At 41.1% G+C, this 72089-nt stretch overlaps 3 protein-coding genes and 1 long non-coding RNA gene across 6 annotated transcripts; all 4 read left to right on the plus strand.

Annotated features, from left to right (window-relative positions):
- The first annotated feature begins 4711 nt into the window (after positions 1-4711).
- Positions 4712-9845, plus strand: LOC120547237 (alpha-1-antitrypsin homolog). 2 transcript variants are annotated; one of them, XM_039782740.1, is made up of 6 exons: positions 4712-4782; positions 5647-5705; positions 6564-7188; positions 7788-8058; positions 8343-8490; positions 9201-9845. In XM_039782740.1, the coding sequence occupies exons 3-6, from the start codon at positions 6573-6575 to the stop codon at positions 9390-9392; spliced, it is 1227 nt and encodes a 408-aa protein (XP_039638674.1). In that variant the 5' UTR covers positions 4712-4782; positions 5647-5705; positions 6564-6572; the 3' UTR covers positions 9393-9845. The 2 variants fall into 2 exon arrangements, with proteins under 2 accessions (XP_039638674.1, XP_039638675.1); XM_039782741.1 differs by lacking the exon at positions 4712-4782 and having other exon boundaries at positions 5646-5705.
- A 335-nt stretch (positions 9846-10180) lies between these two features.
- Positions 10181-14372, plus strand: LOC120547320. Of its 2 annotated transcripts, none has more exons than XR_005637047.1 (4): positions 10181-10586; positions 11138-11271; positions 13501-13660; positions 13758-14372. It is a non-coding gene; the product is annotated as an uncharacterized LOC120547320 (long non-coding RNA). The 2 variants fall into 2 exon arrangements; XR_005637048.1 differs by lacking the exon at positions 10181-10586 and adding an exon at positions 10684-10702.
- Positions 14373-15244: 872 nt separating this feature from the next.
- LOC120547318 (alpha-1-antitrypsin homolog) lies at positions 15245-21663 on the plus strand. Its single transcript, XM_039782873.1, has 5 exons — positions 15245-15376; positions 15923-16550; positions 17716-17986; positions 19045-19189; positions 21315-21663. The coding sequence occupies exons 1-5, from the start codon at positions 15374-15376 to the stop codon at positions 21504-21506; spliced, it is 1239 nt and encodes a 412-aa protein (XP_039638807.1). The 5' UTR covers positions 15245-15373; the 3' UTR covers positions 21507-21663.
- Positions 21664-24630: 2967 nt separating this feature from the next.
- On the plus strand, positions 24631-28664 carry LOC120547319 (alpha-1-antitrypsin homolog). The gene is made up of 5 exons (XM_039782874.1): positions 24631-24868; positions 25342-26004; positions 26893-27163; positions 27692-27836; positions 28362-28664. The coding sequence occupies exons 2-5, from the start codon at positions 25386-25388 to the stop codon at positions 28551-28553; spliced, it is 1227 nt and encodes a 408-aa protein (XP_039638808.1). The 5' UTR covers positions 24631-24868; positions 25342-25385; the 3' UTR covers positions 28554-28664.
- The last annotated feature ends 43425 nt before the right edge of the window (positions 28665-72089 follow it).

Here is a 72089-nt window from a genome sequence, read left to right on the forward strand (position 1 = left end):
GAGAAAGGTACACCTTCAAAAAGTCAGTACACTTCCAAAATGTGCTCATTGTGTCAAAGCAGTACCACCCACTACACAGCATTTTGAGCACCTGCTTCTGAAAGTGTTTTTTTTTTCACCCATCCAGTCACCATACCTGCCAACACTCCCGTTTTTCCCGGGTTTCTCCCGTTTTTTTTTGGTCCTATCTCCCAGACCCCTCCCGGTTTGTTATTTCTCCCGGGAAACTCCCGTAATTTGCATGGCCCAAACTCCTTTATAAATAATTGGACCAATATGTTTGTCTAATGTTGACCAGTTGCCAGATCTTGTATGACACGCATCCTGTTCGCACACCATATACAATGTTCAACCCGTTTGTCACCTCAACCTGGCAACCTATAACCCAGTTGCGCAGTTGATCTCTGCGCAAGCTTCGCGGAGAGTTCAGACCCGAAAGCGAGCCAATAAAAATGACGTGAAGGCAGCGTTCCCGCAATGAAATGGAAATATAGCTGTAAATTTCAGCAGTGTTGGGTGCAACAATTCGCATGCATCTTACCTAGTCATGTCGACAACCTCCACGCTTTTTGTAAGGCGTGTCGCATTGATTTTAATGTAGCGCGTGGCGGGAAAAAAGCACATTAAAACACAGCGGCACCATCGCGCAGAAGAGGCACATAAGGGCAGTGTAAAAAGATAGTTACAGAAAATCGCATGAGCATGAATAACAGCACTCTTTGCTCTCTGCTATTCTGCTAAATAAACCACACCAGTTTGGCTTCAAAGTACACTCCGTCCAAGAGGGCACTGAGAGCAGCTAAATCTGCCACATACACACTTCAATAAAAAAGTGAGCACATATTCATGTTTACAAAACATACTGATGTTTACCAACGAGAGACAGTTATTAATTAAATGTGTTAAAAACTGCAGTGCAGTGTTTCTGTGATATTTTGTTGTAATAAAATTACAAATAAAAAATATTAATAAATATTTATACATTAAGTTATGTTTTAATTTATATTGCAATGTAAATAATACACTTATAACTTACAGTACACTTAACAGTACACTTAAGTACCCCCCCCCCCAAATCTCTCGGATTTTGAAAACCAAATGTTGGTAGGTATGCCAGTCACCCAACCTCCTACCTACTATGGTGTAAAATAAAGCCCTGTTCATTCTTATGAGAGTTGCTCAGTGCTGCATGAAGCCAGAAAAGTTCAACTGCCGCGTATAAAATAACCCGGATGATGGGCGCTGCTTCCTCACTATGGGGCCCACAGAGCAGGCGCGCTAGAGTTCTCCGCCGGCCAAACTGGCAACTTCAGGTTTCGTGCTCTGCTAACTTGAATAGGTATTAAATGATTTATTCGGCTCTTCTAGACTTTCCAAATGTCATAGGACCGAATGGATCAATAGCTGATAGTGAAAAGAGTCATTTCGTGGGGGTTGTGAGTGTGACGCTCGAAAAAATGTATCCACTGATTTACAGACTTCTCTTTCGCCATATAATTCAATAAGGAAAAAAGTATTTTTGGGCATCACGTGACGGACACGGAAGGTGTAATTCCACTGTTTGGCTGCTATGTCAAATTTGAAAGCCCATCCTATTCAAAAACCAGTGCACTTTCTGGGGGCCTGCTACCTACACAGACTTTGTCACTCTTTATACTCCATCACAATATAAGTCAGTAGAGAAATGATGCTGGCTTGTTATTCAAACGCCTTTTGGCGAGACCAGTAGTATTAATTTGTGTATGGAAGGGTTTAGTGGTGAAGCATGTGGTGGTATATATAAGGGTTTGAGTGTGTCCATGTACAGTATATGTCCACTATAAAGGGTGTTTGCTTATCCCTGAGTGTACAGTGTATTGATCCGTGTCATGGCACTGGTCCCCTGCAGTCACTTGCTTTCTGTTGTTGACTATAGTGATGAATGATGCTGAGTAAATTCTAAATCAGCAATAATTACTGCTCTCCACACATCAGTGAGCGAATGCCTGCAGTACGGGTCCCACTAGCTGTAACAAGACAACTTAGAGCAAATCCATTAAAACATTGACTGTTGTTTTCACAGGCGGGCAGAAATCCGTTTGCCTCAGTTTCCAACTAAGCAAATTCAACAGTTTAGAAAGTCTCATGAGGTACTCTGGGGTATCTTCAATATTCTCAGACTCAGCTGAAGTCTCAAGAATATTGCAGAAGACGCTGAAACTCATCAAAATATCCTATTTTTCTTTTGTTTATGGATTATCATGAAACTACCAGGCATAAGTGCTTGGTTGAGACCTTTTTACACATTAGAAACTCACTTTCATTGAATGAACATGCTAAACTATACTTTTTCCCTCATCTCTCTATCTCTATGAGGCAGTGCTGGAGGTGGAAGAGACCAAGTCAGAAGATGGGGGAGAGACCTGGCATCATGCCCCGGAGAGTTACCTTTAAAAGGACAATTCATGCTCATAATGTATGACGATCTCACGGGGCTCATGCTCATCGGGACAATTATCGATCCTACAGAAGTCTAGACTAATACACTCTCCATTGTTGTGCTTTTATTCTTTTGCTATTGATTTAATACTGCATTCACTTACATTAGATAATTTGTATTTTTCCCAATAGTATGGCATATCATTCTCAGGACTGAAATGCATCTCCAGCAATTTCACCAAAATTGCTGAGTGTGTTTTGTTTCATCTCCAATTTTTCCAAACATTACAGGATGATTTACTGTTTATTTCTCAATTTTCACAAAATGATGACAATCCATCCAAATGGCAGTAATTTACCCCTGTTACTGAATCTCTGCTATTGCAAAAAAAAAGAATCATTAAAACCCTATTCTTTTATTACAAAAGCATTTTCTCTTTTGTCATTTTTTTTCACACTTCTTTATCTTCTTACGCAGATAGCAGAAATTGCTTTGCATCTAGGCCTATTCGCCAACACAAAATGAAAAATAGTGTAAAAATAGTGTCACATTTCCACACTGCAGTAGATTTTAGTAGCTGCGGGACATTAGCTCACTTTTACCTCGGGCATCAGGCAGCCTTGTGGAGATGATATTGAGCTCAGATGATGAATAGAGGATAGTTTGATGAATAGGACAACAGATCTATCACAAGTAACAGAAATGTCAGCCTATTTATCAAGAAGGGTCCAACTGACACCTTGGAAACCCCATGTTTTTGAGCCAATAGAAACAACCAGTCCTCCAAACCATTTGATGATATACTGTAGGTAGTTTATATCTACCCTCTAATACAGCAGTCTTCAAGGTTTTTTAGGCCAAGGACCCCTAAGAGAGACGGAGCAGGGACCCCCTACTATGTGCATATTGAGCTGGGCCTACAATAGTGTGTAGCTAAAGCCTTTAAACATAGCTTTTTATGGTGCATACACTATTAAGCTATTAAAATAATAATCATTTTCATATTCATATATTTATCAGCATCATGTTTTAATGTTCAATTCAATTCCGTTTTATTTATAGTATCAAATCATAACAAGAGTTATCTCAAGACACTCTACAAATAGAGTAGGTCTAGACCACACTCTATAATTTACAAAGACCCAACAATTCCATGAATTCCCCCAAGAGCAAGCATTTAGTGCAACAGTGGCAAGGAAAAACTTCCTTTTAGGGAGAAACCTCGGACAGACCCAGGCTCTTGGTAGGCGGTGTCTGGGGGTGTGATGAACAGTGGAAATAATAGTCACAATAAAGATAATTGAACTATGACTAGAAATAGTAGTTGCAGTAGTTCATGGCGTAGCAGGGCACTGCAGGGCGTTACAGGGCATAGCAGGACGTAACAGGGCACTGCAGGGCATAGCAGGGCATAGAAGGGCACAGCAGGACGTAGCAGATCACTGCAAGGCATAGCAGGGCACTGCAGGGCATAGCAGCACGTAGCAGGGCGTAGCTGGACGTAGCAGGGCGTAGCAGGGCACTGCAGAGCGTAGCAGGGTGTAGCAGGGCATAGCAGGGCGTGGAGCAGGACCACGTAAACGTATGTTAATGTTAAACGTACATGTAGCAGAAGTGAATCCTTGAAACTGAACTGTATCTGTGGAAGGCCCCTTTCCAAATGTTATCGGACTGAATGGATCAAATTCTGATATCGTGATACGAGTTATTTCGCAAGGGTTGTGACGCTAAAAAAAAATGCATCCACTGATTTACAGACATCTCTTTCTCCATATAAGTCTATTGGAAAAAGTCTAATATCTAGCTGTATATTATAAAGTTAGTAAAAAAGTGTTTGTACTGCCCTTAGACATTCACCATGTTAGGTGTTATTATTGTCACAGTCCTGCTCTGTGGCTAGAGGCCTTTTTGTTGTTGTTAACGTAACTTTATTTAAGATGTGTGACAGTATTTGTTTCTAGGTTGGGGTTTTCTGTTTGTGTGTACGTCATGTATATCAGCCCTGCCCTGTATCGGCAGCGTTGTGAAGGAAGGTCTGGCAATGCGTGACTACCGCTGTGGTGATCCTGGGTTTTGTTAGTTTCCCGTTTTATTTTGTAGTCTCTCTGTTTCTCCTGTATCATGTCTTGTTTGACTTCCTGCCTTGTGTTTTTCCCGCCTCTGTGATTGCCTGTCCTGCCCTGATGTGTTTCACCTGTTCACCAGCCCTCATGTCACCTGTCCCTCGTTACTACCCTCTGTGCCTTGTGTATTTAGTCCTCACTCCCTTTGTTGTGGCGTCCAAGTGGTTTTAGCTTTTCAAGTTTTAATTTTCAGTTTACTGGTTTCCAGATAGACCTGCCTGATTCAGGACACCATTTGTTGTAAGCCCTTTTTTTTACTTAAATATATATTCCAACTCTTCCTGTTGCCTTTTCATCTACCTTTCAAACATTGGGTCCAAGCCTGCTGTTTCCAAGTCGTAACAATGGACCTTCTTCACAGCAGACATTTTGACTTGTCATAGTAGGAAAAGCACAGCTGAAACTGAAAACCTTAACGATGGCTCAGTTCCATCAAGTGTCCCAGTAAGCTATTTCAGTGAGTCAGCATGCACAATACCAGGACCTCTCCTAAGTGGAATGCAGCCATCATTAATGGTTTTGAATACACCTGTGCTTTTCCTACTATGACATGTCAACATGCTGCTGCTGTGAAAAAGGTCTATTATATTACCGTGTTGTTTTGTAGTTTGACATGAAGCAGAATAAAATTTCGTCAAGAAATACTAGCATACAATAGAGTGCATGTCTGGACTGTGGGAGGAAACCCACAGGCATGGGGAAAGCATGCAAACGTTGCACAGAAAGGCCTCAGCCGGCTGACCCAGTAATATTGATGAATGGCTATTTGATTTAGAATACCAGTTCATGCTATTTTAAAGGAAAATGGCATACCAATTATTTATTTTCATAATGGAATTCAATTGAAATTCAGCATGACTTCAGTCTGAAAGGAGTTTCCCTCCATACAGTGATTTCTGGTGTTTTTCATTTGATTTTCTTAAAGTAGGATTTATGTTTTATAGAAAAGCCTGTTTTTGGCTGCCATTGATTCATTAGCCATGTTGTGCTGAGTGAGTTGTTTTGCATTAGGGAAAATAGTCCGGCCAGATATCTCTTATCCCAGGACAGAATAGAGGCTGGTCTTGGTTAATGTTTGACCTAACTGTCAGCTGACTCTCCCAGCTCCTGTATATATTGGGGAAGTTTCGGGCAGACGGTCTGCAGCAAAGAGGACATTAAAGGTAAGCATACACACTCTATTGAAACATGGAAATTTCTTTTAAAACTTGAAACTTTAGGTGCATTAGACTTAAAAATCAGGTTTGAAAGTAAAACTTTGAATATGTGACATAATAATGTAGTAATTGGGAAGTGTAGAGCTGACTAGAGGTGTGCTGTTTTATTTTTATTTTTTTAAGTTTATTTCTCAAGTTTTGTTAATACAACTGCAGTTAACTGAGGACACATTGAGACTTGTATATAGAAATAACATAAAAATATCTAAATAGACAAAGACATAACAATATATATATATATATATATATATATATATATATATATAAAAACAAGTTGTTATAAATGTAAAACAGTGTCTAGGGCACTCGCATGCATAAACCGCACAGGAGGTAGAAAAGTCAAAGAAACGTCAATGCTATATAAGATATCTAAGTCTTCACTTAGCCATGAAGTTATCATGGACTAAGGGAAGGGTTGCCATATCAACGTAGACATAAACTTGTCATCTGGCCAACTAACAGAATACCTTAACTACTCCAATTTAATAAAATACAACATGTCCCTAACCCATTGCGCAATCGTAGGGGCATTTCAGTCTTTCCATCTGATCAAAATTTGTTGCCTGGCTATCAATCAGTACGTTTACATGCACACTAATATTGTCAAATTCTTCAGAATATGACAATATTCCAAATTTGATACAGGTCATGTAAACTGCATGTTCTGGTTGGATATAACCGGAATATTATGTGCATGTAAATGTACTTAGTGTGTCCTGTTAATTCAAAGCCATCTGTCTTTCCGTTTTTAAAAAACTATTGTGGTTGAGCCCAACTTACCACCTCCTGATTTTCCCTGGCCAGGCTGTAAAGATGCGTGGGATTTTTGCTAGTTGTGCGCTCTCAGCCCTGCTGCTGGCTGCAGCCTGGGCAGACCACCACCACCACCACCACGGCTCTGAACACCACGAGGGAGAGCTGAGCTGCCACAAACTGTCCTCTCCCAATGCTGACTTTGCCTTTGCCCTCTACAAACACCTGAGTACCAACGCTGCTGCCGGAAAAAACGTATTCTTCTCGCCGCTGGGCATCTCCACCGCCCTGTCCATGCTGTCTACAGGGGCCAGTGGTGAGACCCACCGCCAGCTGTTCTCCAGCTTGGGCTACAGTGCTCAAACCCAGGCACAGGTCAACGACGCGTACGAGCATCTCTTCCACATGATGGGACACAGCCAGGAGAGCCAGAAGCTGGATGTCGGTAACGGCGTGGCCGTGCGCTCCGGCTTCAGTCCTCTGGATAAGTTCCTGAAGGATGTCAAGCACTACTACTCCGCCGATGTCTTCAACGTTGACTTCACCAAACCTGCAGAGGCTGCGGCTCAGATAAACACCTTCATTGCCAGTAAAACCCAGGACAAGATCAAAGATATGGTGAAGGACCTGGACAGTGAGATGGCCATGGTGCTGATCAACTATGTCTACTTCAGAGGTAGGATACATGCGCATACAGAGACATTCTGAAAGAACAGCGCATTCACGCAGATAGCCTGCTGCTTTGATGAACACATAGACGCAGCATCTATACAGGTTTAGCCGCACATGTCCTTGTGTAGTTTAAGGAAGGATGCTACTAGGGCTGCAACTATAACTATTATTTTCTCAATTGATTAGTTGTTGGGTCGACAAAATGTCAAATTGGTGCCAAGTGTTTTGCAAAGTCGAAGGTGTCTTCTTCAAATGTCTTTTGTCCACAATTTAAAGATATTCAGTTCACTGTTAGAGCAGTGAAGAAACCAGAAAATGTTCAAATTTAAGAAGCTGGAATCATAATTTTTACTTTCTTTGATAAATAACTCAAACTGATCAATCAATTATCAAAACAGTTGATGACTAATTTAATAGTTGACAACTAATGGATTAATCTACTAATCTTTGCAGCTCCTAGATGCCAGGAATATGTTAAACGAACCAGTCTGAAAGATAATAAAAGAATGCAAGATGATACATAGTGCTACATTATGCGAAACCACGATCATTTGAGTTGACCTAATGAAAACTACATAACCCCCTCCCCACTGCCTTGTGCAGGACAATGGGAGAAACCCTTCGATGGGAACCAGACGCACAAGGCAGACTTCAATGTGGACGAAGCCACCAAGGTCCAGGTGGATATGATGAAGAGGAATGGCCGCTACGAATACTACCAGGACACCGACAACCACACCACGGTCGTCATGCTGCCCTACAAGGGCAACACGTCCATGATGATCGTCCTGCCCGATGAAGGCAAGATGAGCGAGGTGGAGGGCTACATCAACAAGGACTACATCAAGCACTGGCATGACTCTCTCTTCAGGAGGTAAGAGAGGAATTTGATTTACTTTTGAGTCCTTTTCATCATGGTTGTGACGAGTGTTGTAGATACAGTAACGGTGTGCTCATTTGTGGGATTGTATGGAATGTGTATGTGTTTTTTGGGGTCTTTTATGCTGAGTAAAAGATGTACAGTACCAGTCCAAGGTTTGGAATGGTACTTTATTTTCTCATGGTGTCCATATTAAGTACAACTCAAGTTGACTAAACAAGCTCTAAGTCTACTGTATATTCCAGTGATTGTGACCCTGGTGATGTTCTGTTTATCAGCTCTGTGGATCTGTTCCTGCCAAAGTTTTCCATTTCTGCTGAAGCCTCCCTGGACAGCCCACTCAAAGAACTGGGCATAACCAACGCTTTTGCGGATAATGCAGATTTCTCTGGCGTGTCTGACGAGATCAAGCTCAAAGTCTCAAAGGTAGGATCAGCAAACAGTCCTCCACGTTTGTAATGGGAATGGAAATTACATTTACTCATGGGGAAATTTTAACAGGGGGCAGTTGTGGCCTAAAAGTTAGAGAAGCGTGCTTGTGACCGGGCGGTCAATCCCAGCACCTTCCAGTTGTGATTTTATTTTTGTATCTTTTACTTTAGGACTCTACCCTAAATATCTTAAGTACATGTCTTTTGCACACTTAAAAAAAAAAAAAAAAAAAAATCAATGCATTATTTTTGGAAAAATGCCAGCACACTAAGTCACATTCTGCAAATGTTTATAACTTTTCCTCTAGAAAAAATAGCACATTAAAAAAGGGAAGCAAGACTAAGGATTGTTTAATTTGTTTGTGAAAGGTATGGAGCTAGCCGATAAAGAGGAGGATTTGAATATGGACTAATTTAAACCTCGTAATGTCAGTTCAATCTATAAAACGCTGAAATAACCTTAAATTGAATCGGTTAGGCAGAAATTTATTTTATTTTTTTTTGTTTCTTTTGACTTGTTTCCATCACCTGTACCTCAGTGCAGATTTGACAAGTGAAAGTATACTTCTTTACATTGGGAACTGTACACGTTTGTGTGAAAAACATTTTCACAAAAACATAGATTAGAGTAGATGCTGCAAAGACCCTTTGCTAACTACAGTTTTCCCAGACCTGCACTCTAATTTGACTTCGCTTCCTCCCCAGGTGTCCCACCAGGCCGTGCTGAGCGTGGACGAAACGGGAACAGAGGCAGCAGCCGTCAGCACAATCGAGGTCATGCCCATGAGCATGCCTGAAACGATAAAACTCGACAGACCCTTTATGGTCTTCATCCTGGAGCACTCGACCAGGAGCATCATCTTCATGGGAAAGATCAGCAACCCCACAGCCGAGTAAAGATGCTAGGGGAAGAGAGGAGTGTTACATGCGTTACTTTTTCACACTGTAGTTTTTTGTTTTTTGCCAAAGGACATTAGCTCCTTTTTTACCTTTTTTAGCATTTGCAAGCCTTGCAATGATGTCACAGTGATATTAAGAGCCTGGGGGGGGGGGGAGAATTGATAAATGGGGGACAGTTTGATGAACAAGATGACAGATCTATAATGGAGTAACAGAAATGTCAGCCCATTAATCTGCTTTGCCGTCTGCCAACATGACACATTTATTACCATCTGTCATCTGAATCTGGCTTGGTGTACAAATACTGAACTACATAATTGTATATTGTATCCAGCTGACTGTATGAGATATTTTTTTTTATTTTTTTTTTTTTAAAAGAGTCTGCTTACACTCACTGGGCTAATGCTGTTTCAACATGGTGAAGTGAAATAAAGAATTTTTTAATCTGGGCTTCATAGATCTAATTATTTTACCAAATGGCTGTATATAATGAACTAATGCTGAATGAATAGATAGATAGATAGATAGATAGATAGATAGATAGATAGATAGATAGATAGAATCTGTATAATTATAAGCTCATACCTATTTAATGCAAGTGTGGTCCATATCCTTGACGTTCCACTTCTGGGATTGCTCCGGTGCTGCAGGAAATTCCACCAGATGCATGTATTTTCACCAATGTCAGTCTCCTTCCTCTTTCTTTGTGTTGGAATTTTAATTGCCGGTGGATTTGAGGGCTATGGTTAACTGGTCTTCTCCTAAGATCTCTGCAGCGTAAATCCAGACAGCTAGCTAGACAATCAGTTTTCTCTTGCACAACTATTTTACAGCGGCTCCTTTGCGGAGGTTAGTGCTGCCCATGACAATTGTGATTGGTTTAAAGTATAGTGGACTGGCCAGACCCTCCTCCGTGCTGTTGTGTGTGTGTGTGTGTGTGGACTGTCTGGCAAAGCGAGACTAATGCAAGTGTAACCCACATTTTCAGGCCCCTACTGCACCAGCGGTTCTTTACCAATGTTGTGTTTACTGGGTTGGGTTGCATCAGAAAAGAGAGCCTTGCCAGAAATCTCTTGACGGGACAGATGAAGAGGCTGGTCCTCGTTAATTTTTAATAGAACTCCCAGCTGACTCTTGGATATGGGATGGTGACGTGTCTTCTAAACGGCTGCTGCAAAGAGGACACTAACAGTAAGCATGGCTCTAAAAAAAAATGTGGATGTCAATTTTCTAAGAATTCAGTGATATGTAATCACCCTCCACTGTCTCACACAGGACAGTGGGCGACCCCATTCTTCCCTTTACAGGTAAACCCTACCATAGATACATAGGCTGTATTTAAAAAAAAAAATAAAAAAGTGGAAGTAGCCACCGTGACGCCGCCCATTGGTTTGTGGACTATAGAGTCTTTGCACCAGAAGATTCATATGAGCTGGCTCCTTAGTCTTGAAACGACAACCCAAAAATTCTGCCTTCTCTTTCCTATCCCGGCATTTAAAAGGGTCAAGAAACGTACTGAGTAAAACACCTCAGTCACGTGTAAAGCGTAGCCAGAGGGTAAGAAACAATAAGAAGGCAGACTTCTTGAAATCTTAACGAGTGCAAATTTATTTACAGTGTGGCCATAAACACGTATAAATGAGACAAAGTTTAAAATAGACACATTTTAGGCTATTAATAGAAAACTTGAGCAAAATAAAATAAACTAATACCAAATATAACAAAGCACGTGCTTCTGACAGAACGGCTTACACAATTGAAGGACACCGATGATTTCCGCGATGACATCATCCACACCATAAACACACAGGAAATGCTGGGCGGCTCCTCCCCAAACATTCCTGAATGTTGGACCAAACCATGGAACAAACCAAAGGTGAGCGTGAAGAAACAAACAAAACTATTAAAACCTGCAACTGCAACTAAATCAAATTTATTGTTTAATATAATGTGTTTTTCTGCTGACAATAGTATACTGTGTGTATTGTACCACACAACAATGACTTAAGAATGATTTTGTTTATCTACATAATTTAAAACAAGTCACTTTTTTTCAAAATTTTTTGCACCCTTCTCCCCGATTTGTAATAACTTTTGGCAATTTGTAGTACTTCCAAATGCCCAGTCCGACAGATTGGTACAGCCAACAACACAGAAATAATTGACCATTTTAAGCAACAATAAGGAAACGTTGCAAGTTCAGTTGCGTCGTTTTTTGTTCAGTACCCCCAAAATGGCTGACTTCCTTATTGATGACGTGCCGTGAAAACGCTCTACTGTTTTAAAGCCTCAGGTTTGGTAGTTTGACCGTCGCCATCTTGTTTTTTTGGAGCCAAAAGTGACCATATTTGGACAACAGGGTGGAGCTGGGGAGGAGCGCTAAGCTTAACGTTAAGTTACCAGTTAGCGCTAGCTAGCTAGCTTGGTTTGCAAAGTGAATACGTAATTCACATTAGCTGTGATATTAATTGGGATGCAAATTTTGGCTAGTGAAAAAATGTGCTTAAAACAAAATGTACTTACAAACTTAAGAGCATCATGTTGTATTAAAGAAGACTTGGAAGAATTTCTTGAGACTATAAACTGACGGGGTCCAATTGGTCGGTTAGGACAAACATTTCTCTCATTTTAAGGTGGTTTATTATAGATTTATTATATATACACACGGTATACAAGGATTCTTTCAGTTTGAGAAGCCACAGTCAGCGGGTGCTGTTACTCTGTCGCCCCTCGCCCCAAAAGAATACTGGTTACATGAGATTATATAGAAATGTGCAAGCTATTATGATTGGCTAATACTAAGGTGGGAGGCAACTGTGGTTTAGACTTGGTGCTTCCTTCTTGGTGCACGGGCTGGCCCCAGCCTCTTGGCACATGATGTACCATCCAATGGGAGATGTCGACTCCCTGGAGGATTCCCTCTCTCCCTTCCTCCCGGGTATTTTTCCATCCCACTCAAGAGGAATTTAATCTACTTCCAACCAGACTACTACCCCCCTCTCCTTCTAATATCAATGCTCTGTGTGCGAAGGACATGCATTGCTATATGTGTATGCGTTATCTTGCCAAGAACAGCCATTCTTTTAAGATGACTGTTATCTACAGTATTGGTAAATATTCCTAACAGTACATAATCGTCCACAGCTCTGAGTGCATCATCAGTCCAAGGCTCTCCATCCCCTTGTGAACTCTGCCTAGTTAGGTACCGTATATCTTAACCTAATCAACCCTTCCCCAGGAAACATTCTTGCGCTGGCAGTTTGACCCCCTCACCACTGAAGTCAAGATCCAGTACATACATGCAATTATATTTAATGAGAGTCATTATAACTAATTAATTATTAGATTATTATACATGTTACAGACAGACATTAGAAATGATTGTCTTCCTATTGAGGCCTTGGCGTAGCCTTATTTTGCTGAAACTAGGCACTTAGCATGTTAATTTTTTTATTTCCTCACAAAACGTATTAGGAAATGTTTACTGAGGTAATAAATCAAGTGAGAAGTAGGGTCATTTTATAGTTGTATAGTTTTCCTTGCAGCAGGCTCTGCTGTGGGTGGTTGAGATTGGAGCAGATTTAACATAAATAACAGAAATATTAGTCTGTTCATCTATTTGTAGTCTTTCACTAATCCGCTATTTACCATCAGTCATCTGAACCGGTCTAGGTGTCTGATGTTCTAAATACATCATTATTTATCGTGTCCTATTGTAAATGACACAGTTAATAGAAGACGTTGGTGCAAAGCATCTGCTGACTCATTTCAATCTGGAGAGACAAGTGAATACAGAAAAAACGTTGATTATTATTATCACTACAGATGATGTATTATGATTAAATCTCAACAGAAACTCTTGTAATTGAGGAGCGAGTGCTTAGGCAGTAGCCAGATAAGTCTGTGATCTTGTGATCAGAGATGTACTGAGGAGCTAAACTGTTAAGTGCTTTGTAGCTTTAAGCAGGATTTTGAAAGTGATTCTGTATTGTACCATAAGTTTGGTAATGAAGTAATATTTTCTATGAATGTCCTTCCTATTCAAAAACAAAACATACATGCATGTTTTTAAATTAAATGTATTCATACAGTTTTAAATCTACAGAAATAAAAATCTTCTCTGATGCAAGAACTACAAGATTTATTGGAGTAAAAGGGTGGTTTTAATTGACTCTACCATGACGATTCTGCTGAGGCCAAAACCTGCGAGGGATCTCTGATTTCCATCTATGCAGTTGCGGCAGATATGGAGGAAAACAGTTTGGGTAAGTGCACACATTTCATTGAAATTATTGCATATGTGCTGGTTTTTAAAGATGTGCACCTTGTAGCCAGAGGGAAATGGGTAAATTTTTTTTATAGGCAGTGGCCCGTTCTCTTGGGGAAAAATGGAACCAGAGGGCAGAGAGCTGCTGAATGACCCATATTGCCACAGGTATGGCATGGCCGCCCACTTGCATGAACAACAGTTCAATCGGACTGGGACTCCCCGTGTTTGAAACCTTTGAGTGAAAAACAGCCATACTTTAAACCTTTTAGCTTTTAAAATGTGTAACCGTGTTTAAGCAAGCTATTGGCCAACAACAGGTTCACGTTACCTGATGCCAGTATAAGTACATGAGTACAGTATCAGACCCGATACCTGATATCTGTGCACCCCTAATCTGTGTGGTATTATGAGTTTATTGGGTTATATAATCGTATGTGGAAAGTGTGGTCTCATGACTACATTACTAAAAGGTCTTATCTTATTTCCTGTTATTCAGTCAGGATCTTCGATCCATAACTTATTTACAGTGAATCCTGTTATCAGTCAATGCATTCGTTGTCTGGGAAAACAGAGAGGTCAATGGCCTTATGTGGTAAAGATATGGGATGGGATAAGCGTCCATCCTCTGCGTATGAAACAAATGAATGCCTGAGAGAGGTTTAGTGGTTTTCTGCAGAAAATACTCAGGTCTTTTGATTGAATAAAGATCTTATATTATAACATCTCGGTCTCCCTGAAACATTCCTTGATTAGTAGAATCAGAAACCACAGACATCCACCAAAATAGCCTGAAAGGTGTTGATGCAGGGTTGTAAGGGCATTTGGTTGATGAGCAGAGCTGGCAGAGGACACCTTACACTTGGTTTGAGGAGTTGAGCGATGTGTTTTCTTTGCGCGGTTACAGCTAGGAGCGGTTGTAGGACTGGTTGCAGGGGCTTCCTCCCAGGCTGAACATTTACAGATTACCTTGTTAGCCAAGACTCATAGCTGTGAGAGCTAAGGGCCTGGAGCCGGATTAATGCCTTGAGCATAGAATATCTCCAGGACCTCGGAACCTGTATCAACTTGCACTGAATGGTTTAACATAAAGGGAAATTAAATCGTGAACTGGCATTCTATATATTATTTTAATGCCAATTCAGTAGACATTGTCCAACCCGTGCGTGCATACGTGATGGTTAATAAAAAACAGTGGTGCATGTATTGCACTGCTGACACTAACTTGTGTGTTATTGAGCAATTGTTTCAAAATGCAATCCTACTGACTAATAGCTGTTTCCGCTACAGCTTATGCATATCCTAATAAATGAAATGACTAGAGGCTAAAATAGTCAACAATTAGTTAGTATTTATGTAAAATAAGTTACTATTTCTTTTTCCAGAAAGAATTTAAAGTGGAAATTACTGAAGTGAGTTGCTTCATACTTCCATCAAAGGCTCCTTGGTTGTCTTGTATAATTTATTTTTGTGATTATTTGATGATTAATGTAAGCTTGTGTGTATGCAACCTTTACCGTAAAAGTCTCACCGTTGATACTTTACCCATTCTGTGTGGCTGTGTCGTAATGAAGTAAAGATAGCTTGGCCAGACATTTTCCGGCACAGGACAGAATAGGCTGGACCTTGTTAATTTTTAAAAGATGTGTCGACTGACCCTCTTCGATCTTCTGAAGATGAACTTTCTGCCAAACTGCACCAGAGGAGATCAATGGTAAGCATGGACCCCTATTGACATATGCTTAATTTTTTATATAAATTATGAGGACTTGGACTTATGTTTTTGACTTATGTCTAATTTGGAATTTTTGAAGTTTAGAAAAGAACTTTTTGTGATGTGGAGACAAAGTGTTACAATAGAAGTGTAAAACTGTTCAGATTAGATCATCACTGTGTCCTGTTTAAAAGGTATTGAGCATAGCTTCTGTCAACTTTATCCTTTTCATTTATCATGTATGTATGTATGTATGTATGTATGTAATACTTCTTTTAATGTAACTTGAAACTTTAGATGTATTAGACTTAAATTTGTTGGTAAATTTATAAGTAAAACTTTAAGGATGTGACATAATAATGTAATAATTGGGAAGTGTAGAGCTGTTATAAGCTAAATCATATCTGTGTGTCCTGTTTGAATTCAAAGCAATTGGTCTACTTCTTTCCATTAAGAAATCATTTCAAAAGGTGTGTACATTATTTAATTCTTCTATCACCTATTGTGGTAAAGCCCAACAAACTTCCTCTGATTTTCCCTGGACAGGCTGTAAAGATGCGTGGGATCTTTGCTAGTTGTGCGCTCTCAGCCCTGCTGCTGGCTGCAGCCTGGGCAGACCACCACCACCACCACCACGGCTCTGAACACAGCCACGAGGGAGAGCTGAGCTGCCACAAACTGTCCTCTCCCAATGCTGACTTTGCCTTTGCCCTATACAAAAGCCTGAATAACAAAACTGCTGCTGGACAAAACATCTTCTTCTCGCCGCTGGGCCTCTCCACCGCCCTGTCCGTGCTGTCTACAGGGGCCAGTGGTGAGACCCACCGCCAGCTGTTCTCCAGCTTGGGCTACAGCACCTTTACCCAGACCCAGGTCAATGAAGCGTACGAGCATCTTTTCAGCATGCATGGAAACAGCCAGGAGAGCCAGCATCTGGATGTCGGTAACGGCGTGGCCGTGCGCTCCGGCTTCAGTCCTCTGGAGAAGTTCCTGAAGGATGTCAAGCACTACTACTCCGCCGATGTCTTCAACGTCGACCTTACCAAACCTGCCGAGGCTGCAGCTGAAATCAACGCGTTCATTGCTAATAAAACAAAGGATAAGATCAAAGATATGGTGAAGGACCTGGACCCTGATATGGCCATGGTGTTGATCAACTATGTCTACTTTAAAGGTAAGAACCAAGTTAAGGTCCATGTCTTACAGTTTCAACAGGCAAAGAGAGGTATGGAAGTATGGAGACTGTTCTCTCCCAAAAAGCGCTCCCATAGGTAATTTCTTCAAGCTACAAATATGACCTTTTATTTACATTTTTATAGCAACGGCGCCCACTAGTAGTAATGATGATGGCAGCAAAGCAGGAAGCAAGGTGACAAGGGATAAGAGCACCAAAGGAGAAAGGTTGGGGTGGTTGATGGTTTAAACAAACACAGGACTTTCACCCAAAAGAACGGGCTTCAACCCAAAATTAATCTGCAAGTTTCACTTTTTTTACTTTATGAATGTCACGTTCTGCATCACGTGCGTACGCAAGCCTGTTTTAAGGCTATAGTGCGCGACTATTTTATATTAGTGAACGTCCGTTACATTCAAGCCATTGCCAAATGAGTTGATACAAAGATAATTAAGCCTATCAGCTCCACAAAACTCTCTCTGTATTTCTCAGTATGGCTATGTTAAGAAAATGTTATAGTCCGGCGACTTTCGCGTGCAGCAGCTTGAGTATTGGTTTTTACGTCACCGCTGAGAAAGGACAACAGCAGCGTTCAATTTCGGAGACAAAGAGAACCTAAAAATCACAAGATGGTTAACTCTTCTGAAGAGTCCTTGTTTTTCTAATCCTTCGTGTCCTCCTTGATTTGTAAGGTGGAGGAGGGGGTGGGGGTGGTGCGCAATCACCGAAGGCTTGCGTCATGTGGATGCATCGGCAGTGTTGTTGTCATTACTTAGGATTCCTCAATGAAGGCGACAGAAACTACCCACTATAGCTTTAACCGAAACAACGGTCTTTTTCTAAACTCGACTAAGTAGTTTCGGTGCATAAACATAACCTACCTGGGACCGTTTCACAAAGACGTGTTCAAAACCATGACCGTTGAGGTTCAAAACTGCGACCGTTACGTTCTCTGGTTTGGATTTGAGGACGGAAAACTCTCCTGTGGGTCCTATTATAGGTTGGGAACAAACAACTCCTACAGTCGTATGGTTAGGTTTCTGGTTTGGAGGACTTGTTGGAAGGAATGATGATTGTAGAGCGTTTTTCAACATAAAAAAAGACTATATATAGTTTACGTTGACATACATTACTGTCCTCTTCCCCTGTCCACTGCCTCATACAGGACAGTGGAAAACACCGTTCAATCGTGTCATGACACACAAGATGGACTTCAATGTGGACAAGACCACCAAAGTTCAGGTGGACATGATGATCAGGAAGGATGATTACGACACCTACTGGGACGTCGACAACCACACCACGGTCGTCATGCTGCCCTACAAGGGCAACACCTCCATGATGATCGTCCTGCCCGATGAAGGCAAGATGAAGGAGGTGGAGGGCTTCATCAACAAGGACTACATCAAGCACTGTCGAGAATCCGTCTCAATGGAGTAAGAGGAATCCCCATCCTCTAGTGATTGAGAAAGTGTTGACATTTGATTTACTTAAAACAGCAAGTAATGTGTAATAGGGCTGCACAATATATCGTTTTTTAGTGTGCAAAAAAACTCTTAATTTAAGTATCAAAGATACTGTCAGATGAATGTGGTGTAGTGTGAGTAAAAAGTACAATATTTCTCTCTGAAATGTAGTGGAGTAGAAAGTGGCAAGAAAGAACTTAACTCAAATACAGTACTTAAGTAAATGTAATGTACATTTCACCACGGAGTATCAGTAGAAAACTACACTTTAAAGTGTAACTATAGTTCTTTTTTTAAAGGTCCAGTGTGTAACGTGTTTAGTTGTTCATTATCAAAATCTGTGTTGCCCGTTCACAAACGTGTCCTTTTTCATGAATATTTTACCACCACCATCAATTCCAAGTATTCCTTTTGGCTTGAAATTTTACATTTGCATTCACATGAACTGGGGAGAGACGCTCCATATTCATGCGCCATCTCGAAATACGTTAGCCGGTAAGGGACATATAGGACATACTGCTCCGCCTTTCGCGTTTTCGCTGTCACATGATAAACTCACAGGTGCTGCTAATGCTGCTAATGGGTATCGTCGCTTCTTGACGGCCCCGACAAGTTTGAAGAAGGAAACATGGAGGACCACACGTATTCAAAATCCATATCCAGAGTCATCTTCTTCGCCCAGAAAAAGGATATTGAAAAGAGCAAGAGACCGGCTTTTTGAAGCGTGAAGGCTACCGTAGCTGTAATACGTACTTTGAACTGCGTGACACGAGAGAATTGATTGCAATATATGATCTCAACTGCTGCAATAGCTGAATACTAAAAGCAGCAGATATGCAGAACTGAGTACACTTTAATAATATATATTTCTCGTAAGTAATATCGTTATTGCGATATCCAACAACGTTTTCACATGTTGTTTATTTTCCTCATATCGTGCAGCCCTAATGTGTAACTTAACTAGACCAGAAGTGATATAACTGTATATTCCAGCCATTGTAACACTGGTGATGTTCTGTGTTTCTTAGATATGTGTTTCTGTACCTGCCAAAGTTTTCAATCTCTGCTGATGCTCCCCTGGAAAACACACTGAAAGAAATGGGCATAACCGACGCTTTTGAGAACAAGGCAGATTTCTCTGGCATGTCTGAGGTCCCGCTCAAAGTCTCAAAGGTAGGAGAGGCAAACATTTCTTCTTAGGTGCATTATTCATTTAAGTTCTTATGAACATGGGAATATACAGTACCTACCTCACTGCATGAGCAGCGGTTCAGCAAAAACTGCAGAATAGAGACATTTACCGAGAGGAGGATGCTGATAAAGACCCCTAAGCTTCAACATTTGTTCTAGACCTGCGCGGTATTAGCACCATTGTAGGTAAAAGAATAATAATGAAGCCAATGGGGGGAAATATTCAGAGAAAAAACTGAGACTAAAGTCGTATATTACGAGAGAAAATACTTGGATATTCTCTGACATTATAGGGTCATAAATTTGGGAGAAAAAAAATTTGAAATCCTCTGAGATTAAAGTCACAAATTTACAAGAAAAGAAACTGAAAACTCTTTTTGTCAAGGAATTACATTGCTTCATTTTGCAAAGGGTGGATCAACCTCATCCCACCACAGACGCCGCCTCTTGCTGTGTATTACGCCTGCAGTGGACGTTCATTTGCAATCAGATTTAGCAATAAGGAAATACTTGCCCAAATTTTCACCCTGAATCACCATATGATCATAAGCATCCACACTTTGAAGAGACATTGGGCCTCATTCACCAAACATTCTTGAGAAAAAATGTGTTCTTAAACCCCACTTACGCGGTTTTCACGAATATTCACCAATGTTTTTTTCATTTGGGATTTGTTCTTAGGTAAGAACAGATTCTACGCACACTCGAAAGAACTCCAATTTGTAACAAATTATTTTCATTATTTTACACATAATTATACATTTGTTTGTTTTAATAAATACACACTACTGCTCATTTGTAAAGCTCTTTGAATTGCCATTGTGTATGAATTGTGCTAGGCCTAGATAAATAAACTTTCTTTGTCTTCAATTCACATCAATTATGTTAATGGGCAACCCTGCCATCCAGTAATAAGTGATTGATCAAGCTATTTATATGGCAAGAGTATCTTCTATGTTTTGAAATAAAGAATGTTGCCTCAGATTTCAGATCAAACCGTTTCTTTTCTACTTCATGGGTTCTGCGCCCTTCTCTGGATACAGCGTTCACTGCATGAGTAACTGTGTTCCATGCATCGGTTTTATTTGCTGCTTAGTATGCACTGCTGACGCTACTAAATATGATGTCTCGTTTTTCGTTAACTTCTTGCAGCAGTACCTCCACTTCAGAATTACTAAAGTTTTTCTTTCTTTTGGAGTCGAGGCCTCCACCGTCCTTGCCACGTCTTTTGGACATTTCTCTAAGTGTGCACACGACATGGCCCTTCCATCTCATGCCCTTTTTATGGGAATTAACGGGGCGTTTACCTATGCTAAAAAGGAGCAACAGGCAATTTACAAAGACATTGGGATTCGTCACTCTAAGAACACACTTTCGAACAATTCTGCTGTTTAAGAACACGTCATGAATCAGACTTTTCTTAGGGGACTTTCTTAAGAACATATTTAAGAGAAAACTTAGGAAGATATTGGTGAATGAGGCCCATTGCCATGAATTTTGCTCCTACAGTTTGTGCTGTTTATGCTAGTTTTTGCTCCAATAGCTTGTAGGCGCATAAGAAGATTTTTTTTATTTTAAACATGGTAATACCACTTGTGTTCTCTGGTGCGTATGAAGGCCTTTCCTTGACACTGCTGACTCATTCCAGCCATCTGAAGGCAGCAGGTATCTGTTCCCTGTGGATCTCTAACTGGAGTGATGCTGTGCACTGTCAAGCCACAATTACTTACGGAAGATCGTCTGGTTACATTGTGTGCAATGTTGCGGTATTCTATCGGTCTTGGTCTTAAGACCGATTTCAAGACCACTTTTTGAAGATCTCGGTCTTGGAATCAACCTAATTTTTACTTAGACTCAGGATTTTATTTCAAGACCACAACTGCAGGGATATCACTTTTCAGAGAATTTCTGAGTTTTTTTTATAGCAAATGTATGACTTCAGAGAATATCCAAGTATTTTTTCTAGTAAATTTACGGCTTTATTCTCGGAAAGTTTTTTTCTTGAAATATTATCCCCCTATGTATTTTTTATTTTTTACTTACAATGGCCCTAATACACCGGCGTAGTTTTAAACTAGACTCTGACTGCCTTCTTTTTCCTCCACAGGCGTCCCACAAGGCTCTGCTGAGTGTCGCCGAGATGGGAACAGAGGCAGCATCCTCCACCATTCTTGAGATGTTTCCCGTCAGTATGACACAGTCCGTGAGAATTGACAGACCCTTCTTGGTCTTCATCCTGGAGAACGTCACCGGAAGCATCCTCTTCATGGGCAAGATCAACAACCCCACAGCCATGTAAAGAAGCAAGACAAATAAGAACCATGAACCATGATCACAGGTTGCAGCAGCCATAATTTGAGAAGCTGCTGGAGTGTTTCTAAATGGAAGCATGTACACCTTATGTCTTTGACTCTGAAAAGATAATAAATGAGGACACTGAAAATGGAAAATAAAGATTTCTTTTTTCTATTCATTGTGCAACATGATATCAAATACACAATACATGGATTAAAAAAAAAAAAATTAAATGTGATTAAAATAATCTTAGAGTTCTCTACCAGTGTTAGCTGACTGATGACCATGACTTTATTTGGTTTGTTTATGGTTTGTAAAAGGATCCCCATTAGCGGATGCCGTAGCAGTCAGCTACTCTTCCAGGGGTCCACACTACACACGCAATACATACCAATTACATCAAAGACATTCCATTACCATAATATACTGTATGTAAAATCACATCAATATGCAATCCACTTATCCACGCAGAGGTAGAGGGTAAAGCTTGGGCATTCTGAAGTGACTGAAGACGAGCATCTATAGCCTGAGTGGTGTTTATGTAAGGGCATCTGGTTGGTGAGCAAAGCTGGCAGAGGCAACCATACGCTAGGCTTGAAGAGCTAAGTGATAGGTTTGCAGCCAGGAGCTGTTGCAGGGGGATTCCTCCCCAGCTGGACATTAACAAATCACCTCTTTGTTGTTCCTTTTTTTAGAGATTATATTTGGGGCATTTTTTATACAGGACAGCTGAAGATGTGAAGGGGTCAGAGAGGGGGGAATGACATGCAGAAAAGGGCCGCAGGTTTGGAATTGAACCTGTGGCCGCTGTATCAAGGACTGAGCCTTAGTACATGGGGCAAACGCTCAACCAGGTGAGCTATCCAGGCGCCCCACACAGATCACCTCGTTAGCCAAGACTCGTATAGCTGCGAGAGCTCCAGGCCTGGAGCCGGATTAATGCCATAAGCATAGAACATCTCCAGGATCTCGGAACCTGCTTCCTCTCTCATCTTGTATCCAAACCGTTTAGTAATGGTTTAACATCGAGCAAAAGGAAATCTCATCGTGAAAAACTGGCACTCTAAAAATGATTTTAATCTTTCAGCTTTCAATCTACTCTCAAAATGAATCCTGTGGCTATATGATTTACAATACCAATTAAAGTGGTTTTCTGAAAACAATTTCCCATTTCGTCAATCATACCGACTAGTAGCTACATGATATTGTCACAGCACAGGTAGTTCTAAAGTGAGGATTTGCCGTTATGTCGAGGGAAATAAATTTTCATGACTTCATATACCCTTTACTAACATGCCACATTGTATACTGAGTGCCTGTGGTTGACCATGTCCAAGGAAAGATATCCCAGGTGCCCCAGGAGTTTTTTTTTCTCAATGTTAACGCCTTACTTTACAAAATAACTCACTGCTGAAAGTCATTAGTTACACTACTAGTTACATTACTTTTGGATTAGTAGCTTGCAAAATTGTTCCTGTCTGATGGCAGCCGTCCGCTCTTCGGTACCTGTATCTTGCCCAGTATGTTTCGGAAAGACGGCAAACATTTCCTCCACTATCTATGCTGCCACAAGCCCACTTATCTCTGCTTTGTTTACCTGCTGCTGAATATCAAGTCTTGGCTGCTTGGCTTGTGTCAGAAACATGCTCTTTTCATCAGCGTCCGCATCTCTCAGGGTCTGGGGGTCTTTAGGAACGAGCTTTATGTTAGCATGTTGCCTTTGGAGATGCTTGGATAGATTGGAGGTTGTGTTTGTGGCGCTGGACAGGTGTTTGTGCCCTAGGCACAAGTTACATTTTACAATAAAGTATTTGTCCTTTCGCGCAACTCATTTGAAGTAATGGGCATACCTCCACCACTCAAAAGACGTCTTTTCTTAAGCTCTGCCATTTTTGTTTTGTGTTGCACAAACTCGCACGAAAAGGGACATTTGATTTGTTTTTCTCTCCTCACGTTATGCAGATAGTTGAAGAACCATTAATGCAAATAACACAATCTTTTTTTTTTTATCAGTAACTGTAATGTGATTACTGAAGTAATGAGTTACGTTACTGCGTTACAGACAAATGTAATCTGATCACAGTAACGCTTTACACTGCTCTGGACACACGGTCATATGGCAATTTGATAGACATTGTCCGACCCTGGTATCAAGTGGACTTTTGTATGTGATAGTTAATAAACAATGGTGCATTTAATGCACTGCTGACACAAACTTGTGTGTTATTGAGCACCTGTATCAAAATATTGAAGCGGAAAAAGACTTATCGTGAACAACTGGGCTTTGATATGTTATTACTAGTGACTAGTGGCTATATGAATCTCCAATTAATGCTATTATTTAAAATAAGTTACCATTTCCTTTTCCAGAAGGGATTTAAAGTGGCAATGACTGGAATGAGTTGCTTCATACTTCAACCAAAGGCTCCAAAATCCTTGTATCATTTTTGTCATTATTTGATGATTTAATGTAAGCTTGTATTGTTGAAATAAAATATAGGTCCACGACCCAAGGCCAGGTTTATAGGCGCGGACCTTATCGCCAGCTGCACTTTGTCAACTTCTCTTCAAGTTCTCTTCAAAGTATGAAAAAGTCCCAAAACGAGGTCTCAGAAAATCCACGCAGCATCAGAGTCCGATGTGAAAAAGAGAGTTTAATGTGCTTCGAAAAGAATTCTACACACAAGAAACCCGAGCAAGTACCGGAAAGCTTGCTAAATATTCCTTTGTCTAACTTTGCCTTATATCATCCAAAAGAGAGCCCCTCCTCCTGAGGAGCGCTCCAATGATCACCTTCAAAACACGCATGTAAAACTTCAATTGGCTACTTTTGAGGCTGAAGACCACCTTTTTTGGGGATTTTCCACTAGATGAAGTCATTTAGCTGATCTTGCATTTTGAACGCCTACGCTTAAGGCGTTGGCTTGGTGCCCGCCGTGGCTTTTGCGGCTATACAGCGGTGAGCCATCCGTAGCTGTTGTAGTTGTATAGCGGCAATGAGGATTACGGGGGAGAGAGAGAGTCTATGTGTAGTAGTGAGGAAGCCGCAGGAAGAACTAGGAGAGAGAAAGTCTGTGACTCCCACCAGGCTGACACATTGACATCTCCTATCTGTATCACATTGATACACGTTGTATATGTCCCCATAATTCAACAGTGTGTAAAGTCTCACCAATGGTACCTTACCCTGTTATTTGTATTTTGAGTTGTGTTGTGAAGGGAAGATAGCTTGGCCAGAAATCTTTTAGCACAGGACAGAAAAGGCTGGGCCTTGTTAATTTTTAATAGTATGTGTCAGCTGATCTGATCTGATCTCCTGAATATAGAGATGAACTTTCTGCCAAACTGCACCAGAGGAGATTAATGGTAAGCATGGACCCCCATTGAAATATGCTGAATGTTTTATGACTTATGACTTAAATTGAAGTGAATTAGTTTTTTGTATTTGTGAAGTTTAGAAAAGAGCTTTTTGTGGTGTGGAGACAAACGTGTTACAATAGAAGTGTAATGCTGTTAAGATTAGATCATAAGTGAGTCCTGTTTAAAAGGTATTGAAACTTTGGCTACTGTCAACTTTATCATTTTCATTCATGTATGTATGTATGTATGTATGTATGTAATATTTCTTTTAATTTAACTTGAAACTTGATGTTCAGGTTTGAAAGTAAAACTTTGAAGATGTGACATAATAATGTAAATATTGGGAAGTGTAGAGCTGTTTAGAGGCTAAATCTTTCTGTGTGTCCTGTTTAATTCAAAGCCAGCAGCTACTGTCACTTGTCTTTCCATTTCAAAATGTTTTGCAAATTATCTAATTCTTCTATCACCTATTGTGGTAGAGCCCAGCGTACTTCCTCTGATTTTCCCTGGCCAGGCTGTAAAGATGCATGGGATCTTTGCTAGTTGTGCGCTCTCAGCCCTGCTGCTGGCTGCAGCCTGGGCAGACCACCACCACCACCACCACGGCTCTGAACACAGCCACGAGGGAGAGCTGAACTGCCACAAACTGTCCTCTCCCAATGCTGACTTTGCCTTTGCCCTATACAAAAGCCTGAATAACAAAACTGCTGCTGGACAAAACATCTTCTTCTCGCCGCTGGGCCTCTCCACCGCCCTGTCCGTGCTGTCTACAGGGGCCAGTGGTGAGACCCACCGCCAGCTGTTCTCCAGCTTGGGCTACAGCACCTTTACCCAGACCCAGGTCAATGAAGCGTACGAGCATCTTTTCAGCATGCATGGAAACAGCCAGGAGAGCCAGCATCTGGATGTCGGTAACGGCGTGGCCGTGCGCTCCGGCTTCAGTCCTCTGGAGAAGTTCCTGAAGGATGTCAAGCACTACTACTCCGCCGATGTCTTCAACGTCGACTTCACCAAATCCGCCGAGGCTGCAGCTGAAATCAACACGTTCATTGCTAATAAAACAAAGGATAAGATCAAAGATATGGTGAAGGACCTGGACCCTGATATGGCCATTGTGCTTATTAACTATGTCTACTTTAAAGGTAAGAAGCTATTTCAAGTCCATGCCTCATAGTTTACCGACAGGCATAGACACAAACTCACCACATGTTAAATAAAGCCGTTTTAACAATGAAGTATAGACTCCTCCCCTGAAAAACGCTCCCATGGGTTGTTTGTTCAAGTAGCAATTACGACCTACATTTATGTTTCTGGTGACGGCGCCCACTAGTAGTAATTATGATGGGCGCAAAGCAGGAAGTTCCCACATTTCGGAGAGAGAAAGGTTGGGGTGGTGGATGGGTCAAACAATCACAAGACTGTCACCCAAAAGAGCGGGATTTAAACCCGTTTGAAAATAAAACTAATCTGCATGTTTTTTTTTCACTTTACGAACGTCAAATTCAGTGTCACGTGCATAACCCGTAATTAAGTAACGGCTGATTTTAACCCAAACCACACTCGTTTTCTAAACTTAACCAAGTAGACTACTTAAAGTTTTTGGGGCCTACGTTTCATTTCTTGCACTGTAGCTATGTTAATTTTATACACTTATTGACTAGCTCGTTTCTTACTCTTATTTTTACCTTCAATCTGACTGTGAGCAACTGCAACCGAACAATTTTCCTGACGGGATCAATAAAGTATTCTGATTCTGATGAACATAACCAAACTGTGACCGTTTCACAACGTTAAACACGTGGTTAAAACCGCAACCATTACGTTCAAAACTGCGACCGACGTTCTCTGGTTTATAAATGAGGAAGGAAAACGCTCCTGTTGGTCGTATTAGAGGGTAGGAAGAAATGACCTATACAGTTGTAAGGACTTGTTGGAAGTATGATTGAAGAGCATTATTCAACATTTAAAAACAAATGACTGATAATTTGCGCTGATTACTGTCCTCTTCCCCTGTCCACTGCCTCATACAGGACAGTGGAAAACACCGTTCAATCGGGACATGACACGCAAGACGGACTTCAATGTGGACAAGACCACCAAAGTTCAGGTGGACATGATGATCAGGAAGGGTGACTACGACACCTACTGGGACGTCGACAACCACACCACGGTCATCATGCTGCCCTACAAGGGCAACACCTCCATGATGATCGTCCTGCCCGATGAAGGCAAGATGAAGGAGGTGGAGGGCTTCATCAACAAGGACTACATCAAGCACTGTCGAGACTCCGTCTCAATGAAGTAAGAGGAATCTCTATTTTTGAATCCCCATCCTCTAGTGATTGGGAAAATGTTGAAGGATGACATTTGACTTACTTGAAACAGCAAGTAATGTGTAATAGGGCTGCAAGTTATATCACTTTTTAAAAAAAATCATTGTGATATTAACATGCGCAATAAACGCATTGCAAAAGACACTACGATTTTTTGAGTTAATTGAGAGTATCAAGTAGAAGACTTTAAACATAAACTTTAGAAAACACTTTAAAGTTTAACCGCCATTCTTTTTTAATGGTGCCTTTTTTTAAATTCAACAATGAATTTGCTGTATTTTAGCAGAATACTAAAAGCAGCAGATATGCAGAACTGAGTACACTTTAATAATATATATTTATCGTAAGTAATATCGTTATTGCGATATCCAACAACGTTATCACATGTTTATTTTCCTCATATCGTGCAGCCATAATGTGTAACTTACCGAGACCAGAAGTGATTTAACTGTATATTCCAGCTATTTTGACACTGGTGATGTTCTGTGTTTCTTAGATATGTGGATCTGTACCTGCCAAAGTTTTCAGTCTCTGCTGATGCTCCCCTGGAAAGCACACTCAAAGAAATGGGCATAACCGACGCTTTTGAGAACAAGGCTGATTTCTCTGGCATGTCTGAGGTCCCGCTCAAAGTCTCAAAGGTAGGAGAGGCAAACATTTCTTCTTAGGTGCATTATTCATTTAAGTTCTTATAAACATGGGAATATATCTACCTCACTGTATGAGCAGCGGTTCAGGAACAACTGCAGAATAGAGACATTTACCCCCCGAGGATGCTGATAATGACCCCTAAGCTTCTACATTTGTTGTAGACCTGCGTGGTATTAGGGCCATTGTAGGTAAAAGTAATAACAGTGGGAAATATTTCATGAAAAGAGTCATAAATTTGGGAGAAAAAACTCAGAAATCCATATAGATTAAAGTCACTAATTCATGAGAAAAGAAACTCAAAAGAAGTTGCCCCTAATGCACCCAACTATGATTTCTTGACAAAAAAACACTATCCTTCCGAATTATTTTTTGTGTGTTAATGTATCCCTCTAATTTCAAAGAAATTCAGAGTTGTTTTTATATATATATATATATATATATATATACGTACGATGGCCCTAATACGCCGGCGTAGTTTTAAACTAGACTCTGACTGCCTTCTTTTTCCTCCACAGGCGTCCCACAAGGCTCTGCTGAGTGTCGCCGAGATGGGAACAGAGGCAGCATCCTCCACCATTCTTGAGGTAGTATACTTCAGTATGCCCCGGCCCGTGAGAATTGACAAACCCTTCTTGGTCTTCATCCTGGAGAACGTCACCGGGAGCATCCTCTTCATGGGCAAGATCAACAACCCCACAGCCATGTAAAGAAGCAAGACAAATAAGAACCATGAACTATGATCACAGGTTGCACAGGTTACACCTTATATCTTTTACTTTGAAAAGATAATAAAGGAGGACACTGAAAATGGAAAAAAAGATTGCGTTTTTCTATTCATTGTGCAACATGACATCAAATACACAATAAATAGAGACAAAATATTTAAATATGATTTCAATAATCTCATCCTTCCCTACCAGTGTTAACGGACCGATGCCATGCCTTTATTTGGCCATTAACCCATTAGAATCCAATTTCCCCTTAAAGGAAAATTATAGGGGCATAACACAGACTAAAATAACATAGAACAGAGATCCTTAGTAGTATCTGAAATGTTACATAAAATATCACATTGGGCGTTTGTAGTATTTGTTTTCCCTCATTTGATAATACATCAGCTCGACAGTCTTTTTGCTTAGTTTCACAGATTTTTCCTTTAATTATCAATTAGTTGTGGCCCGTTTCTAAGATAATCAGTCATTTTTCATTATAAATCCAGCTATGTAGATCAGCTGGGGGAGAAAACCCGGTATTATCGAGCTGCTTGCGTTCATGTTTTTGGAGCCGATGATACAGCGAAGAGAGGATGTGTAACCAGATGGCCGTCAGCCTCACAGGACTCCTCGCCCTTTAACCTGTCAACAGTTGCTGCAGGAGTGTTTACACAATCTGTACACATACACTTTGTCTCCCCCGACAGCACCCACACACAGTGACTTCTGCGAAGGACATGAGCAAGAAGTGTCTGAATCAGAAAGCGGAGTGGGCAGCTCTTTAGATCCAAGCTGTCTTCATGAACCATTCGTACATAAAGCTACGAAAAGTAATACACTGTAGTCTGTGTATTTATTGCTGCATGCACCACAGTAACTGCTGCTGTATAAGAGCCTGAAGAGCCCCATGTAGGGAGGAGGTCGGGGTGGATGGGTGGGTCATTAAACTAAAGGCTTTCAAGCCGGGGAGCAGAGTTCATGTGCCGGGGGAAATGCAAGACTTTCACCTAGGAAACACGTGTTATGTCCCGGGAGTACCACCTAAAGGTGCCGTAGGTAGGATTGTGAAGATCCAGGACTTAGCCCAAAAAGACCTTAGATCGTTAACAACTTCTCAGTCCCTCCCCCGCCCCCTTTCCGCTAAAGCCCAAAACGGTCTACTATGCCTCTACCCCCACAAGGGAGAATGAATGCGTGTGCATGAGCAGTGATTGACACACAGTTAGACAGTTTTTGTACGATATCGTACGAACCCGTTCATGAGAATGCCTTGTTAGAACAGGTACCGATGAGGATTGAGCAGCATTGAATTCTATCAGAAGCTGCACTCGTTTCATTCTTGCAAGTTTTATTGTCATAACTAAAACATCATGTACTATACTGACCATTTTTGTGAAATATTTTTTTAATGCACGCTGTTCAGTTTGACAATTTTTGGATGTATTTTTCCTACTATTCCAGTCAGATACTGCTTTCTATTCATTTCTGTGCTGCATGAAAATCAATTAGCAGACGGACACTTGAGACTTGTTTGAAGTGTATAATCTATTGCATTGAACATCAAGTTACATTTTATTGTCCTGGCAATGCAGCTGAATTGCATTATCTCATATCAATAGGGTAAGAATTACAAAAAAAAACAATGCAGACTTGATGACACTGATAGAAAATTCAACGTCAGACCAATAGCAAACTGGAATGTCAAAAACAAAACAAACCAACAACATTCAAATATCTAAAAGACAACAACATTGTTGTCACCAAAGGGCTAGCTGCAATGTAAAGTGTGATTTGTAGTAAATTCTTTCAAGGGGTTCCTCTGTTTGGTTCTCGATGAAAGGATTCAGCGAATGTTGCGTTGGAGATGATATCACGGCAGTTTTTTCACGCCGGCACTATGGCGATTAGTAGAACACAATGCATAGCACACCCTGGTGCATGCTGGGAGGCTTCCCGCACCACACCTGCTGGGATGCTAAAATATAAAGTGGCTAATAGTACTGCTATGGAGTAAACAGATGGCTTGTGAGTATTTATAAAGGTGTAGATGTTCAGAGTCATCAATGCTGCATGTTAAATATTGCTTTTTGCACATATTTAAATGTTCTCTGGTAGGGCTGGGCAACATATTGATAGATAGCGATATATGAGGCTAGATAAAATTACATTTTGGATATCGTAATATGACAAGTGTTGTCTTTTCCTGGTTTTAAAGGCTGCATTACAGTAAAGTGATGTCATTTTCTGAACCTACCAGACTGTATAGGCTGTTATATTATTTGCTTAGACTTTACCCACTTAGTCATTGTATCCACATTATTGGTGATTATTTATCAAAACTCTCATTGTGTTAATATTTTGTGAAAGCACCAATAGTCAACCCTACATCGATGTAATGGGTGAAAAATATCGTGATATTTGATTTTTATCCATATCGCCCAGCTCTATTCCCTAGTTTGGAGATAAATACTCTGAATTACTCTGAGCTAATCAAAGCAAATGTTGTTGTTTTTTTACATAGTATCTGCCCCCCCCCTCCCCCACATGCTCTTGAAAACATCACAAACTCAACATCATTTCTGCACCTACGCGCAGAGATGTGTTCATTAGTGTCGAGCTCTGCGACTCTCCGTCTTCCACTGCTGACAATCTCTCAGATCTCCCTGCTTTGGTTATTATTCCTGTTCGAAGAAGATCAAATGCGTGGTACGCATACAAATCAAGACATGATGTGACACATTGTGAAGCAGGCATCTATAATGCATACACCGTCATCGAGTTGTGGGTGTGCGAGTCCTAACGCCACTTATTTTAGTCTGCCGCTCTCGTAGCTCGTCCTGTCGGATAAGGCGCGTCTCACTGCGGCGACGCTGGCAGACAGACAAGAGCAGGGAAAAGATATATAAACAAGGAAGTGATGAGATGACCGGCTGTTCTCAGGTTCTTGTCATCATGCATTGCATATTCCAGTGTTCAACACACACATGATATGTCAGCTTCAAAAATTCCGTTTGTTCACATACCAGCTGTCGTAAGGTGTGATCACATGGTGCTTCTTTCTGAATAATAGTGTAAATGTTTCCTTTGTTTATTGGTTGTGGTTGGTTGTTGGTGGAGCATGGAAGTGTCTTTGCTAGTTTAAGATCGACGCAGTTGTCAATTTCTCGTCCGGCGCCCACGTTGTTTAAATAGCAAATGCACCTGCGCCCATCTGTGCGCCCCATGGGCGTGTTGGTCTTTCAGGGAGGTGTGTTCAGGTGCAGTCATGCCGTATTGCTATCTTAAGGGCAGCGTAAAGTGATCGCGCCATTGACCAACAAAAACCTGGTCTGTGTTTTGCTAATGCAGAATTCGAACAAACCGTTGAAAGCATCCAAACTCTGTCATCATTAATGAAATTCTGTTGAAACAGTAGAAACAAACGTGCCCCAGAATAGATTTCCCATTCAACAAGAAAAAAGGATCTCCAAACTCCATAATACAAAGTTATACTTTGCACGCCGGTGTGCAGAAGTTAATATATTGAGATTCTAAGTCAATATTTTTTTAAGTTATTTATATATATATATATTGAGATACTGAGCAAATATTTTGAGATATTAAGTCAATATATTGAGCTGAGGTTTTACAATAACTGATGGAAAAACAAGCAGTGGAGTAGTAACGCTACGAGGCAGAGAGCCAGCCGTTAAATGAGTCAGATTAACTTAAGCTAACTAACACCGGCTGGCTCGCCGTGCTTTCATGCTGCATCGCTTACAGAGAATGAGCTGAACAGCGGGCTGGGTCTAACGTTAGCGGCCCGCTGACCTGCTGCAGCTGGGTCCACTGCCGCAGATTGTGGGGAAAAAAAATTATTTGTTTCAAATCGGTAACATAGTGGCACATAACGTGAAGTAACATGGCATTTTATTTTGTTTGAGTTTTAACTTCTCCAGTGGGGCAAGTCAATTTCTCTTCCACTTGCCCTGCAAAAAATCCACTTGTCCCGGACAAGCGGACAAGCCTTAATGTCGAGCCCTGAGCGTATCGCCGTGTGTAATCTGTCGGTAGCAAATTTCCCACCAATTGGTCCCAAAACGTCCCAGTGAGATGGTATATGCCGTAAACATGTTCTTTGTAAATCTTTACAATCATTCACCGAAAGAACCAAGCAGGCCTGCCTTGTTGCACGATCCAAATTCAGTAGCACGCTAGCTCGAAGGTTGTTGTTTCCCGAAACGAACAGAGTTTGAAATGGGCAACGCTCGGGAGAGGGAATATTGAGCTTCCATTCCTCAGGTGGTCAGAAACATCTAACTACAAATAAACGTGGCTCTGCATCTACTGAAAGTGTAAATAAGCAACTGCTTGCTAACACGTTCGCCATATCTACTAAAAAAGTGGTGATTTGTCAATGTTGTGTTTACAGCTCGTTTCTGCTGGCCCCAAGTGGTCAAGAAATTAGTTAAAGTGATGGTTCGGAGTAATTCACCCTAGCTGAATAGCTTAGCGCAGGGGCTAACGGACCCACGTTTGTATCTCATAAGTTACCCCACTAATAATGCCCGAAATGATACCAAACGTCTACAAGTAGTACAAATAGGTTATGCTCTCATAAAACGATGGATTGGAAAGTTTGTAAGTACAACAGAAGTTTATGAACACTTTCCTGCTCTCTTCAGCTCTCTGTTGTTGCTGCTGCTGCTACCTGGAGTTAGACGAGTGCTTAGGGCCGTCTACAAATTACTACACCGAAAAGAGATACAACAAAAATATTTATTAATTCAATGATTAAATAAGGTAATGTCTCCAAACTTACCTCAATTATTACCTGTCTCCTGCTAGTTATAATACAGCACTTACTTTAAAAAAAAGTTAAATTAATAAATATTTTTGTTGCATCTCTTTTCGGTGTTGTAATTTGTGCGCGGTACGCACTCGTCTTCTAACAGCAACAACAACAACGAAGCAGAAGCAAGCAGGCAAGTGTTATTTACATAAACTTCTGGTGTACTTACAAACTTTCCAATCCATCGTTTTATGAGTGCATAACCTATATGTACTAGTGTAGACGTTTGGTATCAATTCCATTATTAGTGGGGTAATTATTCCGAGATACAACGCGTGGCAATCCTACTCAGCTTGACTATGCTACTACGCTTAACTTCGCCCAATGTTAGACCCAGGTGAAAAAAGCTTCTGGGGGGGGTGTTTGGCTCGAGGTCATGGTGCAAAGGACCCTAGGGTGAATTACTCCGAACCATCACTTTAATGCAGGTTTTAGATTTATGAACTTTTGCTGTATAACTAAATATGAGCATCATTTCAGAGTATTTTGCATTTTGATGTGCGTTGATTCATCTGAACTAAACCAGGCAGGTGTGAAAACGCCTTTAGTGTTCCATTTTTTTTATTTTTTTTTGCATCCCTCTTGTTTTTATGCATGCCAGTGCCCTAGATGACAGTGTGTACTGCTCTAGACCCCGAACAATTTATCGTCTTTTTTTTTCCCTCTTTGACTTAAGCTATGATTATTTACATTATTGTATGCTTATTTTATTATATATATTACATATGTTATTATATTATTAATATTAATATGTTATCAGTGTATTTTCCTTGCATAGTTTAAGTTTTATACCCTCTGAATGTTATAATGGGTGTGGGGTGGGGATTATCAAAGCTGTGTTATGAAAAATTCAGAGATAAACTTAGTTCAACTTTCTGACTGACAGTCAGAGGTCAAAATAACCCTTAAACGGAGCCTGTTGCGTGATCATTTTGTAGATTGACTTTATGCCCACACAGTATTCTCTCAAACAGCATTTCATTCGGAGGAGGACCAGGCATGGATTACAAACGTCTCTGTGCGGCTTTCTGGTGCAACTTTTTAGTTATTCTGGTTTTAAGTTATTCTGACCTGCACAAATGTAGAAACCACAGGGTGTAAATAAACTGAGAGAAGTCCGATTAAGATAGACAAAGATGGCATAACTTAAAACACAAGTGAAGATATATGCTGTTAGGACATTTCTCTGAGGACAACCTCCCAGCACCATTTTATAGGCGTTCAATTGTGACATGGTTAGAAACGGTGAAAACTGTCGATTTGTGATGATTTAATTCCATTTTATCAGATATCTGAGGACCATTAGAGTAAACAGACTGTATTCTGCTAGCTAGCGCAGTGTTTCCCCCTTTCTACTCTTACAGTGGTGAAGAAATCACAGTCCGATGTGGACAGCTTAGTAACTGCACTGAAACACATACAGAGATGCAGTCTGGCTGCCCCAACCATATACCTCTGAGTTTTATCTTTATGGTTCTCTTCATTTCTTGCTGAACTTCACAATTATAGATTTACAAACATAAGACCGTGAATATTTTCAATAGGTTTTCATTCATTCTCTGTCATTATGTTGAAATTCTCCTGGGAGGACAAAGTATGGTTTCACAGCAACACTTGAGATGGGATTTTTATGCTCAATAAACCACCAAATCAGTTTGAATGAGCTAAGATGAGATCAACATTGTTGAGCAAGCAAAAAGAAAGCACAGCAACAGTTTCATAGACCAGGAAACTAGAATACTATATGCATTCTGAACATCTATGGTATACAAAACGAAGCATTGAAAAACAACAATAAAAGGTGATAGATACTTTACTATATACCTAAAGAATAGTTACTACAAAGCGCACTTAATACACAATATATCACAAATAGGCAAGAGCTTGTTCGCTGTCCTACCAGTGTGTGTTCTCTTCTCTCTGGTTCCCTACATGTTAGCTCAGGCTGTTGTCATGAACCTTTCGTACATATACAGTAGCTACGAAAAGTAATTCACTGTAATTCATATGTATTCCACTTATTTATTTGCTGTATGCAGCACCTTGAGTGCTGCTGTATAAGACCGCTCTGGTCCATGTAGCGAGGAGGGATTCATAAAAAACAGGGCATTCAAGTGAGGGAGCTGAGTTCGTGTCCCGGGGAAACTTTCACCCAGAAAACGTGTGTTCATGTCTCGGGAGTACTACTTAAGGGGGACCGGTGTTTTTAAAAAACCACAATCTTTTTTCTTATCTTAACTATTTATTTTGGTGCCTAAACTTAACTAATAATAATAATAATAATAATATTTTTTAGCGGCTAAACTCAACTGCAACGGCTGCTTAAACGACCGGGGCCTCACGGTGCTCTGTAGCCGGCTCACAGCAACCTTTTCTCGGCTAAATTTAACTGTAAAGACCGTTAAATTTGATTGTCATGTGACTGCGTAATTTCGTAGGATATCATTCGTAGGAATTGTTGTGCATAAGTTTTCATACGATATTATACAAACCCGTTCATGACAATGCGTTGGCTAGCTTCATGCATGAGCTGAGGGAAGAGGGAACAAATATGTCTGTAATCCCTAACTTAAAATTTGTCTTTTTTTTTTTAGCGAGCTATCTAAAGTTAGCAACTGAAGAAAACCCATTTTTGCTGCCTGTACTCTCGGTACAGTAGGCAATCTGAATCCATCACAGAAATGGCAGTCTCTGCCACTAACAATAAAAACCACTACGCATATAAATAGATGATGTGACAATGAATGTAACAACGAATGCATTGAATGATTTTCATATTCATCTGCTGGAGGAGGAAACTTTCTCTGGGCTCAACCTTAAACGGCTTTTTGAACTCGTGGACGTACAAACGTATGAGTCTAATTTTGGGACATCACAACAAGTTTGGGAACCAGTCATGGTTCAACATGCAGTTAACACACGTGGGAACTTTTAGATTAAAGATATTTGCATATTCACAGATTCTGCATTTTTCAATAGAATGAATGAATAAATGAAATTTTTTTATTGTTGTGTCATGCATACAATAAAATATGCCCCGTCCATTACCTAGGACAAAGGACCGGATGCCAAAGTAACCACATGCCCTAAACAAATGAACCTTCTAGAAACAAAAGCTTTAGAAACAAAAGTTGCCAACTTAAAAATATTAAAAGTAGAAGTTGTTTTTTAAAAAAAGAAGTAATTTACAGATTTTTTTTTTTTGGTGGAACAACCATATCAGACATAAATTATTATTCACAATCACAACATTTTAATAGGCTTTCAAACATTTAAACACAAGCAGATAAGCACTCACCCAAGCATCTGTTAGATAGTGTGAAAAAAGGATATAGCTTTCTCTTTACTCAGCAGGACACACACACACACACACACACACACACACACACACACACACACACACACACACACACACACACACACACACACACACACACACACACACACACACACACACCCACACTTACACCAGTAGGTGGCACTGTTGTGTCATGGGAAGAACGTGGGGGTCCTTGCACCTTGCCATTGTTCACTTAGTGTTCTACTCATTTGAGTTTGTAATTTAGACCAAAACAAAAAGCACAGCCGCTCCTCCATTCATTGCTCTACTTTACACATCAAAGTCAAATGAGTTGAATGCTGGGAAGGTCATGGAAAAGGCTCTTTGTCCTATCATCTGTGTGTTAGCTGTGCCACAGTCTCAGCCAGGGAAAACACATTAAAAGGGGAATCTATCCAAAAAGAGAGGAGCTTCTTTTTCTTCAATCAACTTGGACAGTGTAAACAGGCGCTAAAAAAGCAAAGAGCCAAAGCTTTAATATATCTCTTTGGAGGAAAAAAAAACCATGGGCTTCTATCACAGATAAACACCTTATTTATGTTTTGCAATAACAGTGAGATAGGGTTGTTTATTTACACAAATCTTGGGTTAAGCTCCAAGATCATAGTGGAAATAGCTTAAAATTCCCTTTTAGGGTGTATCTCTAATTAAGAGGCACCCCCAGGAGAAGGGACTAAAATGTTTCTTCACACAGGCTTTGCTATTATAATCTGCCATGAAGACAGTGAAATATTAAAGGGTAACTTTGAGGTTGTTTTTCAACCTGGACCCTATTTTCCTATGGTTTTGTGTCGAAGTGACTGATGGGAACAACAATTTTTGAAATTGGTCCCGTATTATGCAAGGTCACTGCAGTCGGCAACAGTGAAACAAGCTCCGATGTAAGTTATTGGGCAATTGCGCACCTTCAATTTACATCTACAAGAAGTGCTGTTTTTGCCACTGACATGCTCGGATTATTATTCTAACTGTCTGACACCATTATGGAAAGGATCCCTACAGACAGAGACCTTTTTGTGATAGAGTAAGATCCTTTTTGAAAACATAAAAACACCCTCAGAATAGCCACTAGGGTGGCAGTAGTTCAGTCCGTAGGGAGTTGGGTTGGGAACTGGAGGGTTGCCAGTTCAGGTCCCATATGGACAAAAGTGCAGCATACAGTACAGGCCAAAAGTTTGGACACACCTTCTCATTCAATGTGTTTCTTTATTTTCATGACTATTTACATTGTAGATTCTCACTGAAGGCATCACAACTATGAATGAACACATATGGAATTATGTACTTAACAAAAAAGTGTGAAATAACTGAAAACACGTCTTATATTTTAGATTCTTCAAAGTAGCCACCCTTTGCTTTTTTTGATAACTCTGCAAACCCTTGGTGTTCTCTCAATGAGCTTCATGAGGTAGTCACCTGAAATGGTTTTCACTTCACAGGTGTGCTTTGTCAGGGTTAATTAGTGGGATTTTGTCCCTTATTAATAAAAAAGCAAAGGGTGGCTACTTTGAAAAATCTAAAATATAAGACATGTTTTCAGTTATTTCACACTTTTTTGTTAAGTACATAATTCCATATGTGTTCATTCATAGTTTTGATGCCTTCAGTGAGAATCTACAATGTAAATAGTCATGAAAATAAAAAGGAAACGCATTGAATGAGAAAGTGTGTCCAAACTTTTGGCTTGTACTGTATATCCTTGCTAAAAAGCATTGTTTATTTAAATGGAGTCCGGTTGGACTGGCGATGCCAATTTCAGAGAGTAACATGACCTTACTCTTTAACAAAATAGTTTATCTCTGTAAAGATCCTTTCTATTAGATCCTTTCTTCCCGAGGCTACGTTGCAGCGGCACTGTGGCTCCACCTGACGCTTAGCGCCGCCCATGACGATTGTGAACGGTTTGAAGAAATGTCAATAAACCAGAGCACGTTTTTTTTTTCCCATCCCGGAATGCTGTGTGGACTAGCCAGACCCTCCTCCCCAGCGCTGTGGAGGAAGGTGGTGAGACAAAGCGAGACAACACAAATGTCAATGATAAACTCCACTGAGTACTATACCCACAGACATACTGAATGTCTGGTTATAACCTTGTTAAATGTGCATCAAAGCCAACACGGAAGAAGAGGCAGGAACTAGGTTGACAGAAGGAGGCTGCTCCCGCATCAAAGACAAACAATAAGGAAACTGATAATGTTTATTAATTATGTCTGCCGTGCCCCAGAGCGTAGAAATGTAAAGCGAGAAATCGTACACCTTTCATGTTGAAGCCTCTGTGGCAAAAAGGGGATAAACTCACAAGAAAGTGAACAAAAAAAAAAATGTTTGCATGCACATTTCGTTGTGATGTTTTATTACAGTAACTCATGCTGACAGTCCAAAGCGTATCACTCACTAACTGCGCTGACCTGTGCCTCTGTGCACCACGCACAAACACGCACTCTACTGTTCCTGTGTGTGAAGCCATCCTGAGCGGCGATGGCTGCCGTCTCGATGCGTTTGAACGTGTTGTTCGACGCCGTGACCCTAAAATCTGAGAGCGTCTTCGCTGTCGACGAAAAGGATTAGACGTAGCACGTTTCAACAGAGAGCCCGCTGTGTTGAGGGATTGACTGCCTCTGTGTCTCAGTTGTACTGTATCAAACCAGGTCAGTGGTAAGACAGCCGCTGCGTTTCATTATTATTCCCCTGTCATATCCCATCAACCCTACACAATCATACCGCTCTCCCTGGGTTCTTGATAGGTGTTGATACGTGTGTTGACTGTTTTCTTTTACACCTGCAGCTCTAAGGTGTGCGGCTGATCCATCACATCTAATGCTTGGTGAAATTGCTTAAGGTCTGTTTGAGACCTAAGCACACACGCACACACACATACACACATACAAACACATACACACACACACACACACACACACACACACACACTACCACCCATGACCTGAGGGAATCGGTAAAGATTTATAGGATCATAGTCAGGATAAACAGGAGTACATTTTCAGGATAATTCCCTGACATCCGGATCTCCCTCGCCTTCCGCTTTCTGTGTCTTGCCGTCGGCTTTGGGAATCAACAACAAACTTTGAGCTAGCAAGCTACACACTGAAAAAGGAAATTTGGATTGTGAAACAAGGCATGCCTGCTTGGATCTTTCGGGAAATGCTTGTAAAGATTTACAAAGAATATCCATTAATACCTGACAATGGACACCTCGTCGGGCATTAACCCTTACGTATAGGAGAATGATGATGAGCTATGCGGTTTGAGCGTGTTAGTTTAAGCGGATATTACTTCTTCTACTGGAGCTAAAAACACTTTTGGCTCAATACTCTGCTCTAAACCAAAATGTAGCAATGTAAATGTAGCCTAGGAATGGCAACACAAAGAGAGCAGAAGGTGAGGGACATCCAGCGGAACATCTGAACATCTTGCAATTGAACTCGTTGATCCAGACTAAGTTTAAAGCTTAAGTGCGTAACTTTTTTTATATTAATGAACGTCCGTTACATTCAAATGCTAATTAAGACTATCAGCTCCACACAACTCTCTGTATTTCTCAGTATGGCTATGTTCAGAAGACTGTGTCGTCCGGCGACTTTTGCATGCAGAAAATCGAGCGGCGATAATTACCTCTTCTGAAGAGTCCATCATGTTTTTATAATCCTCCGTGTCCTCCTTGGTTACAAGTGTTGGTGCGCGTAAACAGAAGGCTTGTATCATGTGGATGTGCCGACAGTTTTGTTGTCATTACTTAGAATTCCTCATGGGGGCGACGGAAACTACGCACTGTAGCTTTAAAGAAATGCAAACAACCCAGAGTGTTTTTTTTCCTATGTTGGTATGTATGTGTGGACTAGCCAGACCTTATTCCACAGCGCTGTGGAGATAGGTCTGGCAATGCGAGACTGACAGAATCTAGAAGATTGACACTGACACATAAGCAGCCCATATAAACCTTTCCTCCTGGGAGCGGCGTCGATGTGACTGTTAAGCACAGACTTTCCTGTTGAATTATTTGGTAAGAGCACACTTTAAAGAACATCATCAAGTAGTAATGGAAACAGCAGCACATTAGGAGCATTGAACACTGATTAAAATCCTGTTAAAACACACACAAAACAGCAGGACTCAACAGTGGCGAAAGATCAGAGTGTTGAAGAGTGGGAACAAATCAGGAGCTAACTTCTAATTAACAAGTCAACAAGCACTTCCTCTAATTCGAGATCTATAAAGTAAATAATGATAACGTTACTTGAGCAAAGAAACAGGGTAAATGAGCCGGTTTCTAATGATTAGTTCCTAGATATCTTTGAATTTGCACACTGGCCATTTTCATATTTGTGTCTGATTAACTTTGATTTTGGAGTTAACAGCAGCACACATTTCATGCATTATCTTCGCTTGTTATGCAAATATTAGTAGATAAAAGTGATGGTATTTCCATACTACATATTATTTCTGCACCATTAGTAAGTCTATCTTTCCATGATTAATACATCTAACACAAGCAAAAAGCCTTTAATCATCAATTCAGAGCATGTTTACATTAACATTCATTCATATCCATATGCCATCTTAGCTAACACATAGATGCTAGCCAATTTACTGTGAAGTGATATGTGTTGTGGTATTGGATTATCCTCTAATTTATGATAGTTTAAAATCAATAATGGCAAGTTATGTGCCTTTTACTTACAAATGTTTATGTTAGAATCTTCATCATTCACAGATGCTGTATGCATAGCTACTACTATCACATATGGATGTGAATATTAATGTGCTCCTAATATGGTGATTTTCGTTTTTTTTTATAAATCAGTTGTCTCTGTTGTGAATTAATTACCAAACTTTTTGCTCCAACTTGAACTATAAATTAATGAATTAATAGTGCAATTTGGAGCAAAAAGGTTTGGAAGGATGATGGTTGAGGGAACATAAAAATGGTAATTAATGGTAAGGTAATCACAAAGCAATGAAGCTCTCCTAGCAACGACACAGTGTGAAGCACCATTTTACCAGAGGATACCTGAAAATAGTATCTTCTATGTATGTATGTATGTAACAAGTCATGATTAATAATTGCTTCTGTGTCATTTCACACCAGAATTAGAGTTAATGCAGCAATTGCAAGCAAGGTGTAAATATGCAGACAGACTAATGAGATCTACTGTATGTTAATGAACCAGTGTCATCAGAGACAGTGTATAGCAGCCTGTTTTTACTATATACTTATTGTGATGATTTCCTGATCATGCTTTATATGACTTATAGATCATAGTTACTTATTACTTATCATGATCTAGTTATATATATATCAATATATACAGTGGTTCTCAATTAACTCCTTAGGATTAACTTAGTAGTTATATCCTGATTGTATTGTTTTGTATTTTAGGTGTTATTAATGGGATCTTATTTATAATGCTTTACAGTGACGGTTATTGGGAACCACTTGTTATAGAAGTTATTTTATTAAATTGTTAAAATGTCAATATCACACTAAGTAATTTGTTTAAAGGAGTAGTTAGACATTTTGGTCCACGTGAGAACGAAATGAAAAGATTGATACCACTCATGTCTGTCTGTTGCCGGTTAGCTTAGCATAAAGCCTGGAAACAGCTAACCTGGTTCTGTCTAAAGGTAACAAAATCTTCCTACCCCCACCTGTAATGCTCACCAATTAAATTAACATGTTATATCTTGTTTGTTTAATCTGTACAAAACCAAAGTGTAGCCCATATTATGCTTATTTTCAGGTTCATAATTGTATTTTGAGGTTTTACCAGAATAGGTTTAGATAGTTTAATTTTCCAAAAACACCATATATTTTTTGCACATTGCTGCAGCTCCTCTTTTCACCCTGAGTGTTGAGCTCTCTGTTTTAGCTACAGAGTGAGACATCACACTTCTGTTTCATCTTTGTTGGGAGTCGCACATGCGCAGTAGCTAGGTACTGGGCTACTAGCTAGAAGCTAACACTGCTAGTGGTTAGCTACCTCGTTGTCAATGGCAAAACACTGCTACAACACACACGAGTTCACCCTAATCTACAAAAGAAATTGTATAGAACTACTTACATGTCCCTGTTCTGCTGGTATTCCACGCAATGTTGGAAGTGCGCCCTCGTTTAGAAGAAGTCTCCCGGCTAATCCTGCCTTGTACTGACCGAAGTTGGAGAAACAGCTAGCTGATGTGGTATTAGCTAAAGTGGTTAGCACACACCAAATGTTTCGGCTGATGACGTAGACGGCCCTGCCAATTTTGACCAGCTCACCTGGAGACTGAAGGCAGGATACATTCAGAAACCTGTATGTCACTCAAAACAACATGGGTGTTTTTTTTTTCCCCAAGTCTGTATACGTGTGGAAGCACCAGAGACAAAAAAATAACCAAGTGCCCATATAATATGGGCACTTTAAAGGACAGCCAGTGAACAATCCAACAAGTCATTTGCGCCCATCTAAGAAATAATCTGCGACTTTAGCAGCGCCATTGAAACCATACACACAACATTGGCTTAGACGCATCATCCTTCTCAGCTCCGCCCTTTAGTCCAAATATGGTCCCTTCTGGCTCCAAATACCAAGATGGCGACGGCCAAAATGCAAACTCCTGGCTTCAAAACGGCAGTTCACAAACCAATGTGTGACGTCACCGATGCTACGTCCGTTATTTTTACAGTCTATGGTCATGAGGCAGTATTACTAAATGCCACTAAATTCTGGATCCATGGGCTGGACTCCATAGCACAAAAAGCCCTCCAACCTTTGTCTCTCATTTCACATTAATAGACTAAAGAAGCTTATTTCACTTGATGTCATATAATTAGGTACATGTTTACTTTCGCCTTCAATCCATTGGGCTAGAATGCTGTCAATCGGACAATTCCATTGGATCAATGATTTCTATTGGATCAGAGCACTGTCACTGGGCTGCCTGTTCTGCCAGTATTCCCAGCCCTTGTCACATGACCAATTAATGTTTCCATGACGACTGTCCAAAATTCGGAAACCATGGAACTATCACTGGAATTGCTGTTTTTTAAAGTGGCAGACTGAGTTTACAGAAAATGTGTATTGTATGCGTATGTCTATTTTTTTTTTTTATTAATAATGAATATGTTTATTTATTTAATTGTGCTGTTCTGTCCTATCCAATATATATCCAATAAAATGTCCCCCCGTGCCCTACCTGACCGATTATTGGTCCCCCCTTGTGTCACCCTACTTAAATAAATCCTAGAATCGCCCCTGTTACCTTCAGTTTTGCATGCTGCCTCTTTGTCTCACCTCAGCTTCACTCTGTGCTTTAGTGATAAACCCAAGGCATCGGCACATCTGCTCAGAAATCTATCTATCTAAGGTGGAGCAGGTCACATCCCTATTTTTCTCCTGTCAACAGTCTGCCCTCTAGTGGCTGCTATATGGCGCCTACAGATAAATAAATGATGAAAGACTTACTTCGCTCTGCACCTGTAGTAAACTGTTACATTTCAAGTGCATTGTTGTGTCCGGAGGCACACTGACGCAATATGAACCGGGATGCAGAGCTGTGAAAGACTGCAGTTGCTGATCTGAACCTTATACACTCTGAATGTAAGCAAGGGCAGCTTTTGAACCAGCAGTGTATTCACAACACAGTGAAAACAAAAGCTCAGGTGTGCTCTGAGATTCAGCCAAACAGGGTAGTGTCATCACTGTCAAACCGCTTCAGGGCAAAACTTCATCACCTCTGCGCCTTAACCTCTCACCTCAGTGCCTTCACCTATTATTTACAGAGTTTCCACATGACATCTGAATCTGAGAGCTGCTGCCGGGAACATAGCGGCAGCTGAGCCCAGCTCCTATAAGTGAGCGAGGCGGGGGCATGATGATTAGACAAAACCCATCTTGTTCACTGTGGCTTAGAGTAGACTATAATCAAAGATGAATGTTTGTTTTTGATTGCTCGCTACTGTCGAAAACTCTAAGATGTAGCTTAGTTTTTGACATCGAGGGGGGAGGGGGGACAGAGTGACATAGAGAGAGAGAGAGAGAGAGAGAGAGAGAGGCCGAGAGAATCAATGCATCATCTATTATGTCCAGTGCCTAATGAAAAGGCTCTGCTTCAGATGGAATGAAGTGCTGCCAAAAGGAAGTCTTCAGAGGCCTTCTCTGTCCTTTAGCTTGATGTCATGATCAGTTTAATACTGCGGCTGCTTTTCCTCCGCTATCGATCCGCTGCTTACTGTAATGGCTTTTGTTGCACAAGCATCATTCAAACTGCACTTCATTGCTGTTGTTCCTCTTCTCTTTGATTCTTTCTGACACCACTTATCCATTTAGGTAATAAATTGCTATCTATCTATCTATCTATCTATCTATCTATCTATCTATCTATCGCCAACTATTTTGATAATCAATAAATCGGTTTGAGTAATTTTTTATTAATAGACTGATTTTAGCTTCTTAAAGCTATAGTGTGTGGTTTCTGTCACCCCCATGAGGAATTCTAAGTAATGACAACAACACTGTCCGCACCCACATGATACGAGCCTTACGTGACCGCGCACCGCCCCCACGCCCTCTTAACGCAGTTGCTAGTAACCAAGGAGGACACGGGGCATTAAAAAAACACGATGGGCTCTTCAGAAGAGGTAATTACCTTCACTCAAGTTTCTGCGTGCGACGCCGGACGCCGGACGCCGGACGCCGGACGCCGGACGGGACCCGGACGCCACAATCTTCTGAACATCGCCATACTGAGAAATCCAGAGAGAGTTGTGTGGAGCTGATAAGCTCCACACAACTCTCTCTGGATTTCTCAGTATGGCCTTAATTAGCTTTGTAGAAACTCATTTGGCAATGGCTTGAATGTAACGCACATTTATAAATATCAAAAACCTTCGCACTAAAGCTTTAAATATGAATATTTTCTAGTTTCTTGAAAAAAAAATCTTTATGTTGTGGACAAAACAAGACATTTGAGGACGTCATATTGGGCTTTGGAAACCACTGAACCACTTTTTTACACAATTTTCGGACACAAAATATCTATCTATCTATCTATCTATCTATCTATCTATCTATCTATCTATCTATCTATCTATCTGTCTATCTCTTGTGACTTAGACTTATAAGTCAGTATATAAATACATATGTCTGTTACCTGCAGCATGAGCCCATACATCTGTGTGATTTAGGCTGTGGTGGCTTCACTGGGTCTCAGATGTTGTCTCAGTGGGACAAGCCCTGCATCCTCATTAAAGTGCTCTCCGCGGATTATGTGTCGTCTGCCACTGTGAACCGTGGCCCTGAGATATAGAACATCTCATTACCGAGCCATCATATAACCCTCATGTTTATAAATGTTAATGTCTGTGATTTATATTTAAATGTCATCTGCATGTCGCGGTTGAAAGGTGTGTTAATGAGAAGAGGGGCGGTGAGGAGGCAGGGGGTGGAGAGGTTGACGGACAGACAGAAAGACACACACACACACACACACACACACACACACACACACACACACACACACACACACACACACACACACACACATTGAGATGTCAGATGAGAGGAACATTGTGAGGGAATGAAAAATGAATTTCCCATCGTGACTTTTATCCCTCCACCTTTTTGTTCTTCACTTTATGCTTGGCAATTTGTCATGAAAGCTGCTTGTCCCATGTGGCATATCTGCAATCAATTAATTATGGATATCTCTCCTTTAGCCACACTCAAAACTGACACTTTCTTTTGAGCCAGTTTGTGCCAGCTGCTGACGATTCCCTTGTTATGGTGATTAATAATTTGATGTACAGAACAGCGCGTGCATGTGTGTATGTGTGTGTGTGTATCTAACTTCAGATGGCATCTCACAGATACACTGACGAATATCTGTATCTGTGGAGGAGATATAAAAACAACCGAGGGAGAGTCCCTCCCTCTGTTCCTCTCCTCAGGAGGTGACACACTTCTACATCAGAGCTGTAGCTTATTAGTGTGGCAGTGTGAGACCGGTGGTACGGTTCAAACGCTCTTGCTCACTTTCAATTACGCTTTTGGAGATAGATTAATATTTATATCTGGGAGAAATGTGATCATCAAAGCAAACAAAGCATCGCACTCAGCCTCCTCTCCGTCTGCAGCTTTAGATGAGAGTTAGAGCTCCTGATTTGAGCCTAATGATTGAATTTCATCGTTGCACATATAAATGCAATTCTTATCCACTTACACAAGATAGATCTGATATTTTCGCATCGCTCCGCGTGAACAAGAACCTGGTTTTAATGATGAGGTCTTTGATAGCTTCCATGACGAAGCGAAGGTTGCTGAAAGTTTGGATCAGATGGACCCGATAGCCAGGAAACACAGCGGAAACCAATCTAGGGCTAAGGCTAGTTTCCTGAAGCAAAACAGGTAATGTGTTCCAGATCCCTGGCAATAGATGACAGTTTCAACACTTTCAACAAAGGTATGACCTTCTGCTTGTTTTTTTTTGGATTTCCTCCAAATCCAGCTTGACCGACAGGAATTGCATTCCTGATTTTGGCTTGGAATCACACAGCTCTAATTGATCTCCATCGCTCCCCTTTGCAACATCTCGCTGTTTGTATCACCCCTCCAAAATTCAAATTTGGGCAACAGAGCAGAGGCTGGGTTGAGCTGAGGTGAGATGAGGAAGCAGCAACCACCACAGCAGGGATGCGTGTTAATTGAGGCACAGCCCAAAAATAATGCTCTCTTTAAAGCTGTACTTATCAAAGTTTTTATATCAATAATGGATCAAATGACTGTTAATTGATAATTATCACCCAGCTTTCCTCTCAGCTCTCTTTCAGCTCATTGTTTTAGTTTTTACAGCCTACAATTTTACTCTTTTGGTTCATTCTCACCTCTCTCATCAGACAGCAGACAAAGAAGCTCTGATAAATTCCACTGTACTGTATACTAGCTTCTCAGCACTAAACAGCAGACAGCCAGAGCTAGCAGCTAGCTAGTGAACACAGTGAAGCGTTTCGCAGCTAAACACAGTGAAGCGTTTCGCAGCTAAACACATTAGAGCATTTCGCAGCTAAACACAGTGGAGCGTTTTGCAGCTAAACACAGTGAAGCGTTTCGCAGCTAAATACAGTGGAGCATTTCGCAGCTAAACACAGTGAAGTGTTTCGCAGCTAAACACAGTGAATCGTTTCGCAGCTAAACACAGTGGAGCGTTTCGCAGCTAAACACAGTGGAGCGTTTCGCATGAGCTATACTGCAGCCAGCCACCTGGGGGCGATCAAGATGTTTTGGCTTCACTTATATAGTCTATGTATATATAGTAGTATATAGTCATCGACCCCTGGCGCAGTGCAGATTGGCAGCAATTAGCTAGGCAGTGGGAGCACTATTGCCGTTGTTAGCTTGCAGCTAGCAGTGCTAGATGCCGCCATTACAGCTCGGTCAGCCGTATGGAGGCAATCCCAGCCCAGACTAAAATGTTTTGAGTACAGCCCTTTAAAGTGACATTAATGGATTTTCTGGCCACTTAGGGGAAGAGGACCTCCACTTAAAGATGAAAAAGCAACATCGGCATTCTATCAATTTATAAAGTTTTTGTATGTTTTAGCAAATAATTAACTATTTACATCTAAAAGACAGAGCAACATTGGCATTCATTTTGAGTTATGTTTCTGGCCATCTAACAAATGTAAGTCCAATAATCTTTCTTTTTTTAGCTCTGTTTTGGTCTACACCAACCGTTGAGGAGAATATCTGTCACGTAACCTTCTATGTTCACAAGCTAGTTGCTAACTTCTTACGTCTGTCTTTTGTTTGGCAGGTAGTACACACTGGGTTTATCAGAGCTTTTGTTTTTACTAAAAACATCTGCTTGCTACAACTGGACATAAGGTAACTGAGAATTGGGTTTGTGGGCCTGAAAACTAAAACTATAAAAAAGAAAGTTAATAAGATCTGTCGAACTGCTTTGGGTTTGGTGATATTTCTCTGTGAACCTTGTCTTAGTCATTTGATCCATTGTTAATATAAAAAATATTGCTCAGTGTAGCTTCAAGTTACTTTCACATTTTGCTTCAACACAGCCATGGTGCTTGCCACTTGGATGAACCTTCGCAGTCCTTCACTCAAAGTTATTTTACAGTGATTTTCTCTTCTCATTCTGGCATTGAGATCCAAAAATCCCCTACAGTGACTCCATCCCTATATACAGTACAGGCCAAAAGTTTGGATACACCTTCTCATTCAATGCATTTTCTTTATTTTCATGACTATTTTCACTGTAGATTCTCACTGAAGGCATCAAAACTATGAATGAACACATATGGAATTATGTACTTAACAAAAAAGTGTGAAATAACTGAAAACATGTCTTATATTTTAGATTCCTCAAAGTACCCACCCTTTGCTTTTTTGATAGCGCTGCAAACCCTCGGTGTTCTCTCAATGAGCTTCATGAGGTAGTCACCTGAAATGGTTTTCACTTCACAGGTGTGCCTTGTCAGGGTTAATTAGTGGAATTTTTTTCCCTTATTAATGGGGTTGGGACCATCAGTTGTGTTGTGCAGAAGTCAGGTTGATACACAGCCTATACACAGCCTATCAGACAACTGTTAGAATTCATATTATGGCAAGACCCAATCAGCTAAGTAAAGAGAAATGAGTGGCCATCATTAATTTAACAAATGAAGGTCAGTCAGTCCAGAAAATTGTGAAAACTTTGAATGTGTCCCCAAGTGCAGTCGCAAAAACCATCAAGCGCTACAACGAAACTGGCTCACATGAGGACCGCCCCAGGAAAGGAAGACCAAGAGTCACCTCTGCTGCTGAGGATAAGTTCATCCGAGTCACCAGCCTCAGAAATCACAAGTTAACAGCAGCTCAGATTAGAGACCAGATGAATGTCACACAGAGTTCTAGCAGAAGACACATCTCTAGAACAACTGTTAAGAGGAGACTGCGCGAATCAGGCCTTCATGGTCAAGTAGCTGCTAGGAAACCACTGCTAAGGAGAGGCAACAAGCAGAAGAGATTTGTTTGGGCCAAGAAACACAAGGAATGGACATTAGACCAGTGGAAATCTGTGCTTTGGTCTGATGAGTCCAAATTTGAGATCTTTGGTTCCAACCGAAGATCTGCGACGCAGAAAAGGTGAACGGATGAATTCTACATGCCTGGTTCCCACCGTGAAGCATGGAGGAGGAGGTGTGACGGTGTGGGGGTGCTTTGCTGGTGACACTGTTGTCAAAATTGAAGGCATACTGAACCAGCATGGCTACCACAGCATCCTGCAGCGACATGCCATCCCATCCAGTTTGCGTTTAGTTGGACCATCATTTATTTTTCAACAGGACAATGACCCCAAACACACCTCCAGGCTGTGTAAGGGCTATTTGACCAAGAAGGAGAGTGATGGAGTGCCACGCCAGATGACCTGGCCTCCACAGTCACTGGAACTGAACCCAATCGAGATGGTTTGGGGTGAGCTGGACCGCAGAGTGAAGGCAAAAGGGCCAGCAAGTGCTAAGCATCTCTGGGAACTCCTTCAAGACTGTTGGAAAGCCATTTCAGGTGACTACCTCTTGAAGCTCATCAATAGAATACCAAGAGTGTGCAAAGCAGTAATCAGAGCAAAGGGTGGCTACTTTGAAGAAACTAGAATATAAGACATGTTTTCAGTTATTTCCCACTTTTTTGTTAAGTACATAATTCCACATGTGTTCATTCATAGTTTTTATGCCTTCATTGAGAATCTACAATGTAAATAGTAGTCATGAAAATAAAGGAAATGCATTGAATGAGAAGGTGTGTCCAAACTTTTGGCCTGTACTGTATATCCCTATATAGTCAGTTTTCGAACTGCTTATCAAGTTTAGATGGAAACGACTCGAGACAGGAACACCTAGAGTTTAACCTTTTTACCTGCAAGAAAATGCAAGTAATCGCTAAAGGTCGTCAAACAATATGTTTTCTCAAGTGGTGTGTGTGTGTGTGTGTGTGTGTACAGATCAGCTTGGCAGGGGCACAAAATCCACTGCAGACTGGTTGATGATAATGATAATGATAATGATAATGCGATGTTGGGATTTTTCAAATAGCTATTAGTAGTCTATTAGTAATTATGTATGTGAGATAGAGAGAGAGAGAGAGAGAGAGAGAGAGAGACAGAAAAACCTTTCTTTACACATCTTACTTTCACACATTTTCATCTGACTTTCATTAAGAATCAAGTAAGTATTCCAGAAAGACCCCAGTGATGAGCTGACTGCTTTTGGTAATGAGAGTATGAGAGGGCATGTGTGTTTGCGAGTGACACTGTGTGTGTTTGCTGCTGCATGTTGAACCTCAGAAGTGTGTTTCTGGTTATTCCCGAGATGATTTGGCCTTTTGTTTATCTGCCCGGACGAAGCGGCTCTGCGTGTAGCTGTTGTCTCGGCTCGGCAAGGTGTCTGTGTTGGTGTCTTGGTGTGTTCCAGCGATAAAGCGGCCCTGCCTGGTGGTCTTGTTGTGCAGTGTTTGGGCGAGCAGCTGAACGACCAGAGGGTGAATGGGCTGTAAAGTCCTTGTGTGAGCACAGACAACCACCTACAGTCCCCAGAGCGGCTCCTTACACTACGTGATTGCCACCGACATTATTGTGTTCCCTTTGATGCAAAACCTTTGTCACCCGACAGAAGTTTGCAACTTCACTCCTTTTTTAGGAATGCCTTGATTCAAACAGGGACGCAGATTTAGTTGGAACACACATGCTTGTCTTTTGTCGAACTGGATTATTTTGTCGAAGCTGAATTTTTTCTTTCTTTTCGTGAAGTGGTAAATCATGAATTAAAGATGAGGCTGGAGTTTTGCTATCGCAGTGCAGTGCTGGCGCTGAATAACAAAAAGCTGGATCATTTCAAATTTCTGCAAATGCCATTCACATCACATCCCGCTGCATTTTACAAACGCACAACTTGGCCTGTGTTTATACTGTTGAGTACCCAACACCCTTACAGTTCCTCAGCCAGTATAAATAGAACAATGGTGGCCAATCTATACCATGAAAAGCAAACCTTCCACCCGGTCGCTGGTGTCCCTGATGTTGCCATGGCAACCATGACCAGCGGCACACCGAACTGCAATGTAGAAGGAGAGGGAAACAGACCAAAACCAGCCAACAAACAATTCACCATCAGCTGGCTAATTAACGTCAAAAAAACGATGAGCAAGGCGATCATAAAAGGGACCTTCTCTCCCAACACATTTTCACTCTCAAGGCGTCAAAAAGCAACGCTTGATCAGGTGCCTTTGGTGTTTGTTTTTTGATGCAAAAAGTATCCTTTAGCTTGGGTGCCTGGTTAGCTCACCTGGTAGAGCGGGTGCCCATATATAGAGGTTTACTCCTCGACGCAGTGGCCGCGGGTTTGACTCTGATCTGCAGCCCTTTGCTGCATGTCATTCCCCCTCTCTCTCCCCTTTCAAGTCTGAGCTGTCCTATACAAATAAAAATGCCAAAAATATATATATAAAAAAAAGAAGTATCCTTTAGCTTCAATATTTAGACGCTTAGTTGGGTCTTTCATACTACTCGCGACCGTTGTCGCTCTTAATACTACGTCATCTTACAGTTCTCAGTGGAGCTGCTGCTATGCCCGGTGCGTCCCATACAGACGCTAAAGGGTGATTTTTGCGTTGATGTCTGACGCTGAGAGTCATTGACAAGAGGGATTGAGAGTGGGTTGATTCTTCCCCCACATCCTCGGATGTTATTGCGTAGCTGAAAAGCACAACCAGAGAGTCATTCTCTACATAACTCGTCATCAGAGGGTGCGTGTGGGAGAATATTTCATGGGTAATTGAGCTGGTGTGATGCTGGGCAGTGTCATCGTCAGGGGAGAGATAGGCGAAGGGCTCCGGAGGAGAACAATCAGAGGGGCTTAACAAGCTCTCACTGGCTTCTCACGTCAGTGTGATTAAACCAAGCTGGTGGAACAGGCAGCCCGTCTGAACCTTTCAGGGACAGACAAGAGCAGGACACTTTCACAGGGCAGCACGTTTCTAAATATTAAGGCATGCTCATTTTCAGAATTTCATAAAATCCGTCAGCGGGGTATGAGGCTGCACAAACAATAATATGAATTGTGTGTATCGTGTTCAAATTGCAGTTGTCTTGTTTATTGCCATCACCCAGAATTGTCCTCCACCGGCTCAAAAATACAAGTTTAGCTAATACATAAATCTGGCGGATTCCACATGGTGCTCAGGAGCTTGACTTAAGTCCTAGATACACTAGAAAGTCACACAGCAAAATTCATTGCACGTCTTCATGAAACGTGGTTTTACAGGCTTGGTGACAAGTGTTAAATTTGATGAAAACTATTTGCACAGATGGACTTCAAGTCCATAGAGTGGAGTGATTCCATTGAAATTGCCATGAAATGTTGTCCTTTTAAAGGCTGGTGTGACGACCAAATGACACTGTCCATTAAAGATAAAGATGATTAGACATAGCGTCAAAGCAAAGACTCAAAGAGTTTTACTGTGTGCTTAACCTCTCCATTCCATTCCTATACTGTATATACTGACTGTCCCCCTAGTTTTCCTTTAATCATAAACAAATGCACAATGACTTTCAAATAGAGGAAAAGTAAGTTAACCAGGGTGCCCGGTTCACAAAAGCGGTTTGCAAGCATGGCTTACACACAGGCCTGCATTCCAGTTCATCTTCATTTTTGCACTGATTATTTTCTTTAGCATTCATTTAACTTGGTGGTTGGTAATTAGCTTACATTATTTGGTGATAAGGTTTTGTTTTGACTGATCAACCTAGTAATATATGATAGCGTGACATCTTTGTGCAGTTTGTAGGCTTTTTGTTTAAATTTATATGTTTCGAGCACCCCTCTGGAATATACAAGTCTGTCGTCTATGATCTGGCTTTACATTGTCTTGACTTGAAAATGATCACTTTAATTACAGAGACTATATCAATGTATGGGCTTCATCAGATGTACATCGTCAGCCTGCATAAAGTGATGTGTGAAGAAGTGAACCGAAATATACCGTATTGGTCCGAATGTAAGAAAACTTCTTCAGATGTCGTAATACGCCTGAAAAGTCTTATATTTAGGGGTATCAGCTTTTAAATGTCAATATACACCTTTGGTTTATTCAATGCATTTTTATTATCATTATTTTCTGATTTGGTCTTCAAAAGTCTTTGTTCCAATCATCTTATAATGAGAAACTCAGGGGCGGTGCGGTACTATTGTTGGCTGTTAAAATGAGGGACAGATGGTGTATGACAAAGCAAAAGGAATGACAATGAATACAATGCAAACAAGAAAAGAAATAGGAATGAAGATGTCAGAGGACTGATTGTTTGGCTAGACAAAACCAATAACTCAATCGTTGAATACATGAGAAGAACAATAATCACACAACATTAAATATGAAATTCTAGGAAAGTCATTTAGTTTACTTTATTGTAATCACCTCAGAAGGAAGAGAGTTCAGTATGTGAAATCATACGTTTGATTTGCTAGAAATTGGGTGCTCGAGAAACAACTCCAGAAACGTTATTGATAATGTCTTAGTGTTTGTTACAGGGCTGATCACCATGGGCAGTAACTGATCTTCTAACCGTAGATACCCTGAAAGCTCTGCATAAGGAACTCATCTTTGTTTCTGCAGAGCTGCAACGTGTGAGGCCTAAATGTCCAGAGGATAGAGTATAGGGTCCAGCAAAGAGGCTGTCGGTGGAACTGCGGTCAAAGAGATGAGTGAGGAGGCGAGAAACGCCGATGTTTTTAAGCATGGATAACATCTCTGAGCTTTGGGAGGGAATCAGTGCCAATCCCCCAATTTGCTTACACGGTTTTGGTTTCCACTGGATGTCTCATACACTTAAATGCCTTGGGATGGGATTTAAAGAGGATCCTTGACATTTTGATATTTTTTTCGTTGGCAGCAGGCTGCAGACTTTTCCCTATTGTGGGAAAGCATGCATTGGCTGTTAAGTTTCTCTGTAATGTCCTTTGGACCACCTTTTTTATCCCCCCAGCAGGAAGCGCCCCCAAAAATGGACCACAATTTTTTTTTCCCAAAACCAGGGCCCCCCCCCCAAAAACCCCCCCTTTGGAACCCGGAAAAAAAAAAAAAAAAGTTGGCCCTTGCTGAAATTTTTATGTTCTTCGTCTTTCAACAGTCATTCAAAAAGTTCTGCGCTTCCATGTTTCCATTGTGATGGGGTTTTAATGGCCAATAGTTTTGCCTAGCGGGTGCAAAATAAATGACAGGTTGATTACAGCCAATCAAAGCGTCCCAGTTTTCTGCAACCCTTGATGAAAGACTGCAGGGTTTAACCCCCAGCTATGAAAAATAATAGAGAAGAACTGCATTCATCACTGGGTTCAATGGTGAGCTCTGCTGCAAATTTAGATATTTGTATTCATTTTCAATGAGTGTGACCTACTGTAATTAATGTTTGCTTGGTAGCCATGGTTAATGCTAAAGTAACTACAACATAAAAAGGTGCATACAGTATGTGGACATACAGTATGTGATTTGACTGGTAAGACTTTGTATTTGCCGAACATCAACACATACCTGTATTGCTGATAATCAGCAAGGATTAAAGGGTCAAGTTAACCAAATTACAAAACACACACTAATTACTTAGTGGAAGTACTTTTACTGAAGAAATTGTCTCTATGACAATTGTTCCTGTAACTGTTGACAGTGTGTTCAATGGATTATCCACAGTAACGGCCACAAAGCGCATTTTTAATCCTCTGTACACCACAAAATGACAAACGTCACACTGTATTGGGGTAGAGGCAGAAAACTCAGGAAAGGATATCTCAAAACCTGGACATAAGTAGTGTTAAGTAAGACTATTTGTGCAACGCGACCCTTTAAAGGAACACGCCGACTTATTGGAACTTAGTCTTATTCACCGTATCCCCCCCAGAGTTAGATAAGTCCATACATACCCTTCTCATCTCTGTGTGTGTCGTAACTCTGTCTGACGCTCTCACCGCTAGCCTAGCTTAGCACAGATCCTGAAGGTAACCGGCTCCATCTAGCCTACTGCTCCAAATAAGTGACAAAATAACGCCAACATGTTCTTATTTACATGTTGTGATTTGTATAGTCACAGTGTGTACAAATAACAAGGTCACATGAGACACAGCCATCTTCTAATCGTAGAAGAAGTAAACTGGGAACTATATTCTCAGAAGGCAAAGCGGAGTGATTAGTCACTTATTTGGAGCAGTAGGCTAGTGGAGCCAGTTACCTCCAGGATCTGTGCTAAGCTAGGCTAGCGGTGGGTGAGTCAGACATAGTTACGACACCCACGGAGATGAGAAGGGTATGTATGGACTTATCTAACTCTGGGGGATACGGTGAATAAGTTGGCATGTTCCTTTAAAGTATTAGTTAGACATTTTGGGAGAAAATGCACACACGCTTTCTTGTTGAGAGTTAGATGAGAAGATCAATACAACTGTTTTGTCTGTACGCTTAATATGATGCTAGAGCCAGTAGACGTTTAGCCTAGCTTAGCATAAAGAATGAAAGATGGGTGTAACAGCTAGCCAGGCTCTTATTGAAGGTAAAATAAAAAAAATGTCAACCTACAGGTTTTTTTTTTTTAAAGGTTTTTTTTGGGGTGTTTTGTGATAGTGGAAATAAGGGGAAAGAGAGAGGGGATGACATGCAGCCAAAAGGGTCGCAGGTTGGATTTGAACCCAGGCCACTGTCAAGGACTCATCAGACATGGTGTGTAGACGTATCATTTTTGTTAAATCCATAAAAAAACTCAAGTTTAAAAAATGGTTTCTGCACATGCAGCTGCTTAGCGAAATTGCCAAGCAAATACCAAGAAAAAAGTTGCAGCAGTTCGTCTTTCAACTACACTTGCAAAATCCGCGATGGGACTGAGCTGAGCTCTGCTTGAAGTTGAACAGCTTCGGCGAGTTTTTATAGTACAAAATCGCTGTCAATCAAAACTTCGACAGACCCTCCAATCATCACGCAGAAGCCCAGCGTCCAGGCCAGCCTACTGCTCCATTGACCCCCAGAGACGCTGAACATCCGTGGGCGGGACATAATCGCAGCATTTATCCAATGACCGTCTAGTTTCGAATCACTGAAAAAAACTGTTCAAAGCAGTCCCATTGAAGTCAACGGATGCTAGGCTTCAACAGGGAATGTTGAAACACGGATGCACTGATACGCTAGGGGAATGTATGAGAAGGAAATCGAGTCAGCTAATTCTGAACCAACTTGTCTTCGAGATTAATGTATTCTAACGCATTTTAGTCAATAAAATGTTAACACAATAGTACTCTTTGACCATTACATTTTAGAGATTTTGGGGGAAGCTGAGCTTCCCTTGCAGTCTTAAAGAAATCGCCACTGCCTGTGTTGTAGAATGACAATAAAAAAAGATTGTAACACTTGTAAAACCTCAATTTGGCTTTCAATCTGTATGCTAAACTAACTCCAGTTACATATTTACCGCACAGATACAGTACGATTGATATCAATCCTTTTATCTAACTCTCGGCAAAAAAAAGTGATTAAGTATATTTTCCCAAAATGTAGAACAATTCCTTTAAAGGTACAGTGTGTAATGTGTTTAGTTGTTCGTTATCCTTTTTCATGAATATTTACCACCACCATCAATTCAAAGTATTCCTTTTGGCTTGAAATTTTACATTTGCATTTGAATGAGCTGGGGTAGACGTTCCATATTCATGCGCCATCTTGAAATACGTTAGCCGGTAAGGGACATACAGGACATACTGCTCCGCCTTTCGCGTTTTGATAAACTCACAGGTGCTGCTAATGCTGCTAATCGGTATCGTAGCTTCCCGGCCCCGGCAAGTTTGAAGAAGGAAACATGGAGAACCACACGTATTCAAAATCCAAATTTCAGGAACAGGAGTCTTCTTCTTCGCCCGAGAAAAAGAAAAAGGATATTGAAAAGGGCAAGAGACCGGCTTTTTGAAGCGTCAAGACTACCGTAGCTGTAATACCTACTTTGAACTGCGTGGTGCGAGAGAGTTGATTGCGATATATGATCTCAACACTAGATGGGAGAAATTCCTACACATTGGACCTTTTAAAGATAAATTGATAGACAAGACGAAAACCAATTCATCCAGTTTCAACAAATGAATGGTCCAAAAACCTGAAGAAGGCTTTGTACTCTCAAATGAGAGTATTTTGTCCTCCTTAATTTGGGAATATGAGATATGCTACCTTTTCTTCACTTTTTGAGTGGTCCGAATATTTCCGAGTTTATTTTTGAATTTCCAAAATATCAGTCTCACCCTCTCTGCACTACACTCAACAGGATAAGATAAAAAAGAAGAAGAAATAGTCTAAAAATGTGTTATCTGAAGCTAACACAAATCTAAAGCAACATACAATTGATCTGCACTGCTGGAGATCCCCCAGAATAGCTGAGGGAACCTGCAGTGTGAAGGCTGCTGTCAGTCAGTCAATGATAACGCACCGGATTGAGGCAAAGACTGGAAGGGTGACTTTCTCCTTTTCAGGTTTCATAAAGAAAAGGTCTTGGACTCACTACCTGAGGAGCTCCCCTTCAAAGAAACACAATTTTCACTTTAAAAGGCAGACTGATCCGCCACCCTCTTGCATCGCCCTTCTCTCTCCTTCCTCTTCTCCCCGCCTCTCCTCCTGTGTCCACTGAGTTGTTCCCCTACCTGGACGAAGGACGATTACACAAATCTGTCACCCAAGGAAATCCCGACACTTTCTTTCCTCTCAGACAAAGAGCCAGTGATAGGTGATGAGTTTGTAGCTCCCGGGGGATTTGAGAGACTCTGGGGGAATAATAAAGCAATTTCAGCCTGCCAGAAGAGTCGGAAGAAGGAGAGGGAAAAACACACACAAGGAGATATTAATCACTCCGGTGATAGGTACCGTTTTTTTTTTTTCCAGTGGAGAAATGAGACAGTTAAATTGTACAGAGAGATGAGTGGCTTGACCACAGCGTAACCGTGGTGTCAAAATTACACATTGGCCAAATAAAGATGTATTGTAAAGGGTGAGCACTCAAAAATACAGGTTTTATGTGAGGGGTGGGTTAGTGGGGGCTTTAACAACCTGGATTGGTAGTATTTTATATAGATTATATATATTTAAATATATAAAATATATAGCATTTAATGTACCATGTAGTTTGAAATAAAATATGAATTATTGGACAAAATGGGCAACCCAATCACACAGCAGTTTGTGAAATGGTCACGTAATTTAATCTATTGATTCGTGTACACGGACACGTTTATAAAATTTTTTTTTTGATGGTCAGCACGTTTTTTTAAACTAATATATTTCAATGGGAAGCATTTCTCGTGTTCACAGCACGATTCTTTCTGCTAGTCGAACGGGCCGGTTGGGTTTAGGAAAAGAACTGGATGGTAGGGTTTAGGAAAAGAAGAACGGGACTGTTGGGTTTAGTAAAAGAAGAATGGGACGGTTGTGTTAACTCGGGACAACAACGGGATGGTTGGGTTTAGTAAAAGAAGAACGGGACAGTTGGGTTTAGGAAACATGACATGTGGGACACGATCCCCGGTCTCCTGGATATAAGTCCTGTGTTGTTTGACCCATCCACCACCCCAACCAACCTCCCTATGCGGATTTTTGGGCTTTCATACTACTCGCTAAAGAATGATGCTGTGATCGTGAAAGATGCTTCCCAATGAAATACATTAGTTTAAAAAGCGTGCTGACCATCACGAAAAAAACGACATAAACGTGTCTGTGTACACGAATCAATAGATTCAATTACGTGACCATTTCACAAACTGCTGTGAGACTGGGCTGAAATGGGACGGTGTGGAAAAGGAGGGAGATCAGCTGGAAGGATGTGTGGGCCAAAGAAGCGAGGCGACTGAGCTTTATCATCAGAGATACAGTATATACGACGCCCTTCTAACACCGGTTAATCTTCATCAGTGGCTGGGTGAAGATTCAGGTTGTGCCCTTTGTTCCACGTCAGCCTCCCTCAAATCCATTTTCACAGAGTGTAGTCTGGATCGACGGAAGTACGTTTCCAGGAAAAAAAAGCCTGACATCCAGTGCGTGGCTCACGGGCCAAATATTAGGCCCCTTACACTCTCTGTGTGTTGCTCTTCTCAAATTCCCTTCGCTACAGGAAACAACATCATCATCCTTCGAGCTAGCAAGCTACACGCTGGAAATGGCAAGTTTTGAAGAAAATCTTGATCGTGGAACAAGGCAGGCCTGCATGTTTCTTTCCGTGAATGATTCTAAAGATTTACAAATGTATTGATGTACTATTAATGTTTACGGCATTCACTATCCAACTAGGACGTTTTTGGGAATGATTGGGGGGGTGAGGGATTGCTGTGGATGAAGTACACACAGTGATACACTGGTAAGAACAAATTACGTCTAACCATGTATCCAGCTAATTCAAAAGCTTCAGTTCAAAATTGTGTGAACAGGTAACTTCATTTAATATTTTATGTGACGTTTTCTTTTGCGGGGTGCAAATGTTCCACCAAAACAAGTTCCTTCTCAAGACTATTCTGTAGAGCCACCATTCACTGTTGAGCCCTCCAGAGGCATCGTGGGCTCAACCAAACAAAATGTTAAGGAAGGAAGGTGCCCACTTTAAAATCACCTGCATTTTGAAGTCACTGTTCCATTATTAATGTGACTATTATCGCCACTGTTCATCGCATCCCCAACCGGCACCGTCAGACACCGCCTACCAAGAGCCTGGGTCTGTCCGAGGTTTCTTCCCAAGAGGGAGTTTTTCCTCGCCACTGTCGCACTGGTCGCACTGCTTGCTCTTGAGGGAATTACTGCAATTGTTGGGGCTTTGTAAATTATAGAGTGTGGTTTCGACCTACTCTATCTGTAAAGTAGATATAACTGGAGATAACTCGTGTTATGACTGATACTATAAATAAAATTGAATTGAATTGAATTGGATTTAAACAGCACTACTCTGTCATATTCAAAACAACTGCCCTGCTACACCCTGTAACGCCCTGAAGTGCCCTGCTATGCCATGAACTACTACAACTACTATTTCTAGTCACTGTCCCATTATCTTTATTGTGACTATCATTGCCACTGTTCATCACACCCCCAACCGGCACCGTCAGACACCGCCTACCAAGAGCCTGGGTCTGTCCGAGATTTCTTACTAAAAGGGAGTTTTTCCTCGCCACTGTCGCACTAAATGCTTGCTCTTGGGGGAATTACGGGAATTACTGGAATTGTCGGGTCTTTGTAGAATTTGTAAATTAGAGAGTGTGGTCTAGACCTACTCTATCTGTAAAGTGTCTTGAGATAACTCTTGTTAGGGTTTGATACTATAAATAAAATTGAATTGAAATTGAATTGAATTGAGACTGCATACAAGCTGATATATGGGTCTGATAGCATTTTAATAAATCGGAATCTGACTTCCTGTACAGACTGAAGGCTGCTTGAACCGTCTGGAAACTGTGATTAGTCACCGCCCACTGCTGCCGCCGCCTCCTCTGTGTCGACCTTCCATCATCAATCACTTCAGTGTTGCGTTCACCATCAGCAAGAAGACTGTCTTAGAAGTGCTTGCACAAATGGTATTAACATCGTATCCTGTGTTTTTGAAATCTGAATATTTTATTGCATGATATAGTTAATTATATAATACTGTATGTTTAATTTAAAAATTTAGAAGTACAGTTCTATTGCTTTAACTGTATTATTTTTGTCCAATTATGTCCATGTATGTGAGAGGTGAACATACACACAAAATATAGTTAAATATATTAAATATACAATGTGTGTTGCATATATTTAAAATAATATATATTCTAGTAAAATATATATTTCATAAAACATTTAAATGTACAATCATAGTCACATATTTATACAGAAAACACACATTTTCAGGAAGTGAAGGTAATAACATTTTGCCATACTAATACTAATAAGTGGCATATTATTTTAAGATATTGCCTCTAGGCACATATGTTGTACAGTGAAGGCAGCAGATACTGTGTAGTGCTAAGTTGAATAAAACAAGTGAATCATTATGTGTTTTTGCAGTTGGGACAGTGAAAGAAAATATTACCAAAAAATACATTTCTGACTCTACATAACAAAACAGGGGGTGATTATCACATATCACTGTGGACCAGACAAAAGAACATATCTCATTACAGAGCACTTCTCACCACAGCCGTCTCTTCGCTGCAGGGGGCATCGCGCCAACGTGAATTGCTTCAGTCAGAAACCAGACAACTTTCTCACTTCATATTGTAAATCCACAGATACAGAGGTTTTCGGAAATGCAGTCTCACAGTGATATTTCACAATGACAGCGGCAGCTACTATAAACCTCCCTTAAGCTTTTTATGTCGTTTTTCCCCCTGACATCCCATCCATCATTAACTGTCACGTCATGAAGTTCCAGCAGAAAAAAAAGGAGAGTTTTTTTTTTTTTCGACATTACAGAATTTTCAAGTTCAGCTCAAACTGCACAAACCTGCTGCGTTGTATGAGTCGCCATGTGGCGACGGCGGGCTCGTTTGATTACAGAAATTGTGTGCTCTTTATTATGGTAATGAGCCCGTTTCATAAAACAGCACCTTGTAACCTTTGCACCCTAAGTGCATTCAGTTCTTTTGAGATGCTTCTATAATGGCAAAGCCGACTGCATAATCAACTGCATAATCAACTGCAAGTTGACATTTGAAACATGAAAATTGCAAACTGGAGTACCGTGTGTCCCCACTGGTAAGTGGTGGAGGTGTTTGGTGGCGGTGGATGGGCCCAGCATCTGCTGAGAAATTATCTTAAGCTGCATCCTGGAGGCAGGATCCTTAAAGTGGCTGTCCCTTTTTTAGACAAGGGCACTTTGGCTTTATTTGACAGTTCACAGCAAAGAGAGGCAGAAAATGGAACGAGAATCACTCAGAGAGAGAGAGTTCAACCTCTTCTCATAATGATATAAAGTGATGCAGCTTTTTGGTTGAAATGCTCTGGGGTCTAAGCCATTTCTTTTCCAATATTGGGTCACCTGGCTTCCTTGTGTAACAATGCTTGTATAACCTCAACCCTGTCGTGCACAATCAAGTTATAGACATCATTTCTTTCAGGACAACCCGGGCTATCAGGATACGTACGCTGCAGGGATGTCACATGAATGTATAAACTGTTATACGACTATATGTCACGTTGTGAGTGTTCTGCATATGTTCTGTTTGTTTTGTAGTCTCTCTTTTATCCTTAGTCTTTTCTGGTTTTACTTCCTGTCTTGTGTTTTGCCGCCTGTTTGATTGTTCTGCCCCGCCCTGATGTGTTCCACCTGTATCCCAGCTAGATTGCAAAGCTTGTAGAAGGTCTAGGATCACACAGAAAACCTCTTTGGAAAGGTCCAGATTTTAGCATTTAGCATACATATTATTAGATGGATTCATAATTATTGTTTTTTTTGTACTAAGACACTGTAGTTCCAGCCTGGATTGAAAAACTTCCGGAAGGCCTACAATGCCATGGAAGACCTCGCTGAAGCGGCGCATCTCCTTATTATGGTAGGTTTCCACACAGCCAAACACTAAGCAAATTTCAGCCAGTGAAATATTGGGGCGTGGTCGCGAAAACAACACGCCAGACCGCAACAGAACACCGGTTGCTAGGCAGCTAGCAGAGAGGGTTGGAGCCATAGATGTATTAGCATAGGTAGCTAGCAGGTAGTTTACTAGCAAGCTATTGTTGCTATTGTAGCTTGTGAAATCTGTGATGATACAAGCGTCAATGTTCGCCAACAAAACATGTAATCAAACAAATGCACAAGTAGCCTAGCTGCCTGGCTAGGCTTACAATGAAATCCAATGTCCGAACATGCTAGCGATTAGCCTGTCGGCTAGCTGAAAAGTTTGAGTGTTTAAACAAACATATACAGTGGTCTATTTAGCGGTGTATGTGCCCTGACTACGTTTGTGTGTCATATAAATCACAATTTGTGTTGATACAAGTACCAATGTTCGTGTAAAAACATTTTAATCACATTCAAATTTTCATGGTACAGCGCTGATAACCTCCGCTATCTTGGTCATACTTTTTTTGTAACTCCCGCCTCCAAACACAAACACGTGGACCTGATTGGTTCTCGAGTGGTCCTCATTTGAATAAAGTTAAACTTGCGTCAACTTTGTTTTGCTTGCCTCGGCGATTCACTCTCATCTCGCCCAATCAGGGCGATTTTCGCTTCCATTCAACCTCAATGAGAGCGAAGCGAAATTTCGCTGTGTGGAAACCTACCGTTAGCCCGATTTTCCACTGGGCACAGCTGTGTTGCATTCCGGCTGCGTTCCGGTTTTGTTCCGTCCTCCGCCACGCGTCAAACTGCCCAGGTGAGCGTCTCAGAAGCGGAGCGCCTTGCTGGGACTGCTCACGGGAGTCGCGGCGCATGCGGAACGCAGTGCAGACGCGCCCGGTGGATAATAGGGGTTAACCTGAAGCGCAAGACCTGTCTGGGAAGACGTCATTGAAAACTGTTTGGGCAGACACTTTATTGTGATTAAATATGTAAATATTGTAAATATTTAAAAAACTGGCAGGTGATTGGATGAACCAACTGTCTATTACAGTCCGCCATTGTTGTCAACACCAAAACCACGCCCGTAGCTGCCTGTAGCTCCTCACCGGACTCTGATTGGTTCGGTGAGCTGGTAGTTCAGACACAAACCCATTATGTTGGAGCCTGACTAAATGGCTATTCGTATGATACATGATGCCGCGATTATCATGTGAACTTGTGATATCACGAAAATCCAGCTGCCGTGCAAGGAGAGCATCTCTCTCTGCTTCTAAATAATAATAAAAAAGTCTCTACCCTGTATTAATCTTAAGATATTGAACATGAAATAAAACTTGTATTTTAATAGTCGACCCCGGAGCGTACTGTAAGAATGTGTCCCGATTTCTATGCAATGCAGGTTTGTACTTACAAATTGGAGGACGCGAGGGGATAGAGCAGGTTTGATTAAGAGTGGTGCAGTGAGTAATACTCACACACACACACACACACACACACACACACACCACACATACCCACATAAACAAACCCAACCTACAATCCCCTTCACACACATAGCCTCACTCTTGCGATTCCGCTCGGCTGCGCCTCACCACACAGTGCAGCGCTCTGGTTCAACAACTCCCTCTGTGGGGAGCGAGGGAGGCTGCTTCAGCCCAGCCAACCATTGAAAACTCATTATTACAGTACTAAGTGATGGATCATTTCCAAATGATCTCCACGTACACCTCAACAATTAAGCCACCAGCAAGGCAATTACAGATCGGCAATATAACTGTGGGACACTGATATATTGCCAGGCTTTAACCTTTGGGCTAGCGGACAGATTAGACTTATTAAGCCACAGCGTTATTGGGCCTATAAAAATCGTTGTGCAGCCATATTAGCCCACATAACTGCAGAGTGGACATTCTTCTTGCTGGAGGACTGTGCGGGTGGAGGAGCCGCTGAATGTGATGTTTGAGGGGAGAGCAGAGGAGAGGAGACGAGAGGTCAGACAAAGCTCTGCTCGCTCATAACACTAAATTCACCCTTTTCTTTCTGGCAACATTTTGCTGACATACATTTTGTATTACGATCTCATGTAGGGATGGGCCTACTGTGGGATCGATACTTCGATACTCACAAGCTACTCATTTCATATTGATTCCTTTAAAAAAGAAAAGTGATACTTGATACTTGACTTGAACTCTAGCTCAGAGACTTGGGACTTGACTTGGACTCCAGCTCAGAGACTTGAGACTTGACTTGAACTCTAGCTCAGAGATTTGGGACTTGACTTGGTCTCCAGCTTAAAGACTTGGGACTTGACATGGACTCTAGCTCAGAGACTTGGGACTTGACTTGAACTCTAGCTCAGAGACTTGAGACTTGACTTGGACTCTAGCACAAAGACTTGAGAGCATCTCTGCTACACAGCAGCAACACAAGAACACAAGAAGATGCCCATACATCCATGTCTCCTGCACCACCCTCTGTCCAAAAAAAGATGTTGCAGGAGAGTTTTCAGAAAGGCAAAGCATATCCAGGTACAGTACGGGCAGCCCCGTTAGTTACTTTCTCTGCCAAGTAAGTGGCAGAGGTTAAGTTTTGGCGTGTCTGTCTGTCTTCCCTGAATTCTTAAATATATTTTAAATGTTGTTGTAGTGACATGAGGGTAATCGGAATACAAATATCAATACAATTCAACGTTATTTGAACCCCAAAGGCAATTTGATTTTGGGCATAAGTAAAAACAGACTGAAAACAGACATATGCATGGGCAGACAATGCACAGCTTACAATCAAAAGAGCTGTTTGGGACTTTACAAGTCATAAATATAACCATAATATGACAATTCAAATTCAGCCCCCCTTTTGTAATGATAAACATTTTCAAGATGATTCCCAAAGAAGCAAGAACAACTGAAGCTTATATGACTGTGACGGGACATTTTATTGACCAGAATTGGCAGATGCAGGCTTGCATTCTTGAGTCATACAGTCCATGTAGCTGTACAGCACACCCCAGAGAAAATATATGATAACTGGGGCATTATTGGCAAGGTCCATGCTGTTATTACAGACATTGGAGCTACATGTAATGTGGTCTCAGCTGTGCTGAAACCCCCTTGGAAACACATGTTTCGTGTTTTTCATACACCCTCAACTTAGCAGGACTCCATAAAGGCTGACACGAGTCTATCCTGGAGAAATGTGGTGCTGTTGTTCAGTTCTTCCACAATCGCACCAAAGTTTAGTTTAGTTTGTCAGTTTATAATGTCATGGACAGTCCCCTTTAATTAACTGTACAGTAAAAGAAGCAGCTTTAGCCTCTACGGCTAATTTCCGGCTGTAGTCCCCGGCCAGTTGTCAGTAGGCATCCTAAAATGCACTGGTTAAAGAAATTAAAATGAAATAAAATACTTTACATTTACAATTACAGCAAGCCTAAGCAAAAGTGAGTAAGACATACAAACATGTGGCACACAATTGGAGCAAACACAAGCAAGCACAGATGATGGCAAGCGCTTCATGCAATAAAAATGATAACAAAAGAGACAAGGGAAAGGAGAATAGTTACAGAGGCCACACTGAAAGCACATACGAGACATAACATGGAGGCAGGCAGCACAGAGCAAGTGTCAATAAGACAGCTACAGTATCTGTGCGGGAGAGACCGGGCCACACCAAACATGAGCCCCCGGAAAGCTTTTGCTTTTCATTTGGCCGTCCGTTAAATCTACTTTGTTACTTTTTACCACTGACTGTGACAAATTGTGCGTGCATGCGTGTACAGCTTGGGTTTTGTTTGTAGGTGTAATTTTGCTCATAGAGAAATGCAGTAAATAAATTCCATTTATAGAAAAAATGTCTGGACTTCACTAACTTCTAAACCCTAGCTACAGCCCTGAATTTCAGCGGGTTTATCTGTGTTTTAAGCCCCCAACGTCTCCTTCCAGGCAGCGCTGCCTGGAAGGCACTAGGATTAGGCAATGGTTAGGGTTAAAACGCAATGCCTGGGATGGGTGCTGCGAGGGGCACAGGCAAAAGGGGACCACTGGTGTGATGAAAACACTTTAAAACCTCCTTAAAAAGCCAAGTTCGGTTACATAAAAAATCTGTTTAAAAGAAGGCCAGATATTAAAGGCAGGTTAAAAAACCCACTCTACAGGACGAACAGCGGGAGATTAAAACTTTAAATAAAAGATCACCTCCACACCTGCCCTGGCCTCTCTCCTGGAGACATTACAAAATAAATTTAAAAAATATAAAAGAAAAAGAAATTCTATCCCAATCTATCTCCACATAATAAGGACTAAAACCATTTAAAAAGCCTAAAATACTATCTGAATTACTTGCTCTTGAGGTTAAAAAGTACACACCATTAAAAGTTAGTAATAAGTAGGTTAAGGTTAGGGCTAGTTGCCTTGAAGTCAACGGTCGCAGCGCTGCCTTGAAGTCGATTAGGCAATGGTTATGGTTAGGTTAGGTTTTTGGGTTAAAACATAATGCCTGGGATAGGCGTTACGGGGGGGCACTGGCACAAGGGGATATATATTGTGTAAATAAAAACACTTAAAGAACCTCTTTAAAAAAAAAACATGTTCAGTTAAGTAGAAACGGTTTAAAAGAGTACCAGAAATTAAAAGTCAGTTAAGGACCACTGGACAGGACAGACAGCGGGAAATTAAAACTTTAAATAAAAGGTTACCTCCACACAAGCCCTTGCATCTCTCCCGTAGACATTTATAAATTAAATAAAAGTTAAGGAGAGAGGGAACCAGAGCAATGGGAGGTAAATATTATGTGTTGTAAAAACTAGATTAAAAAGAGAAGTAGATCCATTTAGTATTTTTTCATTCAGACCCGTAAGGTCTATGGTTTTTTAAAAATGGATCCACTTCCTCTCCGCCGCCCGACGCTGAGCTGCGGTCCAAGCTAGGGTTAGGGTTAAGGTTAGGGTTAGGTGCCTTGATGTCAACGGTCACAGCGCTGCCTGGAAGGAGACGTTTGGGGCTTCAAACACCATCGAGCAGTACATTATGTAACCATTTCTGAAGTCACACCTCTGCGTCTGCTGGGCAGAAGGGTAACACTCGGGCATCAGCATCCGAGGATTATGGCAGGAGTTTGACATATTTGTAATGACTTTCCAGAGGAATCACACAACAAACACAGATGCATACATTGTAATGTGCAGACACATGAAAGAAAAAAGTGGTCCAAAGGAGTCTTTGCTTTGGTGGGGGGGGATTAGTGTGCATCAACAAAGTGGCAAAAACACACCTTGGATCTGTTGCAAAGTCTCTTCCGGCAGAGAGGTTGTTTACTACAGTATGGCAGGTAGACAATTAGTCAGAGGCGAAATCATCTTATAGCTAAAAATGTTATACTTTTCCTTTGAGTGAAATGCCAAGATATGTCTCTTGAGAGCACAAAAGAAATGTAAGAACGTAGGAAAATGTTAATTTCTTCCCCAAGCAGTGCTATTAGGAAGTGTTAATTGTTCTGTAACTCATTATGCAAATAAGATAGGCTAACTTGCTTATTTATGTGCACTTAAAAAGATTAGGAAATGTTTTACGTGTTACATGTTTTATGTTGTTGGTATTTTGGTTTACTTTATTCACATTTATATTGATATTTAATCATAGTATTTTTGGCATAGACAGTATAGGCAAATGCTATGCGCCTTCCATCCAAAGCCCACACAACAACACAACCACGTAGTCTAAATTAAATAGGCCTTCACTCCAGCATCCCATTTTCCTTTTTCATCCCCTTTTGTAAATAATAGTTGTAAACCTTTGCATTTTTCATTATTGATTAGTCTTATATAGCAAACAACAGCATGCATCACGTGACAGAAGACATGTTTTGTGCATGAATGTTAGGTGTAATTACTGTTGCTCTTTGTGTTATAGGCTACAATGTGGCTAAGGGGCTATTATTGGCTGGGGTTCACCAACAGCAGCTTTATTATTGACATAATGGTCACATATACTCCTCTTCTCTCTTCAGATGCACTTTTCAAATATTTGAATACCACTCCTGCAAATCCTGGGCCATCTGCAGCGTCATGTTCTCCTGTCCCCTCCACCTCAAACAACCCCCCAGCGATGCAGATGGTTTCTTTAAAGTTGTATTTTGTTGAAAACCTTCTTTATATTGTATTTGTTTAATGTCACTTGTTTCTTTAATGCTATTTTTGTGTGTTTTGTCATTACTTTTTCTAAAATAACACTTAAAGGTGCTGTAGGTAAGACTTCTAAAACTAACTTTCTGTCATATTTGCTGAAACTGACCCTATGTTCCAGGAGAACTACATGAAGCAGGTCATTTAAAAACCAATCTGGCTCTTCTGGCACCACCTACAGCCTGTAGTGCGATTTGCAAAAATCCACAGCTCAGCACCAATCAGGGCCGGGGGGCCCTGATTGGTGCATTGGTGAAGAACGTTTTGGGCTTTAGCGGAAAAGGGGGGAGGGACTGAGAATCCTACCCACGGCACCTTTAAACAAAGAACACCGCTCTTGTAAATAAAAATGACCTCAAAGACAGTTAAGCTATGGAATTCTAAGTGATGACAACACTGTCGGTGCATCCACATGACACAAGCCTTTGGTGATCATGCACCTATGTTTTCTGACAACAATGCTAAAGCCAGTATTTTCTCCTTTTAAATTTCCGTTCTGTGACGTAATGTCTGTTTGTGTTTTGGCCTGTGTGTTGTTATCAACTGTCAATTTTGACAGCCTGGCCAGTTTGCCAGATATACCTGTAAAAACGCCAACCCAGCGTGCTACAGCCATGTAAGCAGAAAAACAATCAGGATTAACGGAGACGTACCCAACTTAAAAAACCTTGGCATTTCTAAACTGGTTGCATGACCAGAGACGTAATAAAACCCGGGTAAATATTGGATGCAGATTTGGCTAATTTCCTCCTGAACAGGTAAGCATTAAGCTTTAGGATAATTTATCACGGCTACAAGGGATTGATTTTATAAAGATAATTTTTTTGGGGCATTTTGGCCTTTATTGGACAGGACAGTTTCAGACAGAAAAGTGAGGAGAGAGAGGGGGAAGACATGCAGCAAAGGGCCACAGGTTGGATTTGAAACCCGGGCCACTGCGGTAAGGACTGTGTCTTGGTACATGGGGCGCACGCTCTACCAGGGGAGCTATCAGGGCGCCTCAGGGATGGGCATTTTCAGTCATTTCAGCATTTGTGTACTCGCATTGAATTATACAGATTACTTGAGTTAGTTACTCGCAAAAGCAATTGAGACACAGCCAGTGATCCCGACTGGTCCTGGCTAACGCCGCCATGCTAACACGCGATAACTGCTAACATTATCGGAGGACCGGGCAAGCGGGCCACAGCTGTTTACAACCACCGTGACGGACCTATGACAGAAACCGCAAGTTTGACTTCCTCATAATGGAAACCTGCAATTTCACTTTGGCAAAACACCCATGCAGCCTGTTCAGCGGCCGTAGCCGACCAACGGTTTTAAGACAAGAAAGGGTGGCTGTAAGTCGGGTAGAGAGGACTGTGAGTTTGTGTGGTTTTTTTTTAAGCAGTTGTTGCCGTAATTTTAAACCGAGAAAGTGTGTCTGTCAGTTGGGTGGAGAGGATGGCAAGGTTGTGGTGTTTTTAAAGGTTCTTGCAGTAATTTTAAGCCGAGAAAGTGTAGCTGTCAGTCGGGTTGAGAGGACAGCGAGGTCATGATGTTTTAGCAGTTGCAGTCGCCGAGATAGGGTGGCTGTCAGTCGGATACAGAGCTCAGCATGAGCACAGGCTTTTATGAGTGTCAACATAGCCAGCATCTAACATAGCTACTCCGCTGTGCTCTGGAGTAGCTAATGTTGTGGATGCTGCGTTCTCAACCTGGCAACCTCCGTGAATTTCAAGTTTGGGGAGAAGGGGCTGGGGGTGATGACTCTCTCCAGGATTTCGAATTTGGACTGCATTAACTGTTTGAAACGCTAGCTGTCAGTATTACATATTGCACCTTTAAACAAATAAACAAACCCCATACGTCATTGGGTAAATGATTTGGTCGGATTGAAACATACTCTGCAAACAGTTTTTGTTCCATTTCGGAGAATGATGTTATTCTAAACAATCTAAAGTCAGATCCATTTTACATCTCCCCAGAAACAAACAGATATGCCGCCATATCATAACTTGCAGTTTATGTAGTGTGACACTAACTTGTAGGCTAACTCACATAATGCTGTCAGCTGAAACTCGAGGTGACAAGATGATGGGAGAGAAATCGGTTTAAATTGGGTGGATGAGCAATAAATTCATGCACACAGTGGGAACCCCCCCCCCACAAGAACAGGGAGTGAGCGAGTTAGGCACTGATGAAAAAAGATAACAGATTGAAAGAAAACTACTGTTTTTCCACAGTAATGAGGACAGATTAATTGAAAACGTGCTGCTGCTAAGGTCCTTAATTAACTGCCTGCGCGTTCTGTATATAGGCAAAGTTATGAGTTTGACAGTCAGCTTCTTTGTTGCCCTCATTAAAATACACCCACATATGCTCTGTTACTTGAAACAGGAATATATAAATAATGCAATATTTGAAATATCTAGGGAACAGGTAGAAATGTCAATCCTTTACACAGAGAAAAAGACTACCTCTTGTTCTCAAATTACATAATTGCAAAGTGTGTTTTACTTAGATAACATTCCCAGGTCTTTTTTAGACAGGTAAGACTTTGTTCACAGCCGAAAAAGGAGAATTAAAATTTTAATGGTTCATTTGCTTGTAAAACTGTACATGTCTGAC

Source organism: Perca fluviatilis, chromosome 18 (assembly GCF_010015445.1).
Source record: "Perca fluviatilis chromosome 18, GENO_Pfluv_1.0, whole genome shotgun sequence".
Classification (NCBI taxonomy): domain Eukaryota; kingdom Metazoa; phylum Chordata; class Actinopteri; order Perciformes; family Percidae; genus Perca; species Perca fluviatilis.

Excerpts from the sequence above, each read along its gene's own strand:
- LOC120547319 (XM_039782874.1), top strand. The coding sequence starts at position 25,386 with ATGCATGGGATCTTTGCTAGTTGTGCGCTCTCAGCCCTGCTGCTGGCT. Across the intron at positions 26,005-26,892 it reads TAACTATGTCTACTTTAAAG|GACAGTGGAAAACACCGTTC; the intron begins GTAAGAAGCTAT and ends TGCCTCATACAG. Across the intron at positions 27,164-27,691 it reads CGAGACTCCGTCTCAATGAA|ATATGTGGATCTGTACCTGC; the intron begins GTAAGAGGAATC and ends TGTGTTTCTTAG.
- LOC120547318 (XM_039782873.1), top strand. Across the intron at positions 17,987-19,044 it reads CGAGAATCCGTCTCAATGGA|ATATGTGTTTCTGTACCTGC; the intron begins GTAAGAGGAATC and ends TGTGTTTCTTAG. Across the intron at positions 19,190-21,314 it reads TCCCGCTCAAAGTCTCAAAG|GCGTCCCACAAGGCTCTGCT; the intron begins GTAGGAGAGGCA and ends TTTCCTCCACAG.
- LOC120547237 (XM_039782740.1), top strand. The coding sequence starts at position 6,573 with ATGCGTGGGATTTTTGCTAGTTGTGCGCTCTCAGCCCTGCTGCTGGCT. Across the intron at positions 7,189-7,787 it reads CAACTATGTCTACTTCAGAG|GACAATGGGAGAAACCCTTC; the intron begins GTAGGATACATG and ends TGCCTTGTGCAG. Across the intron at positions 8,491-9,200 it reads TCAAGCTCAAAGTCTCAAAG|GTGTCCCACCAGGCCGTGCT; the intron begins GTAGGATCAGCA and ends CTTCCTCCCCAG.